The sequence below is a fragment of the Drosophila takahashii genome, chromosome 3L, assembly GCF_030179915.1.
Source record: "Drosophila takahashii strain IR98-3 E-12201 chromosome 3L, DtakHiC1v2, whole genome shotgun sequence".
NCBI classification, from domain to species: domain Eukaryota; kingdom Metazoa; phylum Arthropoda; class Insecta; order Diptera; family Drosophilidae; genus Drosophila; species Drosophila takahashii.
The window spans coordinates 26,945,361-27,002,456 of record NC_091680.1 but is presented as its reverse complement, the minus strand read 5'-3'; the positions used below and the strand labels follow the sequence as shown (position 1 = coordinate 27,002,456).

Below are 57,096 nucleotides of genomic sequence, written 5' to 3'. Positions count from 1 at the left end.
GTAGGTGTACGTCTTCGCAAGAGTCATTTGTCAATTTAGTTCCTTGGGTTCATAGCTACATAATCACTAAAGACTTGATAGTGAAATTTTAATCGGTTCACAAGATATGGCCGTTACCATGAAATCAAAATTGCGGTTACATTTTATAACCCTAAAAATGTTGCACAGTGTAATAAAATTTCCGAAAAAAAACCGAAACTTTCCCTCTAAAAATGTCTTCCCCCTAAAAATCCCTTTCTCGTCAAAATTTAGGGGGATAGCCCTGACCGGGGATTCTATTTCTGCAAAGCAGGCGCCGTTGTTCCGCGTTTTTCAATTGCGTTCTAACTGTGATAAGTTGTTTTCGAGTTCAAGAATGCATTTTTGGGTAAGTAATTTTGAAGGGTATTATGGTATTAAAACTTTGTCTCTTGTCATTCATTTCTCATTTTTAGAATATGTATGTTTTATTTTTAGGGCAAGCTGATGGTACAAAGTGCATAAACAATATAATTTCAGATGAGATCATTTTGTCCTACAGAGGATGTTATTCTTGCACTGACAAAAAGCCGAACGACAGCCGACGAGACTACCTTCTATCATGACCGCAATATAGAGGTGGAGAAACATCGATGTTTCCAAATTTTATGCCGAAGTTAGTTTCCGTCCTCTTTTTATACCCTTGTAGAGGGTATTATAATTTCAGTCAGATGTTTGCAACGCAGTGAAGGAGACGTTTCCGACCACATAAAGTATATATATTCTTGATCAGCACCAATAGCCGAGTCTATCTAGCCATGTCCGTCTGTCCGTCTGTCCGTTTCTATGCGAACTAGTCTCTCAGTTTTAAAGCTATCGCGATAAAACTTTCCCGAAGATCTTCTTTCTATTGCAGGTAGTACATATGTCGGAGCCAGCCGGATCGGACCACTATATCTTAAGGCTCCCAAACAATTATAAGAAAATTCATTGTAACTTTGTAGGAAGTAGGCGTTTTGATTCTTGACTACTTAAAAACAAAATTGAAATAAATCGAAACGCTGAATCTGGAATCCCTGGAACTGCACCGAGTGAGTATTCTTTTATCTACAAGGGTATATAAGCTTCGGCTGGCCGAAGGTAGCTTCCTTTCTTGTTTTTTTTAAATTCCGTTGCAATACATATTTTTTCGGGTGCGTGTCATAACGCCCGGTGTCATAACGCCCGGTGTCATAACGCCCGCAACTTCTAAAAAAATTCTAAAATGCATTTTGAGTTAATGAGAATACCGATAAGAGAATTACTTTTTGTTGTAAAGCGCATTCGAATCAATGAGATTACCGAGAAGAGAGTACCGTTTGTTATGATACCTTTCATGCTTTTTCATATTTTAGTCAGTTAAACATTTCAGGAGTTATGTTCCGGTTCTGACTCAGAAGATGAAGATGTGGAAAATACTTTGCAGTCGCGCGATTTTTTTGAAAAAAAAATTTGTATAAGGCCCACGGGCCCTATGACACTTTTGAGTGTGTCATAACATTTATCGCAGAATTTAAAAGTTGTTGAAATGTCCGAAAAATTAGGGTTTATTGATTTATTATCACTTATTTCGTTATTTATTATTTTAATATTATTATCACTTATTTCGTTATTTATTATTTCATCATTATTTATTAGGTCAATACTATTATCATTTATTTCGTTATTTATTATTTCAATATTATTTATTAGGTCAATATTATTATCATTTATTTCGTTATTTATTATTTCAATATTATTATCTTTATTCATATTATTATCTTACATATTTATTATTTCAATATTATTATCTTCATTTATATTATTATCTTCTTCCATATTTATATTAATTTCTTCTATTATTTTAACAGATATATCTATTATTTTTAAAAACTTTTCTTTTATTTCATTATTATATTATCGATACATTTAATCATTTTTGTAAAAATTATTACATCGAAAAACAACGTTTCGCCCACAACATCCGGGTCAAATTTGGACATAATGTCCAGAAGCTTAATTGGTTAAGTTTCTTTTCCCCTTATGGACAAGGGCAGTTGCCTCCTCAACAAACATCAAAATTTGGCCTACGCTCGCCATGGCTGCTCAACCGTAATATTAAAAACGAGGACGGAAGCTAACTTCGGCAAGCCGAAGTTTTAATACCCTTGCAGATTTTACGAATTAAAACTTGACTAGACTAGCAACATGCATTAATAAACAACAAAATATTTTATAATTGAAAAAATAAAATTTTAAAATTTTTCACCCTATTGTTCCTATGGGAGCTATAGGATATAGACGCCCGATCGGCACGCGCGTTTACCCTAATGAAGGTACGCACAAAAAAATACGATTTGGAAAGTTTCATGGGAATAGCTAATATTTTGCGCGAAATATCCTGAAAAACGTCAAATTTTGACCGATTTCACCCTATTGTTCCTATGGGAGCTATAAGATATAGACGTCCGATCGGCACGCGCTTTTACCCTGATCAAGGTACGCACAAAAAAATACGATTTGGAAAGATTCATGCCAATAGCTCTTACACTAAGCGAAATATCTTCATTTTTGTGAAATCGATATCCGATTGTTCCTATGGGAGCTATAGGATATAGACGTCCGATCGGGTCGGCTTTCAAACTTGATCTGCGTACACATGTTTTAGGACGACTGTGAAAGTTTCAAGGCACTAGCTTTTAAACTGAGCTCGCAAACGGTATTGAAACAGACATACAGACGGACAGACGGACAGACGGACATGGCTATATCGACTCCCCTATTGATCCTGATCAAGAATATATATACTTTATGGGGTCGGAAACGTCTCCTTCACTGCGTTACAAACTTCTGACCAAAATTATAATACCCTCTGCAAGGGTATAAAAAGAGGACGGAAGCTAACTTCGGCAAGCCGAAGTTTTAATACCCTTGCAGATTTCACTAATGAAAACTTGACTAAAATAGCAAAATTAATTAATAAACAACAAAATATTCTATAATTGAAAAAAATAAAAATTTAAATTTTTTCACCCTATTATTCCTATGGGAGCTATATGATCAAGGTACGCACAAAAAAATACGATTTGGAAAGTTTCATGGGAATAGCTTATATTTTGCCCGAAATATCCTGAAAAACGTCAAATTTTGAATTTTCACCCTATTGTTCCTATAGGAAAACAACGTGAAGTGGAATCAAAAAGCTAGGTCTGAGCGAGAGCGGTTTTTTGCAGTTTTTTTTTCGGAAAATATAAGGAAAATTAAAAAATGTTTCATACAAAAAGAGAAGATAATTATAAAACGGATCTTTTGTGTACTAATCATTTTCTTCGTAAACATAAAGGTTTTCGAAAAAAATCGTGTTCATGTTCCTCGAAAAAAGGAAATGGAACGGATGACCTGAATGAAAGCTGGATAAGTTTTTAAAGAAAGTATTAAGTTACGGGCGAGGAAAGCGCCGCAAGCAAAAATTGTTATACCCTTGCAGAGGGTATTATGATTTCAGTCAGAAGTTTGCAACGCAGTGAAGGAGATGTTTCCGACCCCATAAAGTATATATATTCTTGATCAGCATCACTAGACGAGTCGATCTAGCCATGTCCGTCTGTCCGTCCGTTTCTACGCAAACTAGTCTCTCAGTTTTCAAGCTATCGGGATAAAACTTTCCCAAAAGTCTTCTTTCTATTGCAGGTAGTATATAAGTCGGAACGAGCCGGATCGGACAACTATATCATATAGCTCTCATAGGAACAATTGGGAAAAAAAATGTAAAAAAATTATATCTTGGGTGTTTTTGAACCTATAACATCCTACTTTTGGAAATGTCATTTTTTATCTAATTCTGAATTTCGAATAAAATTTTTTCAAAATCGGACGACTATATCATATAGCTGCCATAGGAACGATCGGAAAATTAATGGGAATGCTTCGTTGGTTTTTATTGTATTCTCTTCTACTCTAGGATATAACTCTTTTCAAATATTTTCGAATTTCGATTTTAATTTTATCAAAATCGAACTACTATATCATATATGTGCCATTGAAACGAACGCAAAATTAATGAGAAATAATAGGAAAATTAACATTTTTGAGATTTGTAAATTAATAGGAATTATCTGCAAGGGTATATAAGCTTCGGCTGGCCGAAGCTAGCTTCCTTTCTTGTTTTAAACTAAAATCGCGGCAAGCTGCATCGCAGTAAAGCTCCAGGGTTCGACGGAATTGACAGCAGGATTGCTAAGGCGTTACACTCAGAAAAAAACGTCGTGCTGGAAACAAGCAAAATCAGTCTTGATTTAAGAACGATTTCATACTTAAAATTTCAAGAACGTTTCGTACTGAAAGTTCTTGAATTGAGCACGATTCAAACTTAAATGCCAATCAAGCACAAATATTCTCAAACTCAATACAAAAACACTTAAATTGAGTTTAAAAGTATTTACTTTGAGACTGAATCAAACTTAATTCCAGTTCAGAAAGTGTTTGCCATATATGTGTGTTATGTGACAGAAGTTCTCGTTAAATAAATAAAGTAAAGGTAACAACAGAAAATACTACTAAACAACATTATTAATTTTTATTATTATTATTATTTTATTTATTTTGCCAATTACTAAAAACTTTAAATGTGTACAGAAATTCAAATAATATATTTATTGCTACTATCCCATTCTACTATGCCATTCAATTAAAACCCATTCAATTAATTAAAATCGAAATATAAATATTTTCTTGGCCCCCCTTTGATAATTTTGTTTACATAGTGTGACCGTCTAACCGTAGCTTTAGGATTATTTCTCATTTTCGGTTTTCTATAAATAATTCGGACGGTCACTCTAAGACTTACTCAAATGTTCGGTTGCAACGTGTTAAATGACGAAAAGTGAAGTGTTTAAGTTAAATAACAAAAAGAATTTAACGCGATCGGTAAAATGAATGAAGAAGACTGTAATGATGATCTTCACGAACTGTTGAAAAAGTTGGAAATCGAAGAAGTTTACACGTATCTCAAAGGTAAGCAAAGTGCGCGTTTTTTTCTAAAATGTACATATGTATGTATCAAGCAGACGCGTGCAGTTCCGTATATATGTACATATGTGTGTGCCCTGGCGCCACAACGCCGGCATTCACATTATAGTTATTAACTACCTTTTCCTTCAAATATAAAATAAATAAATTTAAAATATGTTTCAAGTTTAATGATACAAAAGTTTAAAAATGAGTGAGTGATTTAAAAGCCGGCGTTGCGGCGCTAGGGCACATATGTATGTACATACATATGTACGAAATGTATTCTAATAAAATGTATGTATGTATATACACAAATGTACATATCGGAACAGAGTTTAAAAAATCAGTCAATATTCGTGGTATTACTTTCATTAGAAATTTCCAATTATAATCGGAATTATTATAATTGATGATTATTTCTGTACCGACACCTGCAGTCTCTCATAGATGTATGTATTTAATTATGTATGTACATTTAAATGTATGCATTTGCATTGAAAGTAATACCGGGGAAATTTGCGCTTTTTTTTAACTTTTTGTCGATATGTACATATGTATGTATGTCGATATCAACTAAACATGCGGATCACACTTACATACGCTAAATTCCTTAGAAAAACTTTTTAATATTAATTGCCAAAAACAGTTATTAGCTAATATCTCATAACCTTACGAAAATTGTTTTTAATGAGTTTAGCGTGCTTATAGCCAACAAGTTATTCTTTTCTTTTACTTTACTTATCTACATAAATTAAAATATTTTTGTGCATAATTTTAGCGGCACAAGCAATACATGTACGACGACGGAATCAAGAAAGCAGTTGCGCCATTAGGTCTGCGCAAGGAGTTTAGACAAAAACTCTACCTATGGAGGAATTCTGAGGTACGTGAATGACTTTATATGTGTAAATATAATTTTAGTAAATATTTTAAATTTTGAAGTAAAAGATTGAAGTCCTTAATGAAACTCAAAAAGGCAAAGCTATACGAAGAAACTCCTCTACTATTCCTAATACTAATTCTAATTCTAATTCACTATTCCAATACTGCAGATGCCCAGGACTTCATAATCGTCACATTGCTGAACGCTGTTCTCTTCCCTCAAGAATGTGAATGGAAAATTAACGCGGAAGGCCACAATATTGGACGCGCAGGAGAGCCAACCAAAACCCTAATGTAAAATTATTTCAAATTTTAAGTTTTGTTAGTTCTAATCAAATTGATTTAAAGCTTAGACAAACACTTTTATTCCTACGAGATAGGTTATCCATCCGACAACGTTAGTATTGTTAACATTAGTGAACTTATTACTTTCCCTTTGCACTCATACAATAAACAATAAACACAATCGTATGTTATACTTAAATACATATACAAGGTTTAAAAAAATTTTTTTTAAAAATATACCAAAACAATAAATACAAAAAATATAAACGATTTTGAAATTTTAATATATCTTGTTTCAAGAACTTTTTTGATTTGTTGTAAGAATTAATGGGGCATAATATAACATTTTAATATTCTTGAATTCAGTACTTATAATATTACTTCTAGAATATATCTTACTAAGATTAAGAACTATACGTTCTTAATTCAAGCCTGCACTTAATTATTTCAAGTACAAATATGTATAGATTTCAGAATAATTCATTGTAAATTTTAGATCTCAGCGTTCTTAAATCGTTCTAAAATCAAGTATTTTCTGTCTTGAAAATTCGTTCTTGAAAGCAGTATTTTGTTCTCAAGATCAGATTTTCGTTGCTTGGCTCACTTTTGACACTCAAAATGCTAGATTCAAGCACGAAATACTTGATTTTTTCTCTGAGTGTACCCAAGAAAGGCATCCTGGTCATAGTTCTCCTCCTTAACTCCATGTTACGTATCCATCACTTCCCCACCCAATGGAAGTGCGCTGTGATATCAATGATACCCGAGCCAGGTAAACCGGAGAACCATGTTGCGTCCTACAGACCAATAAGTCTGCTGACCACATTCTCTAAAATATTCGAAAGAATATTTCTTAGCAGAATGATGGCAGTAAGAAGCGTTGAGGATGCCATTCCAGACCACCAGTTTGGCTTTCGAAGGCACCACGGTACCCCCGAACAAGCTCATCGAGTAACCCAGCACATCATTGAAGCTTTCGAAAACAGGCAGTACAGTTCGGCAATCTTTCTTGGCGTCAAGGAAGCTTTTGATCGAGTATGGCACGATGGCTTGCTCTTCAAGCTAAAAACTCTCTTGCCAACTGGCCAATATCTGCTGTTAAAATCGTACCTTAAAGATCGAAACTTCATGGTTGAATTCAGAGGCGAAAGGTCAACAATCAGAAGCAGCCGAGCTGGTGTCCCTCAGGGTAGTGTACTTGGACCCGTCCTGTATACCCTCTACACCGCTGATCTGCCAAATCCTCGAGAACCGGGTACTCTCTTGGCGACGTATGCGGACGATACTGCCTTTATCTCCAACTCAGCATGTCGCATCGAAGCGTCCCGAATGACACAAAACTTCCTTGATCTATACAGCGAATGGACGACCAGATGGAATATTGGTATAAACGGAAGCAAGTCCCAGCACTTGTCCTGGAGTTAAATGAAGTAAAGCAATCAATAAAGCTGACAGGCGAGCATTTACAGTTCTTCTTAGGATTCGGTAGAATTATATAAATCAACAGTTCTCCTATTGTTTGTTTATTTTGGTAGTAGACCAGTAAACAATAATTAAAGTTAAACACTTGAGTTAGGTTAGGAGTTCTCGCTGTCCGGATAGCCATCTCGGCAGCAGATTCAGCGGGAGGAAGAGGGCGATCAGAACGAGGATGAGAAAAGTCATTCAACTTGATAACTGAAGGGGATTAAATATTTTAAATTCTCAAAACAAATTTGAACTTTGTAATTATCTTAATATTTTTAATAAAATATCTCCTCTGACCAGAATTTATTATTTTAAATTTTGAATTAGTTGTTAAAGATAACATTGTTCATAAATAAAGCACAAAAGAAGCAAAAATAATCATATTTAAATTATTTAGAAACACCTAATCCTATTAAAGCTTAAAAGTTATCGATATTTTGACCATATTGATTCGATAGTATCGAGCTCTTTCCAAAATTGTGCTTGTCCTTATATATAAAATGGCAAGTAACGGTTAAATAATTAACATTGGCCCTTGATGTCCAACCGTCTGACGTTATTGAGCAGTAATTTACACATTTGAAAAGATTTTGAAGACGTTCCTTGCATTTTAAGACGTCATTAGACACACGTTTTGCAAGGCGGTTCTGCTAGGCAATTTGTATTTCGGGTCCAAAATGCTCACCAATTTTTTACATCCGGTTTCTTCTACAATCCGAAAAGGTTGCATGTCTGATACAATTAAGTTCATCACAGCGTTGTCAATTTCAATCTTCCGGGGAGAGTCCTGCTCATAGTGCGAAGGTGTAGTACTCTCGCTTATTTCCGGCTCAAGCAAAGACTGATCTTCGCAGTAAGCATGCTTCCTTCTGAGATGATCCCTTAGGTTTGAGGTGTTGTTGCTGGTCTTATATTGCTTGTTGCACAAAAGACATTTTGCGGTCGTCTTGTCGATTTTTTGGAACCTCTTCCATACATCGGAAGCTCTCGGTTTCCCTTTTTCTTGAGAGTCTACTCGTTGGTTAAGGGGTGTTATTAAATATGGCCGTTCGATATTAACTGTAAATCGACATTCGGCTAACGGTTAATCGGTTTTCTCCCACCTCTTTTATGCCTGGGTGGGTATAAAAGGCCGTGCAGAGAACCATTTCAGTCTCTTTGAATTTCAAAATTCAATCTTTTAATATGTCTCGCGAACAAGACGAGGAATTTAATAATCTAACTAGGGCGGTAAACAATATGGCCGCAGCCCTAATGGCCTCTTACAGGGCAAGGGGCATTGAAGTGGGTGATTTATTACAAAATATTCAGCCGGCTCCATCGCCTTCGAATGGGGGTGTCCGGAGGTCTGAGGCCTCGGGATCTAGGATTAGATCCCAGGTCGGCCGGTCCCGCGATCGACAGCAGGACACTGAGGCCGAGCGCCTCGAATGTTACGTGACGCTCGCAGACCTCCGGAGGAGGGGGCTCCTCGTACTGAGGCCGAAAAGACACAACCAGTGCGAGGAGTGCCGGGCCATCCCCAGGGAAGGCCTAGTAAAGCACTTGGCAGCCGGGTGTAGCAAAGAAAACTTTTCGCTCGGCTGCCACTGTGGCTATATGAGCAACTCTATGTCGGCAATTGGGGCGCACATGAAAATGTGCCGACGCCGCCATAAGAACAGTGCCCCCGACGACATAGTGTTGCTCCGGCAAGCCATAGCCAACGCCAGACCTGGGACAGGGGGATACAACATCATCCCCTGCTCCTGCTTCACAACCAATGGATGAGGAGCAGGAGGCTGTTCTCCTCGAAGAGCTCTTGTCCGCCCTTAAGGGCATCGGAGACAGAGGAGAACAGTTTCCGATCCATTGGTGGGGTGGTAACAGAGCTGTTGTAGACAGAGCTCTGCCCAAAATTGCGTGCTCTCGCGCTCCCTGTTACTCTCTCCCTCTCTGAGTTAATGACGGAGAGCCGGTGTTACGTATAACTTACACTTACGTTTGCTTACGTTTTGACACTTACATCGATTGTGGCAAAAAACATCGATGTCTGGAAAATTTTAAAATCGATGCATCGATGTTTTCATCGAAAACCGATTAGCAATTTCAACCAGAAACAAAACGTGATTTTTTAATTTAATTTTTTGGAAGAAACCCAGCTGTTTTGGCCTCATAAAATGGAGATGATGGTATGCGGTGCGGCAAACTCGAGAAGCTGAACCTAATCAGAGTGTATTTCAGCATGGAGCATCGCTGCTGTCGCGGCCGGCTGATGAGTTTGGCAACGATTCCCTGGTGGAGGAAATGTGGGCATCCAAAGCTTTGGAACACGCCGAGGTTCACTTCAACGTGAGTCCAGTTTGAATAAAGCACGATAATCTCAATTGATCTCAATCTCAATCTCATTAATCAGCTGATCACCAGCATCCATCCCTCCCAGTTGAAACTCACGCCCTACGACGACCAGATATATGCCACCTTCCGGCAGGATTTCCCAGACCTCCAGGTGGGCCGGCTCACCGACGATATCCTCAAATCCGCCACGGAGAAGCTCAGGTGGCGCCAGTTCGCCGAAAAGTTCAACAAGATGGACGACTATTCGTACGGAACCCTCATGCGCGCCGATGCCAGCAAGGAATTCTCCCCGGACAACTCCATCTTCGTGTTCCGAGTCCAGTTCCTCGCCATTGAGATTGCCCGCAATCGGGAGGGACTTAACGATGAGGTCTACAAGACGTACAAGCCAGCCAGAAAGATCCCGGAGGAGGGCCAGTAGTCCGAAGCCTTAGCTTAGATTAAGTTGTAAAGACTAAATACATTTTTAGGTGGTGTTCGTCTAGCTACTATTAAAAGCAATCAAATTATTATTTTAAAAATAAAAACAAGGAATTATTGTTTAATTTTTTTTCTCAATTAATTTGATTTCTGAAAATAAAAACTCGTCATGTATAAAACGTTGATCAATTTGAAATTTATATCAAAGAAACAGGAAGATCGAATATACCTTACTACTAGTACTTGTAAGATCGGTAAGATCTCAACATTTTTAAAAACACGTTAGAAACATATTCGCTTTTATTGGGAAATCGATTCCATTTAATATGTGAACAACAATAAACCCAAGGTTTTAAGATAGAATATTGTCAGCTAAATGTATATATTAAATATATATTTTTGATGGGGATTTGCCTAATTGCTAAATGTATTGCCCACACTTGGTCCATCTTCAGTCTTGCTTTTGGGCGGCACAGTTTTATTTCCTGCCCCCTATTCTCCTCATTTCCATTATAGTCCACCTATAGTCCACTGGTATTGCTGGTCATTAGGATGAACGGAATCAGAGCATCCATCTGCATTTGTCCCACCAAGTTAGCGAAGAACAGCTCCTCCATGGCGTCCGCGTCCAGGCTGCTCAGTGGAAGAAGTCGAGCCACCAGAACATTGAAGCGCTCCTCCGCGCCTCCGATGCCTCCCTGCCGTCTCAAGCTGGACAAAGCGTAGATTTGGACTCTGCGGACATATCCTCGCAACGACCGCTCCTTGCGCTGCTGCAACAGCGAGGGATTAAACAGCAAGATCAGCCGCAGTAGGCCAAACTCGAGGTCAGTGACCTCCAGTGACTGGAGCTCCTGGACAAAGTCGTGCAAGGTCCTGGTGAGATTGGCCATCTTGGAGATCTTAAGCGGTTCGATCTTATCGATATCCGCCAATTGGCGGGTGCTCTGTATAAACTGGCCGATAATTGTGGGCACCGACAGCTGTCCCTGACATTGAGCTAGAGCTATGGCCATCAGAGCTGGCCAGGCTCCCCTCAGAAGCTTGACTTGACTATGGGCATCTAATTGATCGAAAGCGGGAACCTTTCGAAGAGTGTGGATGGTGAGAAAAATAATCCTCGACCCCGTTTCGCACACATAATGGATATTCAAATACGAGTGAACCAGGGTCGGCGGTTGAACATGAAAAGCACACTGCACATCGGTGAGAAGGTCCTGTTCGAAGACAGACTCGTTCACCACAAAATCGCCGGCGCCGCTCCGATTACCACCGCACTCAAAGTCCAGATCCATGTGCTCCAGTTCAGTATCGGCGGCATCCTCGGTGCCGCTGTCCTCCGCCTCTGAATCGCACTCGGGCTTCACACTCATATTGCCACTCCTCTCAAGCTGGTTTTGGATGGGCTGCAGGATCTGCAGTCCCTTGTGGATCACCCGCATATCCAGCGAGCTTTGGATGAGACCCATTGTCGAGGTGGTGGGAAGAGTGGAGGGTGCTTCGCCGGCATTAAAGTTAAGGTGCTGCGAGTTGTTGTTGCTGGCGCTGTTGGCCAGCAGCTGCAGGCACAGCGTGCTGCTGTTGTCCATTGAGTCATCGTCATCCTCGGGATCGGCCTTTGTAATATCTGGAGAGTAGCTGCCACTTTGCTGCTGCTGTTGTTGCTGCTGCTGTTGGGTGGCAAACACTGAAAAGTATATGTAATGCAGGTTGCAATCAGGAAGTATATTTTAAGGTAGGACTTAAGCTTTAGGCTAAAAATTTCTACAATTAAGTAGCAACTACTTTGAACTGAAGCACAAGCTGAACTTACTCAATGTCTGCGTCAGTTCCGCGAAATTCAGGCCCATTGGGAATAGATTCTCGTTCAAATTGAAGGGCGTTGCTGGCGTGCTGTGCACGGGGGGCGTGGCCGCGGCCTCGGCCTTGACATTGTGCCCCTTTCCACGCGCCTGCTGATAGCCGGACTTTCCGGAGAGGTAGGTGGAGGAAGTGCCTCCGCCGCCGGAAGTGGATGAGCCACCCGCAGCGGCGATGATGCCCTCCTTTCTGTCGACTATCGGTTTCCTTTCGTGCTGCACAGCTGCGAATCAAAGTTGCAGAGAACGGAAAGCCATTAAATAGAGCAAGAAGTATGATTAAGATGCGGTTTGATGATTTTCCAGGCGAGGTGATGGTGAGTAAGTGGGTGAGTTGGTTAGTGTGTGTGTGTGTGCTGGCTGGGTATCTTTTGTGCCCCCGCAGCTGCAGGTTTAATTTGTTAGGCAAGTAGTTGCAGGGGATGTTCATGTAAAAGAAGCTAACGATTGTGGTGCAATTAGTTTCGCATGATGCGTTACGGTAAAATGGGCTTGTTATCTGACCCTAACTGCTAGAAAAGCACAGAATTAATATACATACGAATAATAGTTATAAAGCAAATACTGTTGTATGGTTTTGAATTTAAAGTAAACTATGACAACCGAATTTTAAGCTAATCTAAAGCAACCAACCTACATCTCGAAAAGGACATAATATTCTTATAAACGTAAAACAATGAATTCGGTTTATTGGCCCTACTGCTGATCCCTTCTTTTAATCGAACATCCACTGACTTCTCGCATTCACTGCTGCTATAGCCTGCTGGAGCACGTAGACTCTGGCCGGGCCAGAGATTGGTAATAGCTTGAGACGACGACTTAAACGAAAATTACAATCACTTCGCATGCCGCTGGCCAGGCACTTCTGCAGGCGGCAGAACTGGCAACGATTTCTGTGGTGTTTGGTGACCTCGCAGTTCATGGCCCCGCGACACTGGTAGCCCAGCTGCTTCCGGATCGAGCGCTTGAAGAAGCCCTTGCAGCCCTCGCAGCTGATCGCTCCGTAGTGCCGTCCGGAGGCCCGATCGCCGCAGACCAGGCACAGCTCCACGCTCAACGTGGCGGATGCTCCGGCTCCCAGTCCCACGCCGCCTCCTCCGATCGGAGTGCCTCCAGACGCTCCACCTCCCCCAAGTAAGGGCATCGCTCGGCTTTCTGCAAGGTCAGAGGGCAACGGCGTCAGCATGGGTTCCAAGGTGCAATGACTCGGGTGACTGGACTCACCTTCGCTTTTGATGAACGCCTCAACCTTAACGCCGTCCATTGTCGCTACACCAGCCGGCAATTTAATAGTCGTTAGCTGCAAAAATTACTGAACAAAAAAATTTGGTCTTTAAAGTTTTACATTTCATAACGAAAAATTGTAAAGCTGTTAACTCCTGTTTATTTAACTAAGCATTTTTTAGAGGACTATAAATCTACAATTTTCTATCGGTAATAGCTTGTAAGTTTGTTAAAAATGTTGTATAATAATAAAGTTGTTTGTTAGCACGATTTAGGTAATTTTACGCAGTTCCAAATAACTCTTTCTTAAAATATTTGGCGTCTGTTTAAATCCTTTTATTTTTACTGCTACTATTTTGGACTCAACTGTAGGTGCTGCTACGTTAGCTATTTTAATAGAACCCGTTTCGGGTACATCTGTGTTGGTGTCTGTGATGTGAATGAATTGGTCTTGCTTACTTGGCTCTTTGAAAAATCTTACTGGACGTAAGCTATCACCATTCTTGCACCTTTATAGTAACGATTGGTCAAGGCACTTGCTTCCTAGTATGTTACTTGCGATTAGTTTCGCTATTTTTAGGCACTTGAGTCCTTTTCGGAACCTTTTCTGACGGAAACAATCCCCTTGTTCCAATTGGCTTCTTAACAGTATGACCGCAGCTGGGCTATAAAATAATACCCATTCTAATTAAACCGACTTTTTATTAAAATATACCGAAAATATACTAACCACTTGTTGAGCTGAATAAGAACTATTTAAATTTCTTTTGGTTTGATTTACTTTGTTAAATTATAATTATACAGTGTTCGGCTATAATGTAAAATTTGCGGGCGAACTTAGCATAGGCTAAAAATGCAATTCCTAGTTTTTCATTTTTTAAACAGCGTTCTCTTTAAATTTACAAGCTAAATTAAACTTACAATTGGGTCAAAACACATTTTAATATTTCATTTCATTCTTTCAATTACTAATTACAAGCTTAATCTAAATTTCATTAATTCTATTTTTAAGATACTGTATAATTTTTTAATATCGGATGAGACAAACAATACAAAATTTATTGGAAAGAAAAATGTCGCTAAAAACCTGAACTTCTTTTGGTTAAAATACCTGACGTTTGAAAATTTGGTTATTTTTGAATTCGAAATTGGATATTTTTTTTATCTAAATCTTCTAAAAATGAAATATCACTAGTTGAAATAAAAATAATAAAAAAGCGATGATTTAATCACTCTAAATCCAACATGTTTAATAATACTTTTTAGAGTCGCAGAATTTCCCAAAAGAAGATAATATGGCATTGTCCCGACTAAAAACACCCGTTGGATGCATAAGAGGTTGAAATTGGTTTGTAAAAATGCAGAGCTTTTGTTTATAAAAATACAATTTAATATACAGGTGAAATTGTTACAAAAAAGTATAACAAAGAAGGCCCTAAGAATGGAACTAGAATATTTTATTGTTTCTCTTTTTTCGCTTAGTTTTTGGTCTTACAAACGATTAAGCCACAAATTGCTTACACAAATATCTAAAAGGCAGGCAGGGTGGAGGGTGAGAGAAAGAAAGGATCGGATCGGATCGGATCGGTTCATGGGTCAGCCGAAATGGAAAACAACAAGCTCACAAACATGCACACTCCGCCTACACAGCAACACTACAGTCTAATATTTGAATTATTTATTCTTCAAGCCCATTGCACGTTTGGTGGCCCTTCCCAGGAAGATGCCGGTAAGGAAGACCAGGCCCGTGGCGCTCATCAGTATCACAAGGAAGAATTTGCGCGCAGGCGAGGCGACCACCTGTTGCACCAGCTGCTGCACATCCTCGGGCGGCAGCGCCAGCGTGTCGTCCGCGTTCCGGAACATCTCGATCCGTCGCTGCAGCTTTTCACGGCAGTCCGCTTCCAGCGAGTTTGGCGTATCCTTCAGCAGCGTTCTCAGGCAGCTTAGTTCTAGAGATGAAAATAGAATTATTTATAATTTTAGAAATATTAAAGGCCCTATAGCAACCAGCTATTTCGTCAACTCACTGCGTCCATTGCCGGCCGACACCTTGGAACAGTATCTCAGCAGATCCACCGTACAGGCAGTTTCCAGAATGGGATCCACATGAATGTCTGCCTTGGCTTCGGCGATCAGAGTAGCCACCTCCATCTGGCACTGCCGGTTGATTATCTGCTTCTGGATGAAGGCCGTCTTTAAGCACTCCGCCAACTGGCCGTGCTCGTCGGAATCCACATTTGCCTTGCACAGTTCCTGGATCTCCGACTTGCAGAATACCTGCAGCAGGGGATTTAACTTGTAGTTGAGAGCCTGCTCTTGCAGGATCTTGATCATCTCCTGCGCACATGGCTCGTCCAGCGCAGACTGGCGGAACTTGTCTTTTAAACAGTGAATGACCTAAAGGCAGAGAGAAAATGTATTATTATTTTTTGATATTATTTAGTTATTTTTTTCCATGAGTACCGAAGAAAGTTTCCAAAGTTGGTAAGGACGACTTAAGGGATAATTACCAATAGAAATAATAAAAGTATTTATTTATTTTGACCCGTTAATAAACACTAAATAGAAAGGTTATTTCAATTGCCAGTGATTGATTACCGCAACGCAGATAAGGAAGTAATTGTGATTAAAGATCGTTTCAAAAGGAAAAAACGTCACCGCGCGATTATGCCTTCTATCGTAGCCGGCAACTCGTTAGCCATCACAGTCGTTCCATTCTCGATTCAGTTTTCGTTCAAAGTCGAAATCAGTTGGGTCTGATGCGTAGACGCGGCGTATACGTGATGCTGACGCTGTGCGGTGTGCTGACCGCTGCTCTAACCACATTTCTTGTGATTTCCCTCACCGGCGGCCAGGGTGCAGATGCATCCGATGCACAAACGGTGACAGTGCAACTATCCAATGGCCAGGGGGAAGTTCTTGGGAACTATGGATCCACAGCTTGGACGGACCAAACTTTTATGCAGTTTCGTGGCATTCCCTTTGCCGAGCCACCAACGGAGGAGATGCGCTTTCAGGTAAGGCAGTTAATGGGGAGTCACCCATAGAATTTTCGAATAGTTAAATGTAGTCAGTAAAGTTATAAAACAAATTTTAAGGACTATCTAACTTTGGACTTATATTAAAACATGGGCATTCAATATAGTTTAATAAGAAAACAGACTTGTTGATTCAGTGCAGAATTTTAAACTGCTGTTTTAGTTAATTAATAAATTAAGAAATGTTTTTTAATTTTTGTATCCAAATTATCAATAACTTGGTCCTACAGTGCTTATTAAATACAAAGTGCCAATATTGTATGTATTTCGGTCCTTTAATTTCGAGAAAAATGTTTGATTAATTTTAGCAACGAAATTCGAGGGTACCACGGCTTTTAGGCTATCATTTTTTCTCAATTTTATGTGATGTTTTAGTATTGACATTTTTGTTTGTCGTCGCCTTAACTGATAAGCGGGTATGACGAAGTTAAAATGCTTTCTACTCTATATTTCGACTACTAGCCACCTGTGGCGCGAATACCATGGACTGGCACCCTCAACGCACTGAACTTTGGACAACGCTGCCCAGTGATAACAAATCTGGATGTACTGTTGTCTGATGCTGAACTCGAAGATTGCCTCAATCTGTCGGTATACACTAAGAACGTGAGTAAAATTTAGTTTACTAATGATGATAGCCGCAATTAAATTATAAAAACCAAGGGGTTGAGACTTGATCTTTTACGATGGTGAAATAGATTGCTTTGACGAGTAACATACGAATTAAATCTCATGTTGAATTGCTGTTGTAGCTTTCTGCCAGCCAGCCGGTAATGGTCTACATATATGGCGGAGGCTTCTACAATGGCTCCGCAGAGGATCACCCCCCGAACTATATCCTTGAGAAGGACGTGGTCCTAGTTGTGCCTCAGTACCGGGTGGGAGCCCTCGGATGGTTGTCGACATACACGGAGGAGCTTCCCGGAAATGCCCCCATTGCGGATATCCTAATGGCACTCGAATGGGTGCAACTACATATTAATCGCTTCGGTGGTGACCCCCAGACGGTGACTATTTTTGGTCAGAGTGCCGGAGCTGGAGTGGCCAGTTCTTTGCTACTGAGTCCCAGAACTGGCGACCATCTGTTCAAGCGAGCCATTGTGCAGTCAGGTTCGATACTCGCAAGCTGGGCTATTAACAAGGACCCAAGGGGGCAGTCGCGGCGAATTTGCGACCGGCTGGGGTGTTCCAGCTGCGAGCAGCAGGAGCAGCTCGTTAAGTGCTTACAAAAAGCAAAGGTTCAAGATATTTTGATAGCCACGACATCGGAATCTTTTTCGCCTATTGTAGGAGATTTACAGGGCATCCTGCCTCAACAACCAAGCGAGTTGCTAAAAAACTATCGCAGACAGATTCCGCTGCTGACAGGATTTACTCAACACGATGGTTCCTTCGTCCTAGCGAGTAGGTGGCACTTTAATTTAAGTCCTCAACTAGTTTATCTAACTTAAGACTCTTTTACTATTCTAGGCTATTATGACGCTCTGGCCGCTAAGGTATCAAATGTAAGTTTGTTGAGCGTGCGTCAGTTTTCCCAGGGAATCAATGACATGGTTAATGATACATCGGGATTAACAGACAACATTTTGAATCGGATGCTCTTCAAGCCTTACATGCTCAACAGCAATGATCACAATTCTGCGGTTCCCTCATACTTCGATGTGAGCTTAAGATATAACCACTAAAATTGATTTTTTGTTAAACGTTTTTTCTTACAGCTGACTTCGTCAATATTTATGAAATCTCCAGTAATTACCCTAGCCACCAGGATATACACCCTACAGCCCTCCACTCCAGTCTATGTCTATAGTTTCGACTACGAGGGCCAATACACTCGATTTGGCTATGAATTCGGGAACTCACACTATCCATTCAATGGAGGAGTTCATCACTCAAACGACAACATCTACCTTTTCTCCACCCACCCCCTGGAGGGACAAGACATTCAGATGTCACAAAAAATGGTGGAAACGTGGACGTCGTTTGCCATCGATGGTACTCCCAACGATCTCAGTCCGCTGACCAGTGCAAGTGGGCCGTATAATCAACTCAATTTGGAGATAACTAAAGGTGAGGATTTATTGGAAACTCTGACGGCAGCAATTGATGATCCTGACAATGGGCGACTTCAGCGAGAAGATATGGAGTTTTAATAGTGTGGCACTCGATAATGTAAATAATGTAACTATTTTTTATTTAATAATTAACGAGTACGGGAAAACTTGAAATTTTGAACAATTTTATACTATTCTTTCTTTGGGAGCTATAAGATACAGCTTTCACCCTGCGCAGAATATGTTAAATTTTTCCAAGATATATCCGAGCTTTGGGATATAGACGTCCGACCGGCGCTAGCATGTAAACTGAGCTTTACAGAAACAGACGTACAAACGGACATGGTTTATGATTAAGAATATATAGCGTCGGAAACGTCTGCGTTAAAAAGTTATAATACCCACTGCAACACACTCTCTGCGGTATAAAAAGGAGACACCTTTAGTTAAGTAAAGGCAGGTCGGCCAAACTATTTCTGGTAATAATATTTAAGCTTATTTCTTTAAATGTAGTATTTCTTTCACTCACCTTTCCATTTAGTTCCTCATTAGGCAAGGCGCTGGCCACAATGTTGGAGCAGTACCGATCTATGTTCTTTCCGCAGGCGCTTTGCAACGAGGGATTGAACCGGAAGTCCGTGTTCTGCTCAATCATGCGATTGACCACCACGAGGTGGCACCGCTGATCGAATTGGTTGTCATCCTTGTACGTCTTAAGGCAGTCCAGCAGTTTGTCCGAATCTGTGCTAGGACAGAACTTGTAGATCATCTCCTTGCACGTGGTCAGAAGTGTATAGTCAGTACCGCTGTCGCCCAACTCTGACTTCTTTACCATGAAGATCGCATGGTGACAGGGCTTGCCCAAACTAGGAGTCTTCCTTATAAGACACTCCAGGGCCTGCAATCATTTACGCAAATATAAAAATTAAAACTGGCTTTGTTGGTAAAGATTGTTTGGATTGGGTGTGAAAATGTGTTAAGCAGGAGCCATAACGAATTTAGTTTTTAAGGTGTGAATCAGCTATTACTAATATATTTAAAGACGGAAAAATCGTTTTCAGATATTTTTTCCTTTGTGAGTATTTTTTAATTTATGAAAAAAACAAGAGAGAACGCTATAGCCGATAACCGTTACTCAGCTGAACGGAGTGCGAGGGAATTATTATGAAATTATTGATTGCTCCATCTAGCGGCTGTTTTAATTTTTGCTGATAACTTTTTAAAAAATGGGAAGAAATTTAAAAAAATGTCTTCTACATTTTGATATTTTTTTTTAAACACAACAAAATTGCAGATCTATTGGCTTATGAAATTTTTGATTGCTCCATCTAGCGGCTGTTTTAATTTTTGGTTTGATTTAAAAAATTACTTCTACATTTTGATAGCTATGTTTAAACACAACAAAATTGCATTTATACTTCAAAAAAGTGGGCTTCAGTCACATTTTAAAGTATTTTAAGGCGATTATGGGCGTTAGAGTAGGCGTGGCACTCTGTTAAAACAAACTTGCGCTGTTCCTACGCAGCCCAAGAATATGTGTGGTTAGACCCAACTTTCTAGCTGTATATAGAAAGCTTTTATACAGACAGACGGACATGGCTAGTTCAACTCGGCTAGTGATCCTGATCAAAAATATATGTACATATATACCATATACTTTACAGGGTCGGAAACGCTTCCTTTTCCCTGCTACATACTTTTGCATGAATGTAATATATAAATAATTACATCTTATTTATTACACCATCAAACCATTATTGTTCAGCTCCCTAGTGTTAAAGCGTTTCAGTGGTTAAGGATGAGTTAGATAACTTGCTTTTTCATTCACCTGACCGGGCCCCTTCTCCTCCTCGCAAAACAGCTCCAGCTCACGCTTACAGGCGTTGGCCAGCTTGGGGTCCAGCTGGATACTCTCGCGTTGCTGGTACAGTTGGGCCTTCACCTGGTGACGGCACTCCTTGGGGATCTGGTGACGTTGCGCCTTGATCGTGTCGTTGCGCATAACCTCGCTGAGGCAAGCCACCACCTCGTTTTTGGTGGCGCTCGAGGAGCAGAAGCGTTGGACATACGGTCGGCACGCTTCCTTGAACTTGGTGGTGAAATGGAAGCTCTTAAGCGAGATGATCTGGAAATGCTCAATGGCAGCCCGACAGCGGAGATCCTTACGCAGATCCGCGTCGTTTTTGTGCGCTATCAGACAGTCCATCATGTCTCCTGGTAAATAAGAAATATATTAATATATATATTTATATATTTTTCACGGTTTATATTACCATTATCTTTGCCGCTTTTGAGTATCGCAGAGCAGTGCTGCTGCATGGCCTCGCCGCAGACGTTCATGATGACGGGATTGAGTTCCACATGAGCAGCCTCCTCTTCCGTGTACTTGACTACCACTGATTTGCACTCCGGCTGCAATTGGTCCATGTTCTTTTGCAGACACTCCATTTCACTTCCCTTTTCCGTGCAGTCAGAACAGAAGGCCGAGAGATCGTTGAGGCAGTAGTCTTCTACCTCGGGAATCAAGTCCATGGATATGGCGCGCTGTCTCATCACGCGCTTCACCTCCTTGAAGCAGTCTTTCCTCAAAGTCTGATGCTCGTCCTCGCTGAACGCCATGCGGTGCAGGCAGGGCAGGATCATGGGTCCTCGTTCCGGATCCATTTGTATGTTCTGCGCATCGTCCCACTGCCTCTTCGCACGGCAGTACTTCACTGCGTCGTCGCGACAGTGTTTGTACAGCTGTGGATCCAACTTGAAGTCCCTGGCCACAAAGTATTCTATAATGAGAAGTGCCTGCTCGCATTCAGGCAGCATCACTGGTGTGCCAATGTGCTCCACAAGGCAGCTCATGACTCGCGCGTCGCCTCCCTGAACATCCTTGCAGGCCACGTCCACCACTGGCTTGCAGGCCCGCCTCAGCACGGGATCCACGCGCCAATCCTCGCCGGCATCACTGGCCTTAATAAGGGTCTCCAGTCCCCTTTGGCACTGCGCCGTTACCCGTCGTTGTTGGCGCCTGGCCTTCACGTGCTCCAGCAGGCAGTGGATGATCTCGCCACCAGTACTTGTCATGCCATTCACCAGCTGCGCCTTGTGTTCATCCGGACAGAATTTGGGTATATCGTCAGCACAGTCGTTGAGAAGCTCCGGTGACAGCTGATAGTCCGTCATCAGCATGCGTCGGTGTTCAGTCAACTCGGTGAGACAAGCGGGCGCCAGTTTTGTGCCGTTCTTGGAAACCGACTCCAGACAGAGCAAGATCTGGGCCAACCGGACATGTTTGTCCTCGGAGACCCCGCGGCGGCAGTGGTACAGCTTGATGTCGTCCTTGCAGGCTTTGGCCAGACCGTGGGACACGCGATAGTCGCGGCCCATTTGCTGGTCCCTCAGAGTAATTTGGGATGCGCACTGGGCCGACATGGAGGGGTGGTTCTTGTGCCGCACCAGGCACTTGAATCCGCCAGCTGTGCCGGACTTTTCCTGAAGCAAGAATATAGCAATAAAGTAATTAATATTTGGTTCTTCAGCAGGATTAATATAAATTTCTTATTTCGTCAGACAATCATTTTGTTGAGAGCAATTTAAATAATTTCCTATTTATTCACTCTAATCTTATCTATACTATTCCATAGTGAGCCAATTCAAGAAATGATTCACGTTGTCTTTCAACTAGTGACCCCGTACTATTCATTATTGGGGCAATGCTTTTGCCTTATCTGTAAGCTCTTAAATGTTGTTTCTAAGGGGATTGTTTCCTATGTCGATCCGACTCACCTGCGAGCACAAGGACGATAAATCCTCTTGACAGACCCGAAAGAGCTCCAGCATTCCCCGCTGCAGCTCAATGGAGTTAATGGCGGCCTGGCAGATGGGTTCGAGGCTAGACTTGGCCTCACTCGCCTGGAGGCATTGCACTGTGCCCAACTGGGACAGCACAGAGGGCAGGTGGTCAATGTTCAGCCGACCGCACTTGTGCTCCTCGACGAGCGTGCCGCAAGCGGTGTAGAACTCATCCACGGCGCTGTAGTCCTGGCCCAAGGACTCGTAGGCCCTTCTCAGGTGCTGGTGGCAGGCGCTGTTCTGCGGCAGCTTCAGTCGCTGCTGCTCAAGGCAGCTCCACAGGTGCACGGCGTTCAAGCAGCTTTCCAGCTTAGACCGCTCGGCGGGACAGTAGGAGGGCAGAAAGCTGCTCTCCAGCCAGGCAGGAAGCTGCAACTGGCGCTGCTGCAGCCACAGAGCGTGCTGACAGCCCTCAGGCAGCTCCTCCAGCTGGCTGGAGCTGAAGGTCAGGGCGCACTCCAGCATGGACAGGTTGTCCGTGGACTTGTGGTGCGTGCAGAGCTTCTTGAGGTCCTGGCACTCGGCCAGGTCAACAATGCTGTGCATGGCTTTCGCGTTGTCCACCTCAATGGCGGCTCGTCGGATGCGCTGGAGGGAGTCCCCGGCCGACGTGGCCGTGGCCATCAGGAAAACCAACAGGAGGTGCAGCATATTAGCTGTGTGAACGACCGGTCTTCTGCACTGCGGTTTCAGTGGCCGGTCATCGAAAGCACCTCCAACGGCGTTTTGCTTGCGTAAGCTAATGGAGCGGCTGTTTACAGTCGACGCGGCGATTCGATGCGCTGCCTTTGGCAGAAATACATCAGCACAAGTGGATATATTTCGTCGAGTTCGACTAAGTGCAGTGCCAGCAACAAAACAAATGTGTGCAAAATGGATGGCCGGTTCGCGAATGCGCCGTTCTTACGTCTTGGTCATCGCTTGAATCGCTTTTCCGGCTGCTTAAGATCTGGTCGGAGTACTGCAACAGCCTCAGTTTTTGCTATTGCGGCATATAAAGTAGTTAAAGTGCTAATATCAATTCTATTTGCTGGAAATGAACCAACAGGCTAGAGGTGGAGAAACATCGGTGGAGAACTATCGGCTGGCCCGCAATATATCGATAGCTGCAACGCAAATTACAGATGCAAATTCTAACTGGACATATTTTAAAATGTATATAAAAAATGAGAAACAGGAATATAATAATGGTGCGTTCTGGCGGAAATTGTTGTTAAGCCACATAAGCATTTTTAATCAGCACCAACAGCCGAGTTCACCTAGCCTTGTCCGTTCTTACGCGTACTAGTCTAAATTTTAAAGTTTTCAGGATACAACTTTCCCAAAAGTCTTTTTTCTATTGCAGGTGGTATATGTGTCGAAACAAGCTGGATTGGACCACTGTCCATAGTGGTGTTCTGCCATAGATCAATGAGATGGAGGAAGGTGGATGGTGCTCTGTTGGAATGGGCTATAACGTTCAGGAAACATAAATCGATACAAAATATATCGTTTCACTACGCTACCGATTTTTTTAGCTACCATCATTCTGTTTTCTGGCTGTTTCAGCAGCACTGTTGAGACTCTTGTTTTTAGAAGATATTCAATTGAATCTTTAACGTCTACGGTAATAAGTTCGCAAGCCAAGAAATATAGTGAAATAACCACCTGTGGTTTTCCGTTATAATCGCATTTAATACAACACCCAAGTGCAACGCAAACAGTTTAAGCGCGAGTTTTTGTTCCCCCTCCACTTTGAAGCTCACACCTTAAAACTTGTTTTGAGTTTACCAAGTAGAGCGAGGTGTTTGTGCGTTTGTGTATACATACAAACAAATGTAAAAGTCTTCAGAAATTCCAGCACAAATTGCACTGCTGAACTAAGTGCATTGCTAATTGGAGATATTTAAATGATATAATTTAATTTCGAAAACTCGTAACAAATCACAGCCATTCAAAATGGGTAAGTTGGCGAACATTTTATTTTTATATATAAAGGCTTTTAAATTGTAACAGCTGTCTGAAACAAAAAACATTGCTTAGTTGGCTTTGTAAGCAGTTTAAGAAGCTATTGATTCCAATTGGGCAAACGATTTCGTGTCACGTGAGGAACTGCATTCTGATTGGCATTCAATTTAAAGTCCAACTAACAATTGTTTGTAATTATACCCTCGCAGCGGATATTTTTATTTTGGTTAGAAGTTTATCTATTATTTAAAGATCAACACTTTTTATATCTAAGAGTTGTACTATATGTACTTAGATTTTATAAATGGAATGAATGTAAAAAACAAAATATAAGGAAAATTATATACTGGAAGAGATGGAAATTTTACACCCTAGAACTATTTTATTTATCCCAGAATTTAATTAATAAAAGCTAATCTAGAAATTTAATAATGGTGGGTGACTGTTACGAATGGCTATCATGTATTTCTAAAGAGTATTTATAAAATAAACACATTTTATTTACACAAAAATTGGTTAAGATATTAAATTATATTTATTAAGCTTTCAAAATATAAAAAAATGTTTCGGGCAGCGGAGATATTTGAGTTTGATTCACAAGGGACAATGAACAATTTTACATTGTTGTTTTGGTTTTTCAGTGAATATTATTTTTTAAGATATAAAAGAATATCTATTATTTTTTTTTCGTAAAAATGGCTAACTCCTGTTCATCTCCTTAAAAACTGATTTCGAAATATACGAAGAGTATTACAGTTTTCAGCTGAACTTCCTGAACCATTTTATTTACGCTCTAGCAGCTGGCTTTATTTCGTTCGCAAAGAGTCATTGCACGCTACCGGAATTAATGTTTGGCTCTAATGCCAAGCCGGTGCTTGTGTCTTGGTGTCATTGGCATCCAGCATTTGGCATCTGGAGTAAGGCATCTGGTCTGGTCCAAAGCCTCGGTGGCAATTTTCATCCCGTCTGGCACAGACACCGCGGGACTTCCGGTGAGAAACTCTTAAATGCGGATGCATTTAAAAGGCTTAGGCTCTTCACTCGCTTCGCTGGCGGGATGTCCCCTGGATGTTTCATTTGCTTCTGTAAGGTCGTTGTCCCTTCTGTCTTAACTAGGCTTTAAGGCGCCACTAAGCACATAATTAGCTTAGTTACTTTTGAAAGCAACGTAGTCGAAAAAATAAAAAGGATTTTTTTCGCTCTTGCCATTTAGGCACACACATTGCCCGACACATTCCTGTAAGGACAGCCTAAAAAGATATTTACAGAGCAATTAGTATTTAATTTGACTCAAACCATTTTTCTTTTCATTTATAAACTTATAAAGTTTAAATACACACAAATATAAAACAAAATGTCATTGTACTGTGTTACGACCGCTGGCTTTAGGTTATCTTATTTCCCTTATTAGCGTGACTTTTTGACCTGACCCAAGCACTGAACTTCTCCCAGCAAGTTCAAACTAATTGTCTCATTGATGAAGCAACCCGCCTTTTATGCACAGAAAAAAATATAGTTCAAAACTCTTCAATATAACTGTGTCTTAAACCAACTTTTCCCCGAAATTAAGAATACATCCCTGCAAATATATAGGGGAGAGGTCTGTAAATTGGGGCACCCATATTTCTCAAAACGTCACCACAAAAAAAAATTTTTTTTGTAAAGTCTGATTACTGACTATTAAAATAGTTACGTGTATTTTGTTTTTTCTTTGTGTGTTTCTTTGCTAACTGTTGTTGTGGAATAACTATTTACTTAGTAGAATTGACAATTTAGCTGGTTGGTGCCTGTTTGACAATTATTACAGTTTATTTTACCAAGATTTTTTTGTTGTAAAATGTAAGCTGTGACCAAAAAAAATTTGTTTTAATTTTTTTCAAAATAATAAAGGAATAACGTGCTTAAACCAAATTGGTTTACAAAATTAGTAAAAAATTAAACATTTAACAAATTAAAAAAACAATCAGAAGAATTAGCATTCATAATCTACTGCAATTTAATTTATTTATTAATATCAATGTACATACAAATATTAAGAGTAACTAACTTTAAAGGCTTTGGAAATATAATTAATCAGAGTACCGGGTATCTTATAGTCGAGCCACTTACCGTAGCGTTTCTTCTTATTCCGTTATCTTATAATAATATAATATAATATATAATATATAATCCATAATATATATAATAATAATCATAAGACCTATAGTTTTTGTTTCAAACAAATTAGAAGTATGCAATCCTTCAAGTTTAATACGAAAAGCATAAGCATACGAAATAAAAATCTCCATACAAAGTTTTGATCACAAAATTTTCCGCCTGTCATTTTTGTATAGAAGTTTTCGTTTCGTCGCCTTTTTAATTGAAGTGAGTACTAGGCTTAATGCTACATTTTTTTGTAAAAATTGGGATTAAAAAAAATTTTAAATTCACATAAAATCTGTGAATTTTTTCTTCTGTGTAAAGAGAAGAGTAAGGGAACGTTACGCTCTTTGAAAAAGCAGGCAAATGAGTCAGTTATCGTGATGACTCTCTTTCGGGGAACTGAGAACCATTTGATGTCGAACGCAGCCCATTCAGAGTTTTCATTTTTCTTTCTTTTCTCCGGAGCGTCAGTCGCCTATTCGCTGACATTACTACGAAGATAATTAGAATTATTGAATCTTTTGATTGGATGACGTCGGTGCGCGTGTGAATCACTGTGTCGATCAGTTTTTGGCTAGGGTATTTCCGATAGGCAGTGTGAAACTAAACATCTTTGTAACTTCCGATTCCTCAAAGCACTGTGCAGTATGCCGGGCAAGGGGAACAACCGCGATCGCATCCGGGATCCCCGGGAGGAGATTCTGCTCGAGACGAACTTCGAGGACGACGGCGGAGTCCTGACGCGCGCATACAATGGAAATCCGTACAATCCGTCCATCCAGAACCGTCGGCGTAATTCGTACCGCTCGGATCACTCCTTGGACAGGTACACAGAGCGCGGAGGCGAAGGTACGATCCCGATTCCGGGATATTTTCGAAGCACGAAACGCATTTCAGTAGCGCAATAAAACGATTTCACTCTCACAGCATTGTGTGTGCTTATTTAGCTATACGTGAATCACTGGACAACTTGTAACCACCAGTCGCTGGCTCACCTGTTATCTTATCACTGTCTTTTTCCATTTATGCTTGCACAAGCAACTCGTATTCGTGTATGTGTATTCGTCTAAATCGTACCGTACTCACAAGTATGGTTTCAAACGCTATCCATTCCTATTATTTAGCTTATATACTATATCTTTACCTCTGATTTTTTCTCTCTATATTCCGGTCTTCTAAAATTATTTTTAATTAACATCTAAATTAAATCATAACCAAAAACACTGTGCTGCTTTTATGAATATTTGTTATTTGCCTAACACAAAATAAAGAACAAATCACACTTTAGTTATAAATTTTAAGTTATGGTTTTTGTATAAAATCTAACCTACCAATAAGTTTCTTCATCTTTGTTTGAGATCAAATTATTTTGGTGCCAAGTCCGCCCATTTCCTTTTTCACAGACCACCTCAAAAGTATTCAGTTCTCTTGTTTAACATCGAAAAATAAAAAAAAGTAGTTTATAGACAAGTAGAAAAATGAAATATGACTGCATATATTCCTGATTACCTTTTTTATCTTTCCAGGAGAATGCTGCCAATCATGCATGGCGCGTATTCCGTACGCCACTCTGATAGCCACTCTCATGTGCCTGCTGGGAGTCGGAATTTTCTGCTTTACCATGTACCGAGGGGCCTCACTTACCGTTATTATGGTTGACCAGGTCTTTCACCTGCGCCTGATATGGTGAGTAATTAGTTAGCACGCCCCCATTTTGTCTTACCTAAACCATCTAATACACTTAGGATCGAAGCGGTGCAGATGATATTTGTAATAATCGGAGCGGGTATGGCGGCCCTCGGATTCATGATTCTATTCGTTGGATTTTTAGCCACCGGAGCCACCAGATATAAAGTTTACAGGGCGTGGCGATCACGAGTGGGCGGTCGGATCTCGTGCGCAGTCCTCATGGGGATAACCTACCTGCTAAACTTTGTCTGGAGCCTGATCCTGTGTTTCCTAGTGGTGGTAACCTTCATTTACACAATGTTCTGGAATATGTGCTCGAGTGTGGAGCACTCTCAGAGCTGCATTGATTTGACACAATTTCGTGAGTCTCATTAAAAATTATATACACATAAGAGGTTTTCTAATGCTTTAACGGCTTTAGATTTCATGTTTCCACCAAACACGAAACTCGAGGATATGAAGGTCTGCGAAAAGTATGAGATCAAGGCTTTTTGCAAGGACGGCGTGGAGAACGCAGAGGTCATGTTCATATTGGCCACCCTGTCCACCCTTTTGGTACTGCTCAGTCTGGTCCATTATCTGATGTGCCTGTCTGCCAATTATGCCCACATTCGGGACCACGAGAAGTTCCAGGAGCTGCAGGAAATCCAAAACCTTAACGAGCTGGAGTACAGTGCTACATCGAAGGATCGATTCTAGGACATATTTCAGAAGATTCAATTTGAGCTTAAAGAAAAGTCCAGCGCTGTTTGAGCGATTCACGCACTATACAACGAAAAGTGAACAGAATTCCATCGAACATTAACAAGCTATAGTTAAGATTTTGTTTAGACCTAAGATTAATGTTGACTTTGAATTTTAGCATGTTCATTTAATGAGTTAGTAACTTCAACTATTATTTATGTTCAAACATCTTTATATAAGTAAGCAGTCCTTCAGTAACTGCCAAATGGAATGATCCCACTGATATGATGCTTTTTTAATTCTGCACTCTTACTAAAATTTATTTTCCGTCCATTACGTTAAGTTAGCTTATATTTATCTTTATTTTTCTGTTCTTCACCTTGCAAATAATAAATACATACATACATAAAAGACAAATGCTTACGCTCAAATTGCTTCTTCTGAATTGCTGAATGCATTTTATTAAAATACGAATACGTTAGTTAATCGCAACTTATCATTATATAGTGTAATCCATCCGTGCATGATTATCTTTCAAATCTGTACAAGAAACTACGTTTACAATTTTAAAGCAATACAAATCCTGCCGTAGTATTTTGTAAATGCGGCAGCAGCAGATTGGCTAAGTATAAATATATTTATCTTGTATTTAATATAAATACGTCAGTAATATTAATATATTTTATACTACAATTTTCTAACCTTACACTTATACAAAAAGGTAGGATAACAAAAAAGTGTTCACACGAAATTTTTTAAGCATTGAATAAAATACTTGAGGTTAATCAACGTTCTAATTTTTCTAAAATAGCCCGGGTGGATTTGGTAATATTCTAGAATTAGTCAACCTACTTTAAATCTCTAAAGAATTCCCTAAACTGTTAAGTTGCTGAATTATTGAATTTTGGTCAGCTGTTTATGAGCTGTCCAATACAAAATAAATTTGCAGAAATTACAGCGATTCAAGAACCTTGAGACTGTTTGATCGTTGAAAATCAGCTGTCACCTTATTTCATATACATAAATCCCATGGAAAGGCTGTACAATTTTAGAATCAAAATTAATTTTGTATGTCGATAATCTTAAAATAATGCCTTACAAATACCCAAGCTCTTCACTTTAATATAGCATTCTGTTTAATAAAATACTGGGTTATGTACTAGTAATTTTAAAGTAAACAAAGAAAGAGTTTCATAGCGATAGCTTTAAAACTAAATGACTAGTTCGCAAAAAAACGGACAGACGGGCATGGATAGATGGACTCGGGTATTGGTGCTGATCAAGAATACTTATTTATTTGTACTGGGTAAGCGTTTTTTTTTCAAAAATAACATTAGTTTACAGCCAAAATGCTCCACAGCAATTGATTGCAAATTCTATTAGTGCTAGAGCCTAGATCATGAAAACAACAACAATTTTTTTTTCGATGGCAAGTTTTTTTTAAAGATTTTTTAAAGTTAAAAATGTTACATTTTTTCTTATATCCCGGCACATATCCACCCAATTGGACCAGTTTTCGTTTCATTTTAAAGTCAATAGATCAGAGCTTAACTTTGCCATTACCACTCATTTTTGTTTACATGTCGCCGCCTATGATAAAACTTAAATTTGTCAACCGAAAAAAGTTGAAAAATCCGAACTTTAACAAGAAAGGAAAGGAAATTCCCTAAACTGTTGAATTGTTGAAAATTCAACAAAAAATTTCAGCAATTAAGGGAACGACCCAAAATGGTTCCTGTTGAATTTTCAAGCAGCTGTTATATGTTGAAAAATTTCACGGAACTTAGAGAATGTAAAATTTGATTTATTATTGCTAGTTACTGTCTAAAAGTGTTACCAAGGTACAAAGCAATTCAACAGTTTGGGGAATCCCCCTGAAGTTAACTTTGGCCAGCCGAAGTTTATATACCCTTGCAGGTTTGCCTACTTAAAATGTTGTCTTTACAATGTCAAAAATTAAAACGCCTACTTTCTACAATGTTTTTTATATTATTTTTTTCATTATTCCTATGGGAGCCTTAAGATATAGAGGTCCGATCCGGCTCGTTCCGACATATGTACTTCCTGCAATACAAAGAAGACTTTTGGGAAAGTTTCATCGCGATAGCTTTAGAGAGAGACTAGTTCGCATAGAAACGGACAGACGGACATGGTTAGATGGACTCGGCTATTGATGCTGATCAAGAATATATATACTTTATGTGGTCTGAAACGTCTCCTTCACTGCGTTGCAAACTTTTGACTGAAATTGCAAGGGTATAAAAATCCACCATAAATCCCATTTTCCATGAATCTGGGCCATATCCGGCTTGTTTTATTAGGTAGCATGTAAACTTTAAGTTTGTACCGACTAAATAACACATTTTTCAATTTGTCAAGTGGATGCGCTGCTATTTCTTATCCAATCAAATTGATCTGTATGGCAAAGTTAAGCTCTGATTTATTGACTTTAAAATGAAACGAAAACTGGTCTAATTGGGTAGATATGTGCAAAGATATATGAAAAAATAAAAAAAACGTCAGAAATTTAACATTTTGAACTTTAAAAAATATTTTGATTTTCGTGATCTAGGGCTGTAACACTAAAAGAATTTTAAATCAATTGCTGTGGAGCACTCCAAGAATATTATTTTGTAAACTAGTGTAAGCTACCATAGGAAGACAGTCATAATCAAAACTAAAGCAAACTTCTGACTGAAAATATAAAATCTTCTCCAAGGGTACAAAAATTAAATTAAAATGTTTTAAGTTCCGTAAAATTTTTTAATTCGATGAAACCATTTACGGTGGTACAATTCAGACACTTAACAGTACAGGGAATGCGAGGCTTATACATTTATTTTCAAACGAAAATCATAATACATTTAATTGAGGCCAACTTTAATTTTACATTAAATAATTTTAAATTAAACTTTTTGAGTTACTCATTATAATAAGCACAGGGAAAACTTACAAAATATAAATTCAGTTAATTTACAATAAAAATATATACGATCAATCTTAAAAACTATATGCGCATTTTTTGTTGTTGATTGATTGATTTATAAAAGCATGCGATTATAGCAAGGCGTTGTCGTTTTGGGTGTCATTACATTACTATAGTCAATCTTCCTGCCGCTCCCCAGCAATGGAGCTGTCTTTAACTTTAACTGAATGGTTGGCATCTGACTGAATCTGTCTCTGACCGCAAAAGGCATGTCGTCGTCTTTGCCGAAGTGAGTTGAAGTTCCATTGGGTTGGGTGTAAGTTACACCCCCACCTTGAATATTTGGAATAACAGAGATTACGGATCCATCATAAAATTGCACTTGGACAACTCCATGGGAGAGCTAGGAGAGAGAAAGGAAAGATCAGTAAAACTCCTAATTAAATATACGATTAACAAACCTCAGTGGCGATTCCAATATCAGGAACGGTGATGCGTTTGATGGGAATATTTTGATGGGCGGCTAGCATGTTTGACCTGGAGCAATTGGTTCCGAAATCTGTGGTATTTCGAGTCGACGAAATAGTGCTTACAGAAAAATTTATTGAACCCTGTAGGAATGAATGAATGAGATCTTATAATATATGTGAGATCATATATATATGCATATATACCTGATTTGATTTTGGTGTTGAAAAAGCAAGGTTTGTGGTTTCCCTTAGGCCATCTAATCTCTGAGCTGGCTGCACATCGGTTATAGGCCTTCGTCCGATTGTGACTGGAAAACACGTATTGTCCTTCGTCTGAGCAACCTCCAAGGCATTGCTGATGTTGACACAATGAGTAAAGCACTCGTTTCCATGCTCTATCAAGGATCTTGGCTCCGAACAGGAATGATCCGACAGCAACATTCCATTTATATCGTACACCTTCAGACCCTCGGAGGGCGACTTTAAAAGCTTAGCCCCGGAATAGAAACGAATCTCAAAGTCTGCCATTGTCTCCATTAACTGGCATTTGCCTAGGGCGCTGAAGTAGGTGACTTTCGGCGTTTTGCTTTTCACCAGACTCACGAATCGAGCCCCGTAAACATATTTTTTCCAGTGCTTGCTGGGCAAATTCTCGTAGTTATAGACACAATCTCCGCTTGGTATTTGAAGATCTGGTGGCTGTTCTCTTACTGGTAGCCCGCTGAAATGTACCAAAACATTAAATGTTTTTCGGTTTTTATTATAACACTTTACTTACCGTCCAGGATCCGGCTGGTATATTATGATGCGCTGTCCGTTATCCGATATGCGGCAAATATCATTTATACGATCTTCATTAAGCTTTGGCCGAAACTTCAGAAATTCCAGGACCACCTCACCATTTCGTAAAATACTCATTATTGCATTCTTTGTCTTATAACGCGTGGGTAGTAGTCTTTTGGTGCACAATGGTGGCACTGAAATTCGCTCTTCCTTCAGAGGTGCAGGTCTAGAATTTGGTACCATATCAATGTCCATGCGGAAATGCGGAGCCTTGGATGTTACTGGCCAAATTTGTTCTGCTAGCCCAGCTGATGCTTGCCGAAATAAACCAGGCTGCTCATAAGTCATTCGATGATGATTCTGCATGAATTCTTCCTCTATTTGGGGAAGGCCTTGTTGAGGTCCCGAGTTTTCCACAGAACGAATACGCTGAGAGTTTCTGGAGTCACCTAAATAGAAAGACTTGGTGAGATACCAGCAAAAACCGCCATTCCCTGAATTCTTACTGCTAGCAAACGTTATGATTCCACTATCGCCGCTCTCCAGGCTCTGGCTGAACACATTTAACGCTCCCGGCGTCGAGTGTCCCCCGTTTGAGCCATTATCCAATCTCTTCAACATAAACGGATGGCAAAGGACTGCCTCCAGGGTGATTCTTTCGTGAGGAAGCTTCTTAAGCAACTTGTTTATCAAGTCCTGCGCCTCATAGGACAAATGAGCCGGCATTAGGTACTCGGACATGACCACTTTGTTAAGGGTGGACTGAACGCCATCGGTTTCGAAGGGCGGGCGCCCCACCAGCAGGGTGTACAGCATACATCCAACACTCCAGACATCGGCTGGGAGTCCGTGTGACACTCGTGAAACTACCTCGGGCGAAATATAGTTGGGGGTTCCACACATGGTCACATGCCGCTCATCCGGTCGCTTTAGTTGGGTGGCCAGACCAAAGTCGGCGATTTTGACGTGCATTTCCTTGCTGAGCAGCAGGTTGGATAGCGAGATATCGCGGTGCATGATGTTGTGCGAGTGCAGGTACAAAAGACCTGCTACCACCTGCTTCAGGATGGAGGCAGCTTCCGCCTCTGTAAAGGGCCTAGCAATGTGGTTCATGTAGCGATGAAGCTCCCCATTGTGGGCCAGCTCCAGCACCAAGTAAACGTAGTGGGAGTCCTGGAAGAAGGTGTACAGCTGGAGCACAGAGGGATGCTTCAGGCGAGAGTGGATTTCCACCTCCTGGCGAACGCGGCTGGTGAGTCCAGTGCCTTGGATCAGCTTCTTATCGATCTGCGGGCGCACTTATGATTAGCAAAAGGATTCCCGATGTAGGCCGGGTACTTACCATCTTAATGGCCACATCCTGGTGAGTGTGCAGGCATCTCGCCTTGTAGACACTCGCAAAACCGCCTTTGCCCAGCAAGTGCTGTACTTCATAATCCTGCAAAGGCAAACAACGCTTGTAATTTCCACCAGACTGCTGGATTCCGGTCCACCCACCTCAATTGTTTCACCAAAGGCCCGATTGGATAACATAGTTAGCTTTGGACCACGAACTTACTGAGCAACTTGCTATTTACAGTTAATATTAACCAACCATGTAAACAAACAAGCCTAAAAAAATTTGAATGGCCACCGATAGTTTTGGAAAAATTCTACGGTTTACCAACACAAACGAGGGCTGCATTTTCGATTACAATTTCAAAAACTAAATGTAAATAAATTAATCAGAAATATTTATTTGTAAATTAATCTGATTTGTTTTATTATTACCTTTTTGTTATAATTAATACTTAATTAATTATAAATTAAATATCGACCATCCTATAACCTATCGATAAAAGCAAACATCAAAACAAACTATTTTCGGGTTAGGAAAAACTTGTTATATGTTTGCAAATAATAAAATGTATTTGAATTAAACATAATCTTAAAAACAATTCTGTTTTTGCAACAATCAACCAACATTCCTTCTATTTTATTTCCCACAGCGCGTTCACACTGCCCCATAAGGTGACGCATCCCTGGTTGATTAATCGCAGAGAATATTGCCAGCCATTGCAAATGCGGAAAATTATTCTAATATTTCTACCGAAACAATGCCTAATGAGACATGTAACCTGCATTTGAACAAACTTTCTTATATATAAACAATCCTGCACAATCTGATGCAATATTCGCGTAAAGAATTTGATTCGAAAGCATAAACAACGTCGGAATACGGCTGTGTTATTTAATAATTTAAGGGCTTCTCCGAGTGCGTTAGCCGACAGCCAAAACAAAGATTCGCGGAGTCCGCCGATTGCGGCAGCAACAAAGTTTAAGCGAGGTGTTTGCATAATTTACATCTAAAAACTGGTAAGTCCGCAGAAAAGAAAATAAAATGACCCACATACTTACATTTGTACATATGTGTGGCGGTGTGCGCCTCATACATATAGGCACGCACACAACCTTGGCCTCGCACCTACGTCACCGACGAGCAACAGTGTTGAGACCAGTACTGGGAAATGCCCTCGGAAATCCTTACCAAATTTTGAAAATTAAAATTTGTAATAACTGAAAATTAATGTTATTTTGGATTTTCAGTGCAGGACTTGAGCATTCTCCCCCTACAAATTATTTCATTGGGTAAGTTTCTGAAAGAAATAGGTCAGTGCAAGCGGTTAACTTTCCTTTTCAATCATAATTTTGTTTAAAAAAAAATCCAAATATTTATTTTGCGAATATCTTTAGTGTGACCTCCCGACATTCATCCGCGAAATATCAGTGGCAACCGACACGCGTTCTTCTGCTTTTCACCAAATATGTCGTTTGGTCACACTCGCCACTTCATTATAACCTAAAATGACAAGTTGTAATTTTTTTTTATGTTAATTTTAGTGGAAACCGAACACTAGATCGTTTTTTAAGACCATTGCCGTGAAGTGCCGACCATTTTTGATTGCCTGCGCGACTGCTCCGCTGTGAATTAGCACATATCCCCACGATAATCATGTAAAGAAAACGTCACTCTAATATGTGCTTGTGCTGAGAGGCAGCAATGTAAATAAAATTGGAGCTGCTACCGAGGAAAAACTCACCGCAAAGTTAGAAACTTGGATGCCGAAGTGTTACTGGCAGTACGAGTAAATATAGCGATCCCGACAACGACATTTAGCACGAACCGTAGAGAACTGAGCGTGGTGGTGTCTGCGGATCTTGCGAGTGCTCCCATCCCGTCTAGACGCTACCATGCATGCGTCCTCCGCCGCGGCCACCGCACTTGTGGAGTACTCGGACGTCAGCTCGGAGGACTTCTCGGACCAGGAGGCCGGCGACTTGGACGCGGAGGCCGGCAAGGGAGCCGGAAACATCAAAAAACCAAAGCCAGCTGCGGATAGCCAGTTCCCCAAAGGTCGTCTTGGTGCCAAGCCCGATAAGGAGGGCTATGATAACTACAGGTAAGTGGCGCATACAATCCGATGCTAGTGAAGGCTATAACACCCCTCTTGCAGAAGTAGACGAGCAGAAGACTCAAACGATCCTGCTGCGGCCGGATCGAGGCAAACGTCGAGCAGCGAAGCCACCAACCCGCGGGAGGATCCCTCGCTGGCATCCAACACCTCGAAGGACGAGCTGTGGGGTAGGGAAATCTACATGTCCAGCGACTCCATCGATACCGACGAACTCGAGGCGGAGATGAAGCGGCAGAAGCGCAAGAAGCAGAAGAAGGACAAGCACAAACACAAGTCCAAGAAGAAGTCCAAGAAGCGCAAGAAGAAGCGGGCCAAGTCGTACTCCAGCATCGATTCGATGTCGGACAACGACATCAATGCCTTACTCGACCGGCGCTACACCCCGCCGACGGCTCCGAGCAAGAGCAACGAGCGAACGGTGAGCGCGGCGCCCTCCACGTTCACCCCACACAACCTCAAGGAGAGCAGTTCGCCGGCCACACCGCCGCCTGCTCGTCGCCCCAACGCCAATAGCACCTACTACGGAGAGTCGACGGTGGAGACGGCCAACACTGCCCTGGGCAGCAACCTGCAGGTCACCGTAACGAACAAGCAGCCGAGCAGCAGCCGCCACCGATCCCCTCCCCCCTCCACCCGCTCCAGTGGCAATGGTCCTAGGTTCGGAAACTCTCCGCGCACTCCTCCCCCCTCGCACTACACCTCCTCCAGCGGCGGTGGAGCTGGCAGTGGGTCAGTGGCTCGCGATTCCCGGAGCTCTCGCTATGTAAATAGTCCACACAAGGAGGAAGTGAATGCCCATCACCGCTCCAGCCACGATCACGGCTATCAGGGTCGTTACTCGGGTGCCGCTTCCAGCAGCCACGATGCCAGGAAGGTGAAACGACTGTCACCGGGTAGGTATAGCTTGCTTTTTGGTATGTTTAGTGTACTTATTTTGGGAGACTTCTCACAGAGCTGGACCGCTACAACCATCAGCCGAGTACACCGCCCCACAAGCGACGGAAGTTTGGCGATGGCAGGGATGTTGGCCCCGGGAACTTCGAGCACAGTAGGCACCACTCTAGCAAGTACGAACGCTACAGCAGGGATCGATACTCTAGGCGGTCATCAAGGTAAAGTTAAACCATATAAATTAACAGTCATTCAGTAATATTTTCTTATCTCTAAATGAACTTAGTTGTAAACATATTCAGTAATTTGATCTATAAATGTACCAAAAATATTTTTAAACTCTTTCAGGAGCCCCAGTGTCCAGCACTCTCGAAGCCGACAGTCTCCTGTGGGCGGCTTGTCGTCTGGCGGAGCTGTTTCGAACGCGTTCCGACATGGCAGCAGTCACAAACACAAGTACGGAACGACGGCTGGCTCGCCGACCTCCCACACGTCGAGATCCTCCAAGCGCGCATCGGGAACTGGTACCTCTGGTGATCGCTACTCGAGATCGCCGAGAACGAGCTCGCGCTACCTGGAGGCCTCACCCCCGTCGCCAGTCGGAGCTTCCAGCTCGCATCACCATCACCATCGACGCTCGCCAAGGATGCGGCAGAGGACCAGAGGAGGCAGCCGCCGTAGGTCACCCAGTTCGGCCAGCAGCGGGAGCTCCGCCTCGCGCAGCCGATCGCCCACGTCAAGGGACTTGAAGCACAAGCGCGAGGAGTACATCAAAAAGATCAGCGAGACAAGCCTTTTCGCCGAGTTGGTCAAGGACCGTCACAAGAGACAAAAAGCGCTGAAGGAAATCATAGAGCGGCAGGAGGAGAACAGCAATAGCAATAGCAACAGCAATGGTGCACTGACCATTAACGACAACAGTTCCTCGGTGGATGGCAATACGCCCAACATGGGTGATTGCCGGTCCGGCCCTGGAAGTGGAACGCCCGCAGCGGCGTCGACGACTTCCAATGGGCTTGAAGTCCTGGGTAGTAAACCAGATCTGGACCTCAACAACATTCCCATGCCAAACAAGGAGACCGAGACTCTGGCTCCGCTTCCAGGTCTCAATGCCGATGTTCCGGACAGCTCCACGCCGTTGAAGCAACCTTCGTTGGTACCACCTTTCTCGGCCAGCAAGAACAATTTAAAACCGAAGAGTCTGACCTCTCTGCCGCTGCCACCTGGGATGAATGCCCTTGACCTGGTTAATGCGAGATCTCCTTCGCCGGCGCAGAAAAAGGATTTGGACGAGAAGAACGTAAATTCCAGCGTTTGCGCCAACAAGAGCGTGCTTAATCTTCCGATGCCACCGGTAATTCCCGGCAGCGAAGAGCTAAGTGGCGACGATGATGTTATCGACAGTCCCGAAGATTTCGATGTCCCATCTGGCGGCAATGTCCACGGTCATGGCGGTGGGCAGGGAGGCACTCGTCGGCGACCAGTGATACTCAACCGTCGAGACTCGCGGAACAACGTTCGCGACTGGGGCGAGCGCTGTGTGGATGTTTTCGAAATGATTGCGCAAATCGGAGAAGGAACTTACGGGCAGGTACGAATTGGACGAATTGTTTATCCTTTGGGATATGCCTGATGACTTACTTTTATCCTTGCAGGTCTACAAAGCGCGGGATCATCATACCAATGACATGGTAGCACTGAAAAAGGTTCGGCTCGAGCACGAGAAGGAGGGCTTCCCAATCACAGCCGTACGCGAAATCAAAATATTGAGGCAATTAAACCATCGCAACATAGTCAACCTGCATGAAATTGTGACGGACAAGCAGGATGCCGTGGAGTTCCGTAAGGACAAGGGGTCCTTCTACCTGGTGTTCGAGTACATGGATCACGACTTGATGGGCCTGCTCGAGTCTGGCATGGTGGACTTTAATGAGGAAAACAACGCTAGCATTATGAAGCAGCTTCTGGATGGTCTCAACTACTGCCACAAAAAGAATTTTCTGCATCGCGACATCAAGTGTTCGAACATTTTAATGAATAACAGGTGGGAGGAAGGGTCAAAACATGCAACGACTGATAATTATTTAGAAAACATTCTAATTTTAAGGTTAATTTTTGGTTTTCGGAATTGAAACTATTTGTATGCTTCTTGCAGGGGTAAAGTGAAACTGGCGGACTTTGGTCTTGCACGACTGTACAATGCAGACGATCGGGAACGACCCTACACAAACAAAGTTATTACCCTTTGGTATCGACCGCCCGAACTGTTGCTGGGTGAGGAGCGGTATGGTCCGTCGATAGACGTGTGGTCCTGCGGCTGCATCCTCGGAGAACTCTTCGTAAAGCGGCCTCTCTTCCAAGCCAACGCGGAGATGGCTCAGCTTGAAACGATATCAAAGATCTGCGGGTCACCGGTTCCTGCCGTGTGGCCGAATGTAATTAAGCTGCCTCTGTTTCACACTCTGAAACAAAAGAAGACGCATCGCCGTCGCCTTAGGGAAGACTTTGAGTTCATGCCTGCCCCTGCACTAGATTTGCTGGACAAAATGCTGGACTTGGATCCGGACAAGCGTATCACGGCCGAAGATGCGCTCCGGTCGCCGTGGTTAAAAAAAATTAACCCCGACGAGTAAGTATATCCAGAACCCCGTGTGGGTACTACAAGCAATCAACAACCAACTTACACATTTGTTTATTTAAAGAATGCCAACGCCTCAATTGCCCACTTGGCAGGACTGCCATGAGCTCTGGAGTAAGAAGCGCCGTCGGCAGCTGCGGGAACAACAGGAATCGCTTCCTCCCACTGTAATAGCCTCGACCAAATACCAACAGCATGGAGCTGCCATGGTGGGAGATGCTTAGCAAATGCTGTTTGCTTCGCTTCTCAATGTTAGAGAGAGCTACAAACAGCGTGTTGGCGATGAGTGTTCCTGGTGGCACTAGTAACTAGCCGTAACTAGCAATAACGTAACCAATAAAAGGATTCTGTTATCCTTAGACAGGGCCAGACTAGCTTGACTTGGACTTGCTCTAGCCGCTGTCGAGTTTAAGACAGCTTCAATAAAGTCTTGGCTACATTTACAAATTGCTTTATATGTTGGGCAAATTTAATCAATCGCTGTATAAACGAAGTGTTATATATATTCGCAAAGATACATTTTTTAAAAGAGCATGGTTTTTATATATATTAATTTAATTTGCATTGCTACTAGTGTTTTTAATTTTGGAATATTAATTGGCAATCGGAAGAGATCGTGCACGAGCTGGAGTGTAAAGTTCAAGTATAGAAAGTGTAAACTAACTCAGAATGTATTCGTATCATCAAAGGCGATTTGTAAGTGACCATGTTTCAAAGCTACGAAATAAGCGTATATAGTGAAGCAGTTAAAGATTAGCATTTTAATTATAAACAAATTGTTAAATAATAATAGACTACAGATAGTGTATTGACTAGTTTAGTTTATTGCTAAGTATTTAAGAAAAGTGTAAATTATAAATGAATTTATCAAGTAAATATGTACTAATTTACCCATACGCAGGCATTTGATAAGTTTATATTTTAAATATGATGTTTGAGCGCACACAGCATCAGAATTTCTTAGCATGATGTGCGTGAGACTGAAATCGATCCACTCCAAATTATGTAAATAGGTTGAATATTGCTACCATTACACACACGATCAACAAAAGTAATATCTCAAAACGCAAATCAAATCGACTAAATTCATTTTTGGTACATCATACCCTATCTAAATAAAAGTGAAACATACAACGTGTACTTTAAATCATTTTGTAGCTAAGTAGGCTCTTTTAAATATCTTATTAGGTATATTCTTGTTAAAATATCCAAATTTTGTTTTTTTTTAAATACCTTTATTTTTATCGTAATTTTGGTTGTTTTTGTTGGGTGAAATTAACATATTTTTGTTCGTTTTTTTTTTTGTAAAACCGAAGAAGGTAAATTCCCCGTTCGTCTTTTTGATTCTATTTGTTGACTAAAGATTGAAAAAAAGTTGTATTTTTAAACCAGACCATAAAAAATGTATTTTAGTGAACATTATATCTTAAAAATTTATTTTATGACATCAAAAATAATTTATTCAAAAGTTAATTATTTTTCCGAAAATGTATGTTCTATGTCCTTGAATTTTTCCGCTGTTTACTACAAAGGTTCAGTTTTTCATTTTAGTTTTTTATAAAAAACATTTGGGAATATAACATTAAAATTAAGTTTTTAATAAACCTATTAAGGTAATACTAAACCATTGACGTTTCCAAGAAGTTATTCGTTGCAGCTGGTCAGGGCGTTTAATTTTTTAATTTCGAAATATAATGGAAAAGAGTGGTAATACGGCAATGAAAAATTATTCAAATCATAAAGTTCATAAAGTTTTTTCCAAAGACATTTAATTACAATTTTAACAAAAGTTCGAGACAAACGGTCACTCTAATTGAAAACCTTAGTATTTTTAGCGAGTAACGAAATGGTTTGGTATTTTCCAGTGGTCCCACTAAGTGCAGCATATAAGTGCGTTTCATCATCAGATTTGTATGTATATTGTGTCGTTCGCCTTTGTTTTTTAATTGCAAGCCCGTCAATTAAGAATTGGTTTTACGGTGTGTGTCCAACTACTCGGGATGACTATAGCTCGGTATAGGCCTTTCAGATGGGCTGAATTAGGAGCATAAACAACGAGAAAGGTTGCATCTGTGGGAGCGTGTATGTTTGTATACCTATACCTACGCGATTATTACGATGCACCTGGAAGGCCAAAAGAGAAATGCAGTGGAAAGTGGAGTGTACTAGCGAACCTTAGCCAGCTGAGTGGATGCACAAATTAACCAAAGTCCCTAACTGTTTTTAGGTCCTGGGGAACCCAGTCTTGGTCCAGACATTTTGAAAAGAAAGTGAGGAAAACAATGTGTGCGTGTATGTAAATAGATGTATTTTCTCATTCCTTTGTACCGAAAACAAAGCAAAGCTGATTAATACGAGCTCCCACAGTCGGGGGCGGAAGTATTGGCTAATTAAGATTCTTCTATTTCTCCTAATGTTGCCCGAAATACGCTTATCTTAAAATTATTTCTGATATCGTTAACGACGTAGTAAATCTCGACTCATTTTAAAATTGGGCCACTCATTGTTGTTTTTCTTTTTTTAGCTACTGGTAATTATTAAGCTTTTTATCCCCAACATAATGGAATTTTCCTTAAATAATTTGGTAAAATAGGGCAAAATTGCAATTGCGTTCTATTCTACAATAAAGCCCATTGTTTGAGGTCTATGATACGGGGGTGCATTTTTCCTAGTGGTGTGGGTGAACCAGTTTTCCACAACAGACCATCGAAAATTATACATCTAATTTTACTTTCCAAAAAGAAAACGCGAAAGTGCACTAGGAAAACTGAAATGCCTTTAAAAGCGCCATATATTTTGCGTTGTTCCAGTATTAGGCCAAGTCATTAATGGTTAATTATTCATTGTGTGAACAAATATTAAATTCTAGATTACATGAATACCATATAACCTTTTTAAATTACCCTTGCATTTACAATCGGACTGCAAGTACCAACATTTTTGCCCGCGACTGTGCACCCAACATCTAGGGATGTACATATGTAAGTAAAATGCATGTACATTATCCATACATATGTACAAAGTACCTACAAATGTAAAGCGTATGAAGTAAAATAGCCGAATGGAAATACCCTTGAATTGATTGATTTTACTCAGAGTTTGTGTATTGACGAAATTAGGTGGAGATTAGGAAACTCATTAGGTTGCATTTGTGTACGCTTTTTTGGTAGAATTACTTTTAGGTGCGCAATCAAAGGGTAGATTACAACAAGCGAACCAAAACGAAACTTAAAAATAACAGTGGGGTTCCATAAGGTGTTCTGGTGTCCCAATCAGCAGGCAGATTACGAACTGCACTCTTACAAAGTAGCTGGAATATAATGTGCCATACCTTCTCCGCAGGTCGTAGATCGAACTGCTATCAGCGAGTGCTATCAACTGCCAAAAACGGAGCCACAATCACGCTGACACCCCTTGTGCAATCGTCGACTCAGGCCGCCTAGGCCCATCAGGCAGCGGTCCAGGTTGGAGGCACTTGCTCGGGATCGGCATTGGGATCCGGGTCCGGGAAGAGGCTGAGCCTGCTTGTTGCTGCCGCGTTCGCAAAGGACTCAAAATTGATAGAAACAACAAAAAGGCTGCTGCAACTGGTGCCTCATCCGAGGACCAGCCGCCGCGCAAAAAGGGTCGTCGCTCAGGAGGCTCAGGCTTCACGTCCTCATCCGCCGTTTCCGTTTCCGCTGCCGCAGGATCAATAGATGCGGCATCCACGTCGCGAGCGGCCCAGCAGTTACAGCACCAATTGAACTCCTCAACCTCGGCAGGCCCCAGCTCGGAAGCATCGGGAAATCCTAGCAAAGTGCAGAGAAAATCGACAGACGGCAACAAGAGACCACGGGATCACACCAGCAGCAGTTCTCTCGGCTCCGAGGCAACCATGCAGAGCACCACTTCCACGTCGAGCGGCTCCTGCTCCAGGCCTCTAGAGGGTTCCACCCTCAATTCGGGCGGAAGCGCCGAGAACGTAGCCCGCGAAGGCGGCGGCAGTGGCGAGGACAGCGTCGGCATCGGGGATGAGAATCCCTCCGGCAGCAGCGCCGCCACCAATGGACACGACTCCAAACACAACGGCTTCGTCGTTAACAATAACGGCAGCAGCAGCCGCATCGTCGACGGCGAGAACAATCGAGAGAACACCAGCTACAGCGGCGTGCAGCTGGATAAGTCCAACCAGGAGATCATCCGGCTGATTGGACAGTACCTCCACGACGTGGGCCTCGACAAGTCGGTTCAGACACTCATGGTTGAGTCGGGATGCTACTTGGAACACCCCTCGGCCACCAAGTTTAGGGAGCATGTCCTAATGGGCGACTGGTCGAAGGCAGATTCAGACCTTAAGGTAACCAGATAAGCTTCTCATTACTTACTTATCCTCGTTAACAGCAAATCATTGGGTTCAGGACTTGCTTTAAGAGTTCGAGTAATAATCGTTTGAATAGATGAAGTACATATCATCGGAGAAGTCACAGAAATCTCTTCCAACCAAAGACGGTTGGTTTTGTGCATTGATTCGTAAGATCTAAAACTGATTTTGGTTGGAAATATTTTCTTTGACACCCCCTGATGCTTTAAGGGATTGAAAAATCAACTCATGTATTCCCCATTCTACTCTTACATTGCAGGACTTAGAGCCATTAATCGATAATGGAAAATTGGCAACGATCACCGAAATGAAGTTCATATTGCTAGAGCAAAAGTATTTAGAGCATTTGGATGATGGCAATCCCTTGGACGCCCTGCACGTTCTCCGTAGCGAGCTGACGCCCCTGCAGCACAACATATCGCGAGTGCACCAGCTGTCGTCGTATATGATGTGTTCCACCAACCAAGACCTTTACCAGCGCGCCAAATGGGAGGGAAAGGGCATCCTGTCGCGGGCCTTGGTCATGGAGCGCCTGCAGACTTTCATGCCGCCGTCGGTGATGATGTCGCCGCGCCGCCTGCGCACCCTGCTGCAGCAGGCCGTGGAGCTGCAGAGCCAGCACTGCCCCTGCCACGACATGGCGTGGGAGACGAACCTGGAGACGGTCTCGCTGCTCACTGACCACTGCTGCACCACGGACGGCTTTCCCATGCAGACCATTCAGATCCTCACCGACCACTGCGACGAAGTTTGGTTCTGCAAGTTCTCGCCCGACGGCCTTAAGCTGGCCACGGGCAGCAAGGACTCCACTGTGATTATCTGGGATGTTGATCCGTATAAGCTGACCCTCAAGCACAGGCGCGTCCTCGACGGACAGGCGCAGCTCAGCGTGAGCTTCGTCAGCTGGAGTCCCGACTCCAAGCTCATCCTCGTCGGCGGCACAGAGGACTCCCATGAGCTCTACATCTGGAACGTGGACGATGGCAAGCTGGTGGTCAAGTTCTCGCAGTCGCTGGAGGACAGCCTGGCCTGCGGTGCATTCAGTCGGGATGGCGCTCGCTTCGTCTGCGGCGGCCAGAAAGGTCAGCTTTACTTGTGCGACCTGAACGGCACCATCGTGGACTCCTGGGAGGGCGTGCGCGTCAACAGCATAGCCTTTCGGGCGGACAACAAAACGATCTTAGCGGCCGATAATCACTACCGAATCAGAGGGTAAGGGGGATTTCAGATTGGCTAGCTAACATTTAGAAATGTGTGAAACCAATAGGATTCTTAAAAGCTTTCTAAACAATTTCATTGTCATTTTTGTTAGTCATTTAATTTATTAATTCGTTTCAGGTACAACTTTGATAGCCCGCGTTCAGACTTTGATATTCTAAGGGAGCCACATCCCATTATGACCTTCAGCATCAACTCCGCTGACCGCTTGGCTCTGCTGAACGTCTCAAACCAAGGCCTTCATCTTTGGGACATCGAGGACAAGTGCCTAGTGCGCCGATTCCAGGGAATTCGACAGAGCAACTTCGCCATCCACTCCTGCTTCGGCGGCGTCAACGAGAGCTTCGTGGCCAGTGGCAGTGAGGACAAGGTCGTCTACATCTGGCACATCAAGCGCGAGGAGCCGTTGGCCAAGCTGGCCGGGCACACCAAGACAGTCAACTGCGTGTCCTGGAACCCCGTGTACCCGTCCCTGCTGGCCAGCGCCAGCGACGACGCTACCGTGAGGATCTGGGGACCCAAGCCCAACGGCAGTAGCGCAACGACTGAGAGCGACGATTGCTCTTCTAGCTCGTCTTCGTCCTCCTGGAATATGACTTAATGTAGCGGGCCGTAGCAAATGGATGTGCGTGGGGTAGATTTTGGATGCTGATTTAGTTATAGTGCGCCCTGATTTCGATATAAATGCAGAATGCGTCCCGCTCTGATTGCGCGTCGGTGTCGTCGTTGCTACAAACTGCCATTACAACAATATGTATGAGCAGCATGACTTACGATTAGCATTAATTACTTAAGTACATTCATACGAAAGGAGAGGCATAACATCATATCTACTATGCTATAACAAGAAATCAATTCGTTCTCAGATTTCTTTTTTATGTATGTTTATGGCAATGCGAAGTAATATTTCCCGGCCTATATTAGCGACTTCTCTAGACCTTTTTAATTATCAAAAGTGGAATCGACCTGCTTGGTTTTAAAATTATTAATTAATTATTGCCATTTGATTTGTTCTATGCAGTTTCCGACATTTAGTATGTAACACGATTTGACGTATTTCATAACCAACAGACACAATAAAAATAGATCTATATATGTTTTTAAAATGTCTATGTTTTCCTTTCGATTATCCTGGGTCTAAAGCAATCAATAAAATTTGAGTGAAAATTAAGCATGCTCTTTTTTTTATCCATTTCAGTGTACAGTGGTTTGTGGGTGATCTATAATATTTTGGATTTTTTAGTCAAGACTAATGGATAATCTTAAATTATCGCTTTATTTGTTGGAAAATAAATATTTTAAAACTGAACGTCAAGAAATGAAAGTACTTGAAAACTGAAATAATCTTACTAATTTTAAAATGCTATCCTGCAATTTTTAGGATTCACAGCGATTAGTTTATGACATGGTTGGCGATAACATTTATCATAGGAAATTGGTTTTCTTTTGTCAGCCTTTTATGAACAAGTTTTTAGACAATAATCATTTAAGTAAAATTCGTTTCCACCACAAGAGACACAAACTGCCTAGCAGTTTCCTTGAAGGCGAAAGCCAGGACAACCAGTGCCAGAGCCCACCACCGAAGGTTCTTCCTGTGCGCTCCAACAGCTTCATATGCGAGGACCAGTGAGCAGAGGTGATGGCCCATGACCAGAGCATGATGCAAACTTCTACCAAAAACGGTTGTATTATTGCGCCAGACCAAAATGGGCAGGAGGAAGAACTTGGACAGGTTGGAGATCAGCACCACTTTGAAGATAATTAAAGTAAACCTGCGAAGTCCCGTTTTCTGAATCCAATCGACACTAAGTGTGGCTGTAATTATAAGCAGCAGTAACGTCATAAGCAGGTAATCTAGGGAATATAGAAATAGATAGAAAAAATCGCGTATAACCGAAAACCAAGGTTCAATACCTCCCATATTTTGAAGCGTATATGTATAGAAACCCTTTTCATGGACGTGTAATGAGGCATTCGGAGGATCAGGGAGCTTTTGGCGGCACAGCGCGAAGGATTCCAGGAGCAGCACCACCAAAGAAACCTTCCAATAAAGCTGAAATATCAATGATCTTAGAGCTATTTCCTGCAAACGACTCCGTAAGGTCTTAAGTTGTTCACCTTAAAGTCTCCATTGTATATTATGTGGCGGAAGGCGCATGAATCCAACAGAAGTGCATCTATTAATATTATGAACTCCTCGAACTCGATGTATTTATCTGTGATTTGCTGACACTTATCCTGCAAAATGTAATTTAAATAAAACAATCTGATTTCGATGTTTTACTCTCTTACGCATTGGGTGGTTTTCAGAGTATTGCTGTATTTCTTAAAAAGTTCCTTGACTCTGTGCCCACAATTAATGCACACGAATCTCTTTTTTTCTGTCATGCTTTAGTAAATTAAGTTAAATATTAAGTTAAATTAAGTTTTAAGTTACTTCCAGACCAACAACTTTGGGGAAGGTTTTTTTATTTTGGTGCCGCATAAACAAACATTTTTATCAATCAGCTGATTAGTATTACCGTTTCCAGAAAACTTAATAATACAGCAATACACTTTTTAACCAGTAAAAGTTTGAAAACACCTCCATATTATGGTTTAAATCACACAATTTATTCTAGGTATTCCCTAATACCGCTTAATAACAAATAACAAATAGTGACGCAAATTGCAACAAATTAGAAACGTTTTGAGTAAAAACTTTGCAGAAAATTCTGAAAGTTGACTTTGTATGAAACAGCTGACGAAAATTCAACGCCAATCACAAAAAGAATCCACCGGATGACCGTCGTCCATTTGGTAGGCTAAAGTATTAACAGGTTTTCCTTTTCTCCTACCACGGGGACGAATAATAAATTATTTATTTAATGTATGTATGTTTTAAACTGCTTCATCTAGATTTATTTATTTGAAGGTACATCATGAAACGTTTAGGAAAAATTTAAACTGTGTTTATTTAAATTTGTAAAATTGCCTTAAAAGCAGACAAATGAAGTGCAGTCCTTGTCCTTTCTCCTCTTTCTGAAAACAAAAATAAACCTGCGATATAAATCGAAAGTTTTATAAGTTTTTTAGTTTAGCAAACTAAAATTTATTAGCAGGTTTATTCATTTAGAAATATTGTATAATCAGTCGTAGGATCAGAAATGGTAAAAAGTTTGTACCAAAGCGAATGCTTTCCTTGATCGTTTATATTGGCTTAGAGTCTAAGCCTTAGACCTTACGATTACTACCTAAGAAGTCGGCCTAGATTCGTAGAGCTAAAACAGCAAATATATTCCCCAACTACAGAGAATTTCAGTAGTGCTTTTTTTATTCATTTATTTTTTTCTGAAACTTGGCAATGAAGAAACCCACCGTGTCTGAATTTTCCCCACTGGGTCCGAAGCGCTGCACCAGCCGCGAATTGGTTTCATTAAAATCGGGAAGCGGAAGACCAGGACCGCCCCAGCGGGGCGTGGCATCAACCAGTCGCAGCTCGGAAAACTTCCTCAACGCCCAGGATACCAGGCACTCGCACTCCTCCTCTGTGACGGTGCATGTACTATATACGAGAGTTCCGCCAGGCCGCAGAAGCTGCACCGCCTGCAGGAATAGACGGCGCTGAATATTGGGATACGAATGCAGCACCTTCGCCTGCTTGATGCTGCAGGAAAGCTGTGGCCGGTTGCCGAGGCCACTGCAGGGGGCGTCCAGCAAGATGCGGTCGAAGCTGCCACAGGGGAAAGGAGGCCCACTGAGTTCTCCTCTGGGTGCCAGGTCAGGTGCCACTGCCTTGGTGGAGTCAAACACGTGCGCTGTAATGCTCTTGTAACCTGCCAATTTGGGCACCATGCTGCGTACGCGACTTGCAGAGTTGTCCAGAGCCACCACGGATCCCTGGTCGCACATTAACTCGGCTATATGGCTTGTTTTGTTGCCAGGGGCAGCACACATGTCAAGAACGCGTTCGCCGGGCTGCGGATTCAGGACGCGGACGCACACGATGGAGGGAAGATTCTGCAGCAGGGCATCTTCGTTGCTCAAATCGCCCAACGGGGGCACCCCGCTGACGTTAGACTGCATTTCCACGGCGATTCCACTGGCGGGTTTGTCAAGGTTGTTGAAAAGCTGATAGCGTTGCATCAGCACCTTGCCAGTGCCCAGAAAAATCTTCTCAGAACTGGAGTATCGGGTAACCGACCCGCGCTTGCATTTACCAGTCAGATCTGCATACACGCTAACCAGTTCCTGCAGCTGTGCGTTGGACTCCATAGCGAGAACGCCGGGCGCGTATATATGGGCGCCTCGGAGCAAAGCAGCCCCGCAACAAGTGTCCACTATGACCTCCTTCAGGTTGGGATCAACGGAAACCTCCGTCAACCGCGCCGCCAGCGGTTCAATGCACAACACCTCTGGCAGTTTCGGCAGCCCATAGACCTTTGGGGATTCCTGGCCGTAGCGAGCCACGAGCTTCTCCTCCAACTTTTCCCGGAAGGCCTCAACGGACATGCGAAGAGTGTTCACCCGATACGTGGTGACCTTCGGCGTCCGGCACAGCCATTCCAGCAGTGGAGCAAGGGCAGCCGACTAGAAAGAACAGGGCAGCTTAGCTTACCAAATTTAAAAGCTAGTGTTGCTCAGCGAGGATCCGGGTTAGAAACATAGTGTGGCTTACCTACATTCACTTTCAGGATCTCGGCCTCCAGCAGGGGGTTCCCTAAAAATGGGCTTTTTGGGTAAAACATGCGTGCAGTGGATATGATCAAATTTTAACTAGAGATGTGCAAAAATATCGATATTTTTCAAACCAGAAATATACATACAGTGGGTCACAGCTTATTTCAACCAGTCTAAATATAATAATTTATATAATATTATTTATTATAGTAATTTATATATTATTTATAATATACAATTAATAAATTAACGTAGTGGCTTTTTTTTAACTTCTTTTTTTAAATTTTGCATGACTACCCTTTTGTTTACCAACAATATAAAGTTAACTTTACATGGATACAATGCCTTTTGTTGTTGTTGCCAAGTAAAAACTTCTCTCGACCCTTGGGAAGGACTTTTGGCATAGTTTCGTCTAAAAATATTGTGTTTTCTAACATTTTTTCGTTAAGTGAACTTCCAATTTTGTTTTGTGGTAATGGTAAGACACATTTAATTCATAATCATTAGCTTTCGACAGCTCTGGATGAGCTGAATCTGCGAAAAAATATGCACTTCCCATGGGTCATTTCTTTAGTTAAATCAAAATTAATGTATATTTTAAAATCCTTACAGTTTTTAATTCATTTATCCTTTTGAATGTGAAGATGAACTCAAATCTTAATCGCGGAGTAAAAAAAAAGAAATTATGGAAGGACCTGTTTGACACTTATAGGCCCAAAACAATTAGCGATTACTATATATACAGGAAGAAATGAAAATCTGCTGTGATGGTCCAATCATAATGAGTGATAAACCAATCGAAAGGTATCGCAAAAACTTTAAGGATTGCATACCAAGACTTTAAGAAAATCAATTGGCTTGGGAGAGAGAGCGGTTTAAACTTCAAAGTCATTTTATATGGTGATAAACAGCTCGATATAAGAAACATTAGTTCTACTACTTTTGGAAAAACTCGCTAGTTTAGCGGGAAAACAGCTATAAATGGCTAAATTTTGTAGACTTGCGAAATACTTAAGCTACAGACTTGTGCTTTACCTCATATGAAAAATGAGAAGATTTTAGAAAGTGTATTTAATGACGAGTGTAATAATTTTTCGTCACAAATGTTGATATCAAAACTTTTGTATGTTGAAGGTGCGATCGTCACTTAATTTTTTACCTCGTTAAGAGGTGTTTTTATTTGATAATATATACTGAAATTTTTTAGTTTAGCTAAGGATCAAACTAATTAGAAACTAATATTGGGGCAAAATAATGAAATATGTTTTATTTAAGTTTAAAGGCTTGGTGGACTGTTTCGTGCCCATATGTTTTATAATATACGAATGTACGTCCATTTTATGTAAAAACTTTTGTAATCGCCACAACTCTTTAATCTCGTTTAAAATGTTTTTGTTGAAATGAAAAAATTTGAAAAAAAAATAATTGGAATAATAATAATTGGAAAATAATAATACATTTCATAAGTCACAACTCGAAGCTTTTAATAATTAGTCTGGAATGTCAAGACGTTCCAAATCTAAGTTGTGAGACATCAAAATATAAAGATATATATGGGCCGTTCTTTTACAAACCGAACAGATTTGGCCAAAAAAAAAATTTCACATTTTTGATTTGCCTGAAACTTTTTTTACACGTACTATTCGGAAAATAAGTAAACACGTGTATCAGGATTTGACCGAAAAAAAATTATTTTCCTAGTTTGAATTTTTTTAAGTGTGCCAAAAATTGTCAAATTTGAAAAAGTACCCTCTCATTGAAAATCTGTATCTCCGGTTATATGAATCCAATTGACTTCATGTCTTTTGCATTAATTCCTCTAAAACCTCTCCTTTCAAAATAAAATTTCTTAAAAAAAATGTTTTTTTAATTTCTTAAAAATAAAAACAAATTAAGATTAAAAAAAATTTTTTAACTATTGCCCCCACAAAAAAAAAAAAATTTTTTTATTTTAATACTTGCGCCATATTGTTAGTTACAATCGGTTTTTGTAAAAAGTTGGAGCCACTAGATCTACTCTCTCACTCTTATCGGATCCTAATGGAATTTATGTTTTCTCATTGTTTACTAGTCCTTTAACAATTGTTAATGATTAAAAGTTAAGTTTTAAGTTTTTTGACAATTTCTGAATGACAAAAAGTAAAAAGTCATTTTTTAATCAATTAAAAACTTACAACTATTTATTTAACCGTCTATTTAATAAACAATAATTTTAAATTTATTTTATTTATTATTTTTTTATATTATGTAATTTATTAAACATTTTTAAATATTTTTTTTTAAGTTTTTAAAATTTAATTAATTTTTTTTTTTAAATTTAAAAATAAATATTTAAAAATGTTTAATAAATTACATAATATAAAAAAATAATAAATAAAATAAATTTAAAATTATTGTTTATTAAATAGACGGTTAAATAAATAGTTGTAAGTTTTTAATTGATTAAAAAATGACTTTTTACTTTTTGTCATTCAGAAATTGTCAAAAAACTTAAAACTTAACTTTTAATCATTAACAATTGTTAAAGTCATTTTTTAATCAATTAAAAACTTACAACTATTTATTTAACCGTCTATTTAATAAACAATAATTTTAAATTTATTTTATTTATTATTTTTTTTATATTATGTAATTTATTAAACATTTTTAAATATTTTTTTTTAAGTTTTTAAAATTTAATTAATTTTTTTTTTTAATTTAAAAATAAATATTTAAAAATGTTTAATAAATTACATAATATAAAAAAATAATAAATAAAATAAATTTAAAATTATTGTTTATTAAATAGACGGTTAAATAAATAGTTGTAAGTTTTTAATTGATTAAAAAATGACTTTTTACTTTTTGTCATTCAGAAATTGTCAAAAAACTTAAAACTTAACTTTTAATCATTAACAATTGTTAAAGGACTAGTAAACAATGAGAAAACATAAATTCCACTAGGATCCGATAAGAGTGAGAGAGTAGATCTACTTGCTGCGACGTTTTTTCATAGAAAAAAGCCGAGGCCTTGCTAAAACAAATTCGATATTTTAAAAACTAAAAGTGGCTCCAACTTTTTACAAAAACCGATTGTAACTAACAATATGGCGCAAGTATTAAAATAAAAAAAAAATTTTTTTTTTGTGGGGGCAATAGTTAAAAAATTTTTTTTAATCTTAATTTGTTTTTATTTTTAAGAAATTAAAAAAACATTTTTTTTAAGAAATTTTATTTTGAAAGGAGAGGTTTTAGAGGAATTAATGCAAAAGACATGAAGTCAATTGGATTCATATAACCGGAGATACAGATTTTCAATGAGAGGGTACTTTTTCAAATTTGACAATTTTTGGCACACTTAAAAAAATTCTAACTAGGAAAATAATTTTTTTTCGGTCAGATACTGATACACGTGTTTACTTATTTTCCGAATAGTACGTGTAAAAAAAGTTTCAGGCAAATCAAAAATGTGAGCCAATAAAAGGTGTTCGGTTTGTAAAAGAACCGCCCATATATACATATATGAGTCATACTCGGGAATACCGATCCGTGTTCCCGAAAATTACTCAATATAATCTTGACAAGACCTTTCCGAAACTTGTAGTAAACGCTTAGCAGCGCAACTAAAATAATTCCAAAATCAGTTAATTCTAAACATTCGACTGCAGCAGTTTTGAGCTCTTAAAATGTCAAACTCAGTAGTTTATATTTGCTTTGTCCTTTTGGCATTCAACTTGTGTAGACTGGCAAGATCGCAGGATGAATCTCAGGATAGTTGTTCGGTTTGCGTAGTCAAGGATGCCCCAACTCAATGTGGGTCCTTTGTTCATGCGGCCCTGCATCCACTGTACGATAACGTAGAGAACATTCACCAGCATTTAAAAAACCAAGCCAACAAATTGGAAACGATCGAACGACAACTGGCAGGGCTACAGAAAAATACAGAAGATAAGGCGACATCCTTGCAGAATACAATTAAAAACACAGTTCAACAAGAGCTCAAGGCGATGCTAAACCAGATTGAAGGACTTCAAAGTCAACAGACGAAATCCTTGAAGATACAGCAAGGAACAAAAGCGGCACTGACCGAAATCAAAAAGGAGCAGATAGAGATGCAAACGGCTTTGGAAATTGATGCAATTTTCATTAAAGAACAGTTATCATATTTGCGGAATTTTAAACCTTAGAGCCTTGATCGTAGAGCATATTAACTTACGTTGGACCTCTGCAAAAATCTACTGTAAAATCCAGGGTGGTACTCTAGCATCAATACAAAGCCAAGAGGAACTGAATGCCATTAATGCGAAGCTAAATAAAAATCGTACTTACTGGCTGGGAGTTAAGGGCACGTTCGTTTCCCAAGCCTTTGATAAACCATATCTGTGGCGTTCTGGGAAACCAAAAAACAATACAGAAAAGAATTGCGTCTTCGTGATTAACGGCGAAATGGGAACTAATTATTGTGTTGCTGTATATAATTTTATTTGCGAAAAAAACTAACTATTTGTTAGGCTTATTTACAATCAAATAAAAACACCTCTTAACGAGGTAAAAAACTACACTCAAAAAATTATTTTTTCTTAAATATAGAAAAAAAAAATGTGTCTGTGCCAGGGACCCTAACTGTTATGAGTTTTATGTTAAAAATCACATTTAAACAGTTATTTTCTGATTTGTAAAGTAAAAGTCAAAGAATAACTGTTATTTTTTGAGTTTTATAATAAAAGTTGTCAAATAACCGTTATTCGTCGTGATCAAAAATAAAACTCAAACTTGATTTATGGCGATTTTGTGGGTAAAACAAATTTTAAAAAAATATAGTTATACAATATGCACGGTTGGCTTTTTTTTAAAGATTTTTTGTAAGTTATATAAAACTCGGTTAGCATGTTTTTTTTTAATAATTTCATTTTTTCAAAAATGTCAAGAGAATAACTGTTATACATAAAAATCAACAAATAACAGTTATTTTTGACTTTTATTATAAAAATCAAATAAATAAAAATCATTACGGATTTGTAAACTACAATGGCTTACAAAAATAATGGTGTATTTCAAAAAATTTTTGGACTCTTCTAAGTGCATGATTTTTTTCAGGGAACGAAAATAACTGTTATTTTTGTTTTTTTAAACAAAAAAATCAACGACAAGGAAGACTCATAAAAAAAAAAAAACCATACCACTGTCATTATAAAACATTGTATTTTACATATTCGCAATGATTTTTATTTTTGCAATTTTTATTTAAAACTCAAAAAATAATCGTTATTCTCTGAGTTTTATATAAAAATTGACAAATAACACTTATTCTCTGAGTTTTATTTTCCTCTTGGAAAATAACAGTTATTCCTTGAGTTTTATATAAAAATCAAAAAATAAAACTTATTCTCTGAGTTTTATTTTTTCGATCAAAAATAAAACTCAAAATCGTTTAGTGGCGGCTGTGTAGGCGATAAAAATGTTTTAAAAAATAAGGTATGGTATTTGATCTATTGGGTTTATTTAAAGATTTTTACCAACTGAAAATAACCACCATAAGTATGATTAATTAATTAATTTACGTCGCGCAAAGGAGAAATCCAAGTTTTAATTCATTATGCGCGGATCCACGGAATGTGATATGGGTAATACATTTGGTCAAGAAAATCCATTGTATATACTGGCTCAGTGGGTAAGTGTAAGCTCCACATATATATATAATATATGTATAATAACAGTAGTTCAACTCCTTTTATAACACTAGTTTACAAAATAATATTCTTGGTGTGCTCCCCAGCAATTGATGGCAAATTCTGTTAGTGTTGGACCCCTAGATCACAAAAATAGCACTTATTTTTTTTTCGATGGGACAGTTTTTTTTTAAAGATTTTTTAAAGTTCGAAATGTTAAATTTCGGACTTTTTTCGAATTTCTTCTTATATCTCGGCAGATATCCACTCGGTTGGGCCAGTTTTAGTTTTATTTTAAAGTCAATAGATCAGAGCTTAACTTTGCCATACAGATCAATACGATTGGATGAGTAATGGCAGCGCAGAAGCTCGACAAAGACGAAAAATGTGTTTTTTGGTCGTCTGTAAGTCGGCTGTATATATCGTAAAAACTCGAAATAAATCCGTTGAAAAATCATAATGGGTACAAACTTAAAGTTTACATCCTACCGAATAAAACATGCCGGATATGGCCCAAATCAATGGAAAACTGGATTTATGGTGGATTTTTAAAGTTCGGATTTTTCCACTTTTTTCGGTTGACAGAGTCCAAATTTAAGATTTATCATAGGCGGCAACATGTAAACAAAAATGAGTGGTGACGGCAGCCGGGTCAAAAAATAGCTAAATTTAAAAGCTAGAAAATTATAAAATAAATTTAATTTCTGAAAATTCCTTTAAAAATATAAAATTGCTTGCGTTATGACTGTGAGTATTTTTAACTAAGTACTATCCATTTGGATAGTTCATTCTTATGAAAAAAGTAACCTTAATTAAAAAATTAAATTCACTTTAATAATTTTCTAGCTTTTAAATATCTGATTTAGCTATTTAGTGACCCGGCTGCCAGCACCAATTATTTTTGTTTACATGTCGCCGCCTATGATAAATCTTAAATTTGGACTCTGTCAACCAAAAAAAGAGGAAAAATCCAAACTTTAAAAATCCACTATAAATCCAGTTTTCCATGGATTTGGGCCATATCCGGCTTGTTTTATTTGGTAGGATGCAAACTTTATGTTTGTACTCGGTATGATTTTTCAACGGATTTATTTCGAGTTTTTACGATATGTACAGCCGACTTACAGTCGACCAAAAAACTCATTTTTCATCTTTGTCAAGCTTCTGCGCTGCCATTACTCATCC

At 40.2% G+C, this 57,096-nt stretch overlaps 10 protein-coding genes across 17 annotated transcripts; 5 read left to right on the top strand and 5 right to left on the bottom strand.

The window, feature by feature from the left end:
• Positions 1–9,661: 9,661 nt before the first annotated feature.
• Positions 9,662–10,502, top strand: LOC108060627 (protein PBDC1). Its single transcript, XM_017146407.3, has 3 exons — positions 9,662–9,791; positions 9,844–9,951; positions 10,016–10,502. Exons 1-3 carry the CDS (start codon positions 9,780–9,782, stop codon positions 10,376–10,378), a joined length of 483 nt encoding a protein of 160 aa, XP_017001896.1. The 5' UTR covers positions 9,662–9,779; the 3' UTR covers positions 10,379–10,502.
• Positions 10,503–10,655: 153 nt separating this feature from the next.
• Hr78 (Hormone-receptor-like in 78) lies at positions 10,656–14,115 on the bottom strand. Of its 2 annotated transcripts, none has more exons than XM_017146405.3 (5): positions 13,920–14,115; positions 13,461–13,548; positions 13,071–13,391; positions 12,191–12,460; positions 10,656–12,064 (listed from the first exon to the last, which is right to left on the bottom strand). In XM_017146405.3, exons 2-5 carry the CDS (start codon positions 13,498–13,500, stop codon positions 10,899–10,901), a joined length of 1,797 nt encoding a protein of 598 aa, XP_017001894.2. In that variant the 5' UTR covers positions 13,501–13,548; positions 13,920–14,115; the 3' UTR covers positions 10,656–10,898. The 2 variants fall into 2 exon arrangements, with proteins under 2 accessions (XP_017001894.2, XP_017001895.2); XM_017146406.3 differs by having other exon boundaries at positions 13,077–13,391.
• A 712-nt stretch (positions 14,116–14,827) lies between these two features.
• Positions 14,828–23,186, bottom strand: Glg1 (golgi glycoprotein 1). Of its 2 annotated transcripts, none has more exons than XM_017146392.3 (6): positions 22,333–23,186; positions 20,829–22,038; positions 20,372–20,769; positions 19,085–19,453; positions 15,491–15,860; positions 14,828–15,412 (listed from the first exon to the last, which is right to left on the bottom strand). In XM_017146392.3, the coding sequence occupies exons 1-6, from the start codon at positions 23,047–23,049 to the stop codon at positions 15,135–15,137; spliced, it is 3,342 nt and encodes a 1,113-aa protein (XP_017001881.2). In that variant the 5' UTR covers positions 23,050–23,186; the 3' UTR covers positions 14,828–15,134. The 2 variants fall into 2 exon arrangements, with proteins under 2 accessions (XP_017001881.2, XP_017001882.2); XM_017146393.3 differs by having other exon boundaries at positions 20,384–20,769.
• Est-Q (Esterase Q) lies at positions 16,147–18,729 on the top strand. Its single transcript, XM_017146394.3, has 5 exons — positions 16,147–16,480; positions 16,964–17,107; positions 17,254–17,905; positions 17,972–18,162; positions 18,220–18,729. Exons 1-5 carry the CDS (start codon positions 16,223–16,225, stop codon positions 18,652–18,654), a joined length of 1,680 nt encoding a protein of 559 aa, XP_017001883.2. The 5' UTR covers positions 16,147–16,222; the 3' UTR covers positions 18,655–18,729.
• A 248-nt stretch (positions 23,187–23,434) lies between the features above and the next one.
• Positions 23,435–29,650, top strand: M6 (neuronal membrane glycoprotein M6). Of its 3 annotated transcripts, XM_017146403.3 has the most exons (5): positions 23,916–24,340; positions 27,124–27,336; positions 28,014–28,173; positions 28,233–28,537; positions 28,598–29,650. In XM_017146403.3, the coding sequence occupies exons 1-5, from the start codon at positions 24,337–24,339 to the stop codon at positions 28,873–28,875; spliced, it is 960 nt and encodes a 319-aa protein (XP_017001892.1). In that variant the 5' UTR covers positions 23,916–24,336; the 3' UTR covers positions 28,876–29,650. The 3 variants fall into 3 exon arrangements, with proteins under 3 accessions (XP_070071601.1, XP_017001892.1, XP_017001893.1); XM_070215500.1 differs by lacking the exons at positions 23,916–24,340; positions 27,124–27,336 and adding an exon at positions 23,435–23,588; XM_017146404.3 differs by lacking the exon at positions 27,124–27,336 and having other exon boundaries at positions 23,917–24,340.
• A 2,109-nt stretch (positions 29,651–31,759) lies between these two features.
• SAK (Sak kinase) lies at positions 31,760–35,575 on the bottom strand. 2 transcript variants are annotated; one of them, XM_070215136.1, is made up of 7 exons: positions 35,437–35,575; positions 34,382–34,477; positions 33,546–34,326; positions 33,035–33,488; positions 32,461–32,977; positions 32,248–32,397; positions 31,760–32,189 (listed from the first exon to the last, which is right to left on the bottom strand). In XM_070215136.1, exons 1-7 carry the CDS (start codon positions 35,467–35,469, stop codon positions 31,902–31,904), a joined length of 2,319 nt encoding a protein of 772 aa, XP_070071237.1. In that variant the 5' UTR covers positions 35,470–35,575; the 3' UTR covers positions 31,760–31,901. The 2 variants fall into 2 exon arrangements, with proteins under 2 accessions (XP_070071237.1, XP_017001914.2); XM_017146425.3 differs by lacking the exon at positions 35,437–35,575 and adding an exon at positions 34,537–34,699.
• A 695-nt stretch (positions 35,576–36,270) lies between these two features.
• Cdk12 (Cyclin-dependent kinase 12) lies at positions 36,271–40,919 on the top strand. Its single transcript, XM_017146395.3, has 7 exons — positions 36,271–36,479; positions 36,534–37,387; positions 37,447–37,606; positions 37,734–38,976; positions 39,041–39,429; positions 39,541–40,014; positions 40,088–40,919. Exons 1-7 carry the CDS (start codon positions 36,271–36,273, stop codon positions 40,245–40,247), a joined length of 3,489 nt encoding a protein of 1,162 aa, XP_017001884.2. The 3' UTR covers positions 40,248–40,919.
• Positions 40,920–41,845: 926 nt separating this feature from the next.
• On the top strand, positions 41,846–46,710 carry LOC108060623 (WD repeat-containing protein 26 homolog). 2 transcript variants are annotated; one of them, XM_017146399.3, is made up of 4 exons: positions 41,846–41,934; positions 43,366–44,362; positions 44,646–45,598; positions 45,725–46,710. In XM_017146399.3, the coding sequence occupies exons 2-4, from the start codon at positions 43,901–43,903 to the stop codon at positions 46,203–46,205; spliced, it is 1,896 nt and encodes a 631-aa protein (XP_017001888.1). In that variant the 5' UTR covers positions 41,846–41,934; positions 43,366–43,900; the 3' UTR covers positions 46,206–46,710. The 2 variants fall into 2 exon arrangements, with proteins under 2 accessions (XP_017001888.1, XP_017001889.1); XM_017146400.3 differs by having other exon boundaries at positions 41,908–42,002.
• Positions 46,711–47,090: 380 nt separating this feature from the next.
• Arv1 (ACAT-related protein required for viability 1) lies at positions 47,091–48,118 on the bottom strand. Its single transcript, XM_017146402.3, has 4 exons — positions 47,897–48,118; positions 47,723–47,842; positions 47,519–47,657; positions 47,091–47,458 (listed from the first exon to the last, which is right to left on the bottom strand). The coding sequence occupies exons 1-4, from the start codon at positions 47,990–47,992 to the stop codon at positions 47,091–47,093; spliced, it is 723 nt and encodes a 240-aa protein (XP_017001891.2). The 5' UTR covers positions 47,993–48,118.
• A 783-nt stretch (positions 48,119–48,901) lies between these two features.
• Positions 48,902–50,384, bottom strand: LOC108060606 (tRNA (cytosine(72)-C(5))-methyltransferase NSUN6). 2 transcript variants are annotated; one of them, XM_017146377.3, is made up of 2 exons: positions 50,266–50,384; positions 48,902–50,173 (listed from the first exon to the last, which is right to left on the bottom strand). In XM_017146377.3, exons 1-2 carry the CDS (start codon positions 50,329–50,331, stop codon positions 48,917–48,919), a joined length of 1,323 nt encoding a protein of 440 aa, XP_017001866.2. In that variant the 5' UTR covers positions 50,332–50,384; the 3' UTR covers positions 48,902–48,916. The 2 variants fall into 2 exon arrangements, with proteins under 2 accessions (XP_017001866.2, XP_070071577.1); XM_070215476.1 differs by having other exon boundaries at positions 50,262–50,359.
• Positions 50,385–57,096: the final 6,712 nt, after the last annotated feature.

Bases quoted from the DNA above. Each gene is read 5' to 3' on its own strand.
- LOC108060627 (XM_017146407.3), top strand. The intron at 9,952-10,015 runs GTGAGTCCAGTT...CTCATTAATCAG, and splicing joins ACGCCGAGGTTCACTTCAAC to CTGATCACCAGCATCCATCC.
- Hr78 (XM_017146405.3), bottom strand. From the start codon at position 13,500: ATGGACGGCGTTAAGGTTGAGGCGTTCATCAAAAGCGAAG. The intron at 12,461-13,070 runs GTAATTTTCGTT...TTTGATTCGCAG, and splicing joins CAGCGGCATGCGAAGTGATT to CTGTGCAGCACGAAAGGAAA. The intron at 12,065-12,190 runs GTAAGTTCAGCT...TATACTTTTCAG, and splicing joins GGAACTGACGCAGACATTGA to TGTTTGCCACCCAACAGCAG.
- Est-Q (XM_017146394.3), top strand. From the start codon at position 16,223: ATGCGTAGACGCGGCGTATACGTGATGCTGACGCTGTGCGGTGTGCTG. The intron at 16,481-16,963 runs GTAAGGCAGTTA...TTCGACTACTAG, and splicing joins CGGAGGAGATGCGCTTTCAG to CCACCTGTGGCGCGAATACC. The intron at 18,163-18,219 runs GTGAGCTTAAGA...TTTTTCTTACAG, and splicing joins CGGTTCCCTCATACTTCGAT to CTGACTTCGTCAATATTTAT.
- Glg1 (XM_017146392.3), bottom strand. From the start codon at position 23,049: ATGCTGCACCTCCTGTTGGTTTTCCTGATGGCCACGGCCACGTCGGCC. The intron at 22,039-22,332 runs GTGAGTCGGATC...TTCTTGCTTCAG, and splicing joins TATCGTCCTTGTGCTCGCAG to GAAAAGTCCGGCACAGCTGG. The intron at 15,413-15,490 runs GTGAGTTGACGA...TTTCATCTCTAG, and splicing joins GTCGGCCGGCAATGGACGCA to AACTAAGCTGCCTGAGAACG.
- M6 (XM_017146403.3), top strand. The intron at 28,174-28,232 runs GTGAGTAATTAG...TAATACACTTAG, and splicing joins TTTCACCTGCGCCTGATATG to GATCGAAGCGGTGCAGATGA. The intron at 28,538-28,597 runs GTGAGTCTCATT...TAACGGCTTTAG, and splicing joins CATTGATTTGACACAATTTC to ATTTCATGTTTCCACCAAAC.
- SAK (XM_017146425.3), bottom strand. From the start codon at position 34,572: ATGTTATCCAATCGGGCCTTTGGTGAAACAATTGAG. The intron at 33,489-33,545 runs GTAAGAATTCAG...CTTTCTATTTAG, and splicing joins AATCATAACGTTTGCTAGCA to GTGACTCCAGAAACTCTCAG. The intron at 32,978-33,034 runs GTAAGTAAAGTG...GGTACATTTCAG, and splicing joins TACCAGCCGGATCCTGGACG to CGGGCTACCAGTAAGAGAAC.
- Cdk12 (XM_017146395.3), top strand. From the start codon at position 36,271: ATGCATGCGTCCTCCGCCGCGGCCACCGCACTTGTGGAGTACTCGGAC. The intron at 38,977-39,040 runs GTACGAATTGGA...TTATCCTTGCAG, and splicing joins GAGAAGGAACTTACGGGCAG to GTCTACAAAGCGCGGGATCA. The intron at 39,430-39,540 runs GTGGGAGGAAGG...TGCTTCTTGCAG, and splicing joins AACATTTTAATGAATAACAG to GGGTAAAGTGAAACTGGCGG.
- LOC108060623 (XM_017146399.3), top strand. From the start codon at position 43,901: ATGCAGAGCACCACTTCCACGTCGAGCGGCTCCTGCTCCAGGCCTCTA. The intron at 44,363-44,645 runs GTAACCAGATAA...CTTACATTGCAG, and splicing joins AGGCAGATTCAGACCTTAAG to GACTTAGAGCCATTAATCGA. The intron at 45,599-45,724 runs GTAAGGGGGATT...AATTCGTTTCAG, and splicing joins AATCACTACCGAATCAGAGG to GTACAACTTTGATAGCCCGC.
- Arv1 (XM_017146402.3), bottom strand. From the start codon at position 47,992: ATGACAGAAAAAAAGAGATTCGTGTGCATTAATTGTGGGCACAGAGTC. The intron at 47,843-47,896 runs GTAAGAGAGTAA...TACATTTTGCAG, and splicing joins CTCTGAAAACCACCCAATGC to GATAAGTGTCAGCAAATCAC. The intron at 47,658-47,722 runs GTGAACAACTTA...TTGATATTTCAG, and splicing joins TATACAATGGAGACTTTAAG to CTTTATTGGAAGGTTTCTTT.
- LOC108060606 (XM_017146377.3), bottom strand. From the start codon at position 50,331: ATGTTTTACCCAAAAAGCCCATTTTTAGGGAACCCCCTGCTGGAGGCC. The intron at 50,174-50,265 runs GTAGGTAAGCCA...TGTTCTTTCTAG, and splicing joins CCGAGATCCTGAAAGTGAAT to TCGGCTGCCCTTGCTCCACT.